This window comes from Oryzias latipes, chromosome 22 (assembly GCF_002234675.1).
Source record: "Oryzias latipes chromosome 22, ASM223467v1".
NCBI lineage: Eukaryota > Metazoa > Chordata > Actinopteri > Beloniformes > Adrianichthyidae > Oryzias > Oryzias latipes.
Window position 1 is genome coordinate 6,873,821 of NC_019880.2, and position 64,563 is coordinate 6,938,383.

At 39.7% G+C, this 64,563-nt stretch overlaps 4 protein-coding genes across 7 annotated transcripts; all 4 read left to right on the plus strand.

Moving 5' to 3' along the window:
• The first annotated feature begins 5,228 nt into the window (after positions 1-5,228).
• On the plus strand, positions 5,229-19,484 carry LOC101160775 (B2 bradykinin receptor). 2 transcript variants are annotated; one of them, XM_011490216.3, is made up of 4 exons: positions 5,229-5,296; positions 7,779-7,962; positions 10,966-11,084; positions 16,366-19,484. In XM_011490216.3, the coding sequence occupies exons 3-4, from the start codon at positions 11,065-11,067 to the stop codon at positions 17,399-17,401; spliced, it is 1,056 nt and encodes a 351-aa protein (XP_011488518.1). In that variant the 5' UTR covers positions 5,229-5,296; positions 7,779-7,962; positions 10,966-11,064; the 3' UTR covers positions 17,402-19,484. The 2 variants fall into 2 exon arrangements, with proteins under 2 accessions (XP_011488518.1, XP_023807695.1); XM_023951927.1 differs by lacking the exons at positions 5,229-5,296; positions 7,779-7,962 and having other exon boundaries at positions 10,930-11,084.
• A 5,445-nt stretch (positions 19,485-24,929) lies between these two features.
• Positions 24,930-26,932, plus strand: LOC101161019 (B2 bradykinin receptor-like). The gene is made up of 2 exons (XM_004082470.4): positions 24,930-25,025; positions 25,264-26,932. Exons 1-2 carry the CDS (start codon positions 25,023-25,025, stop codon positions 26,362-26,364), a joined length of 1,104 nt encoding a protein of 367 aa, XP_004082518.2. The 5' UTR covers positions 24,930-25,022; the 3' UTR covers positions 26,365-26,932.
• Positions 26,933-29,540: 2,608 nt separating this feature from the next.
• Positions 29,541-33,276, plus strand: LOC101161279 (B2 bradykinin receptor-like). Its single transcript, XM_020713780.2, has 2 exons — positions 29,541-29,693; positions 30,114-33,276. The coding sequence occupies exons 1-2, from the start codon at positions 29,662-29,664 to the stop codon at positions 31,192-31,194; spliced, it is 1,113 nt and encodes a 370-aa protein (XP_020569439.1). The 5' UTR covers positions 29,541-29,661; the 3' UTR covers positions 31,195-33,276.
• A 1,935-nt stretch (positions 33,277-35,211) lies between these two features.
• LOC101161523 (B2 bradykinin receptor-like) lies at positions 35,212-56,229 on the plus strand. 3 transcript variants are annotated; one of them, XM_023951868.1, is made up of 3 exons: positions 35,212-35,352; positions 36,302-36,409; positions 54,853-56,229. In XM_023951868.1, the coding sequence occupies exons 2-3, from the start codon at positions 36,338-36,340 to the stop codon at positions 55,747-55,749; spliced, it is 969 nt and encodes a 322-aa protein (XP_023807636.1). In that variant the 5' UTR covers positions 35,212-35,352; positions 36,302-36,337; the 3' UTR covers positions 55,750-56,229. The 3 variants fall into 3 exon arrangements, with proteins under 3 accessions (XP_023807636.1, XP_004082520.1, XP_011490533.1); XM_004082472.3 differs by lacking the exon at positions 54,853-56,229 and having other exon boundaries at positions 35,216-35,352; positions 36,302-38,605; XM_011492231.3 differs by lacking the exons at positions 35,212-35,352; positions 36,302-36,409 and adding an exon at positions 53,842-53,928 and having other exon boundaries at positions 54,762-56,229.
• The last annotated feature ends 8,334 nt before the right edge of the window (positions 56,230-64,563 follow it).

Below are 64,563 nucleotides of genomic sequence, written 5' to 3' on the forward strand. Positions count from 1 at the left end.
ACACAGAGTGAGACAAGTATAGAGACGCTGACAAAAGATGACACTCTAAAGGAAAAAACAACAACAACAACATCAACAATAAATAAAAGTCAGAATGGGATTAAAAAAAACAAGAACCAACCAAATAGTTGATAAATACTGATTTTTGCTGTCTCAGATAAATGCCGTAATGAATACTATAATTCTGGAACTACTTTCAGTAGTTTTGCATTTAAAAAAAATCTTTGGTTTTCATCTAAAACAAGTTCTAATCACATATTTAAATTTAGTTCAAAATTAAAGGAAAACATTTTCCACAATAAAAAAAGTTTGCTTTAAATTTAAAACTGTCAGACAGTCAAGTCTCCAGCAGAGGGCTCCATATTTCTTTTATCATAGCTTTCCTACTTCAAGAGTCCTATGTGTGTATTGAGAATGTGCAAATCAAAGTATAAAGTCGTCACATTACAGTTATTTATGTGCTTTCAGTTTTAAACGTTTTTCCAAACCACGCCGAATGAAGAGAACGTGCATAAACAGATGCATAAATGTGTTTATGCAAAAGGGCACAAAGTACACAAAAACGTATGGTGACTTTATAATGAATGCATAACTATGAGCTGATATGATATGAATACTCCAAACCATAATATACAAACGTTTAATAGTTAATACAGTGCCTCCAAGCATAAATGGGTGTGTCCTCATGCTTCTGCCAGGGAATAGGTTGCTGCTCTGTTGTTGGAGTGTCTAGGGAGCACAGTGTAACATGTGGAAACAGAACCATTTATAAATCTAAGAAACCCTTTAAATAGCAAATGTCTCAACAATTTCATGTAATGGAAAATGAAAGTGCAGAGCTCAGTTTTTATCAAATATCCTAAAGACTAAAAAAAAAAAAAAAGTGGTGACACAAATGAAGTGGTTACACAGCATTTATGTCATTCTGCCTAGTTTTGGTAAAATAACACTCAGAGTTGTTTGCATGCTGGACCATAATGTTTTATGCTGTTTACGCTCCAGGATGTTGCAAAGCACCAACATGATGCAACAGCAACACTTGTTTATCGCTGTGAAGGCCAATTGGCAAATGTTTAATGGTATCTTTCCTAAAAAATTTAATGAAAAAAAACTTTGTAAACAAGACAAGTGCTGTGTACAGTTAGAGTACTTGGAACCTGTTTTCAACAAATGTCCTTTTACTTTTACCGAACCTGGAAAAGGATCAGATAACAGCTTAATGACTTTATCTGTACATTAGAGCATGCAGCTCCATGATCTGACCTAAACCCTCATTAGAATTGCAATTTTCTGAATGATTCCTGAAGGCTGCCATCTGCAAACAGATACGATGTTCTCAAAAATGAAATTATTACATGATAATAACAACATAAACCAGGAAGAGATGAGGCCTGTCCTGTTAGACAAGCTGCCACATGTGAAGTCACACAACAGACAAGGGCCCCAATTAATGGGTCTGTTTGTCTTATCTATTTATAAGAAACTTTGTTTTTGTTGTTTTATTTTTTTTTATTTTTTCCATTTGGGTATGTCATTATTTTGTTGTCATAAAAGTGCAGCTGTGGGACATCTAAATATTTAGCCTGTTTGGTTTGGATTAAGTCAAACTGATAAATATGAATACCAGATGGGGAAAGTTAAATTTAGTAAGACTTCCAAAATATTTATTTGAAGATTGAAACCATTTCAACGCTGTGATTGCTAAACGGTGGTATATTCTCTCCTTGCCATGTAACCTTCTTTCACTTACTTCACCTCCCACCTTGTTATACTCCAAACTATAAACACTCAGACAGAAATGCAAACTTTGGCGAGCTGTCAGAAATGGGTTTCTTCTGCCATACATGGTGGATTTTCCAATATCTTCAGAATTCCAAAAAGTTAGCAAAAGTCAGAATCTGCCAGCAAATAGTTTGTCTTTTGGCTAAGGCCGCTGTTTAGATAAGCTGTCCTTTACTGATACAACTATCTTGTATTCTGTTGTGAAAGACCTTCTTCTATCTGACAAAGAAAATAGGGAACAACTCAAATTACAGTTTGTATTTACAGCAGCAAAAAAAATTAGATGAGCATGGGTGGTCAGCTCACACTCCAGCAGGAACATCTGTGGTGCAACTGTTGAATTTTTCATCATCAACCAAATGGTTTTGTGCTCCATTGCAGGTTCATTTGTGGTATATCACACTGCTCATCAAAGTTGTATTAGTGGTTTCAGACATTAGCTCATACCCGGGAGTACTCCCAGCTTCAGAGCTTATGGTTTGATTTGGAGCAGCGTCCTGGGGACCTTCACTTACTCCTGCTTTCATAGGCCTCAATTGTCCGCAACAGCTGTGAAAGCAATTTCTCAACTACATATGAGCTCCTGCATCCCGTTGTGTCAAATCTTTTGGGAGACACATAAAAGGGGCAGGATAAGAACGGGCTAATGGAGTTATGGTCTGGAAAGAAACACTGAAAGACAGGGAGGGAGAGACAGGAAATGAGTATTTTTGAAGAACGCAGGCTTCTCCGCCCTCTTGTCCAGACATTTTAAGGTACCTCACAAAAGATCACGGAGACGTCACTAATAGCAACAGACAGTGCAATACTCTCTGGCTTTCATTACTAATACTTTCTAACCATGTAAACTGTAAATCAAGCCAGAAATGGGACTAAGTGTGGAATTTTTCAAAAGATTAAATTCAAAATAATGCAAGCTGTGTTTATAATAATGAGGACAGCTAATATCAGGATTAAAGCCAACTTATCCTTGTAAAATACCTAATTTGTTCTCAATTTACTTGCTTTTTGTTTTACATTTTTTACTGTTGTTGCTTTTAATCTGATGTGTCTTATGACTTTTTATTGTTTTAACTAATGTCTTTGTAACCCTTGTGCTATCCTAGGCACTGTAACATTGGGAGTTGGGTCATCTAGACCCACTAGACAGTGCACTGAACCTTTTTTCTTCAATGATTTGTGATCTTCACTGGTGTCCATGGATTACATGAAATCCTCTCCACCTTTATCCACCTTTGTCATGGTAGGGAGAACACGTCAATGCAAGGGTGGGGTCATCTAAGACAGCACAAGGGGTTAAGGGTTCGACAGCATGTTGATGAAAATGCTACATAAATACAGTGATAGATTGAATGATAATTTATTGTCCGTTTTTTGTAATTTGTATGTATTTTTTTCATAATTTGCACCCTACATGGTTTTATTTAATTAGACGGCAAGGACTGCAAAAACAAACATCCTGGACATATTTTCTTAAACTTAAGTTATTATGCTATTGGAAAACTTAATTGATTTGATTATTCCAAAGCAGAAAAAAATACTTAAAAAGAAAACAACAATGATGTTTTTCTTTCTTAAGATTCATTTCTTGCCTTTCTTCAAACCAGGTTCAGGCTCTGGGTTTTATACATTTGTTCATCCGAGTTCATCCCAACCAGGCAAGATGTCATTAGCTGTCGAACCGCCAACAATGATGGACTCAGTACATGCACATTATTCTGTTACACAAACAAGTCTTTATTTGCTTTCCTGATATCTCTCCTTATTAAAGATCATCTCATTTCAAATGTCACAAATATGACCTTTTGTTTTTTTTAAAAACATTAATGATGATTAAAAAGCAACAAGTAAGGCCATTGATTTAAAATTTGTAAGTAAATATCGACTGCTATGACCTAGAATTGTTTCATCTCTTTGACTTTACAGCCTGTCCCACGTGATTAGAGTATAGATGAGATCAAGAAGGCTTTGGGCCAGTCCATCTTCCTCACGTCAAAGTTCTGCAGGAAATCTTCAGTAAATCCCTCTTAGTGGGACCAACATAGACTTAGGATAAAGTACCATGACTGTGGAAATATGAGAACAAACACAGAATACTCCCTGTTCTCGCTACACACTTACACCACAACTCAATTCAGAGGACCAATTCTGGACTCATTGCTGAAAATACTTTCCCCACATGCTGAGGTTTCGGCTCAAGTCATTCCAATGTAACCCACAGCCTGGCCTGTGGTCAGAAAGGTCTGAATTATTTATTCCTGTTGGACCATTACGGCTCAAGTCCACTAACATTTTTTCAACTATATGTGCTAGTTGTTGTTGTTAAATAGTAAAGATTCATAGAAAGATAAAATAAATGCAGCGCAGTCTATAAATGTAATCAAAAGCAATAAGATGGAAAAAAATGAAGTAAAAAGTCTAAACATGCAATATATCTTTCTCACCATCTGGTGCTTAAACTTCCGCATTCCAGGGCATTCTTCTCTAAAGCCACATTCAAATCCTGTTTTTTTCTGTCAGTCATCAAGTCTGACAAACAGTTACTCAATTTGACTCAGAATATTTTTTTTCCACTAACTGGTAAAAATTTGAGACATTCTTTTTCTACCCCAGAAACTAGAAAAAATAAATACCAACAGAAAATATTAATGTATTAGTACCTGTAAATAAAGAAAAAAGAAACGAAAAAAACCCCTGCTTTAATTCAGAAATATAAGGTTCACTGATATAAAGATCCATTCCAATTAAATGTGTGTTTTTGGTGTTTTTAACATGTTCCTGTGGCATTTTTCTGATGATGGGTGTCATATGTAAAGAAAATAAAGCCTGGATTTGCTTTTCTGAGTATTTCTTTGTTCAGATTGTAAATCAGGTGCAGATGAAACAATGCTGTTTGAAAAGAGCATTTTGTGACGTAGATAATAAGCTTGGGTGGGCCACAAGTTCCCTGCTCTGCTTGACTCTGATCTATCTACTTGTAGATGACTAGATCTGTGTGCGACTTGGTTTTCCACATCTTCCAATAAATTGACTTCTGGCGCAAAACTGTACTGCTGGATAGCTTCAATGTTGAAACAAAGAGAAAACTACACAGGGTTTTCCTTTGTTTTGCCTAAAAACTGTATAATCCTAATTAAAAGACCACTGGGAACACTTTTAAAATATATCAAAAGATGATTGGAGTTGGTCTTTAAGTGACAATTACAAAAGTGTTCTTTTAAAAAGACAATTCTGTCATGGTTGGAGTTTCTTTTGTATTGGTTTTTGCTTTCCATTTTGCTCTATGTCATGTTTGAGTTCTGTTTCCTGTTTTATTTTGAAAGGTTTCCTGTCTTGTCATGTTCTTGAGTTTTACTTCCTTTGTCCCAATCTGTCCTGATCATGTTCACCTGTGTCTTGTCTGCCCTGTCTGTATATAAGTCTTGTCTCTGCCTTCTTCTTGTGCTGGTCCATTAATGTCATTAATGTCTCTTCCACGTACGTCTTCTGCCCTGTTTATCATGCTATGCCCACAGTGAGTTTTGGTTTTTGTTTCCCTGCTTAGCAGCGCTTTTTGTTAAGTTAATAAATCCCTTGGCCAGGAACTATGTGCTCCCGCCTCTGCATTTTGGGTCCTTCATGCTCCCCAGCCCTCCCCACCTGACAAATTCAACTTACAGCATCTAATACACACATTTTTATGGGGTATAAAAATGTTTTAGTTAATTTTGTGGCTGGTGTGCATTTTTTTATAATTCTGAATTTTAACCACAGAAGCAAACCGCACCATTGTTTGTTGAGTCCTTCATTACCCAATCTAACATTTCAGTTTGAAATAGAAACCCACAGTGGATAAAAACTAAAACCCCTCTCCAAAAAGTTTCATTTGGTCGTGGTTTGTTACCGTTTAGAAATGTTGGAAAAAGCTTTTCATGGCTAAAAGCTATTTCTGGACAGAAAGAGCCTTTACTCTCATAAAACAACTGAGAAAAGTTGTTTTTATCAAACTTTTTGTCATAGAAAATGAACAGCTTTTCTAGGTAGCTGACATGGACGCACTTAAATATTTGGAAACAATATTTATGCCTTTTAATACAGCTGTCTTACTTTGCAGAAGTTAAACGTTGCAACATACTTTCCGACTCAATTCTCCAACAGCATTGCAGCAGCCAGTGTGTATTCATTCAGAAATGTGACTTCTCGTTCAGAACAATCTTTCTTTATGTTACTGAATGAAAGATCCACTGTGCTGTTTGCCTCCAGGTTGTCAAAAATAACTTTTTTTAAAGGCAGACACAGGTGTCCCAGTGAAGGAAGAGAATGAGTAACCTGGTTCAGACGTTGACCTCACTTGTGTTGCAACTTGAGTGCAACACAAGTGAGGTCTGCAGAATCCCACTGGAGCTGAGTAGATTTTTTCTGAATACTTTCTTTGGGCTGGTGTGGAAGTTCACTTTGATGTGATTGTAGATTTACTATTGAACAAATTAAAAAAAAAGAAGCAAAGCAAAGGGCCCTGTGCCTCAGGGAAAATTGACTATAAAGATTAATCTACAAGACATTTTCCTGCTCAAGCAAGGATCTCCTTCAGCTTTGTTCTTTAAAGTCCAGTGCCCTAAAAAATAGGACAGAAGAGGACAAGTCCCAGACCTCCACAGTCATGAAGTACAGCAAGATGTATGTGAAAAAAGTCCAATCTTTTAGGAAAACATGGAGTGGAAATTTTTTTTATTTTTTTTTATGTTTTTGTTCTGGTAAAGTTTATGCTTCAGGCAATCCATCTCCCATACTAGGGGCTGTGATAATATAAGGTGGCATCCGGGAAGTTTAGACTGCTCGCAAACGTGCACGGTGAAAACAATCACACTCAATGAAGGTCTAAATTTCCCATCATTCTTCACCTTTTCAAACAGAATTTCTCACTTGAACAAGTCCATATTCTTTTAAACTGTAAAAATCCCCCAGAGTCAGAACATTTGCCTTAAAATAGTTACTTCACAATGTGAATAAAACCTTATCTTAAGGTTGTGATTGTTGTATTCTCTGTGAAACTGCTTTTAGTGCTACCAGCCAGGAGGTAGTACAAACTTACAACAGCCCATATATAGTATCAGGGACGTTGAAATGATAACAAAATTTAAACCACAACAAGTTCTGATTTATAATTAAAAATTTTCAAAGGTAAAAAAGAGAAAAGAACAATATAAATTGTGTTGCTCCAACACCAGTAGCCCTTATTGCTTTGCTGTGATTAGACTGTATAACAGACAAACAGCTTTAGTCCATCGAAGGCACTAATGGAGGGATATTGTATAGAATGGCTCAAGCACCAAATAGATATGATCAATTGCTAAGTGTCTGACTTTACCTTCAGGGATCCACCTGTGGCAGGTCACTGTGAAGCCACTGCTCACAAACTAGATTACAGCACTTCCTTTGAAACATAGCAGTTAGTTTTTTATAGAACCGCTTAGCTTCAAGGTAAAGCCCTTCATGAGGTGTTGGTTTGAAAATATTTCTGCATCATGAACTATAAAAAGATTTTTTATTCCATGTGCTTCCTCATACTCACTCAAGCACTCAAGCACCGCAAGCGGATCATAAGATCATGAAACACCACATCATTTGTCATTTATCGTTTTGTAAGCCACGGATGTCTTTTCCAAATGACATTTCCCTATTTTTCACTTAAAATGCAAACTTCATAGACATCATGTGTTTGGTTGAATCCAAACGTCCCTCAAACTACCAAATTGTTTGTTATAAATCTGAAACAAATAAAACCTTCAGAAATGAGCTTGGAATCAGAGGCTTCAAAATGCAGCTGGTGTGCAGCGTATTGTAAATTAAATTAGTGTGGAAGATTAGGTTTGGCTTAGGAAAAGACCGGAGGGTTAGACCTGACGTCAAACGTGGGGGGAATGATCCTGTATCATTACAGCGGCAAAGGATGATAAATACATCGCCTGATTTACTGCTTTTTTTTCTCTCTCTCTGTCTGTTGTGCAACAATGAAGAACCTGGCCATGTTAACATTAAACAAGACAGCGGAGAGCAGCTTCGAGGGTCCTGCTGGTCATCAACAAAACTACAACCAGAGAAAGATGTTGCAATTTGGAGGATTGCAAAATGCACAATCCCGTGGCTCTATGAGTTTAAACAAATATAAAAACTCTGACTCATGATAATGAGGAACGTACAGTAAGACTCATCATAACATTTACCAAAAGAGATTCAGACTCATCCGTGATTATTAGGTTTCACTGACTTTTGTAATTCTTTTGGGAATTAAATCAGTTAGCCATGGACTGTGATAAAACTGTATCAGCCTGCAATGAGGGAAACCAAGCAAAATGTATGCAGAACCCTCTTTGTAGAAACTCCATCCTTTGAGATTTGCAGGAATGCATTAATGCACTTTTGTACTTTTAACTCTTCAGGCAGGTTAAGGTACGACTAAATATGGACAAAACCTCAACTTTGAAGATAAGTTCACACCGAGTATGTGACGCACGTTCAATAGGTTAAACATGCAGTCTTGAACGTGAATGTAGCGGCCCGTGGTGTTCATACTGGACAAGCAGGGAGGGACTTTTTCTTTTTCTACTGTTTACCAGGACATGTCCCCTATATACAGTTGGAAGAGGCTAAGTGTGAAATGTTGAAATCTTGCGAATCTTGTTCCAGTCCTTTTCTTTCACAGCTCTATATGAAAGACTGAATGTCATATAATTCCAGCTGGGCATTAACCGCAATTATTAATTTATCATCCAGAATCAATATTCAAGCAGTTGGCACTTCCGTAAATGAAAAAAAGACAGTCATCATCACCAAATCTGATTTGTCAAAATTGACGTAGTTTAACATTCAACACATTTTTAATGGTCACACATTTTGTACATGGATCCAGAAAACAGTCTAAAAAATTTGCTTAGCGCATTTTCACACGTTTACATACTTTTCATTGAAAGTGGTCACTTGAATCACGTTGCTGAGGGCGGTGTGAACATAGCTTTAGATTTTAAAAACGCAATTACGAATTTGTCTGACCTGTAGGGTATTTCCTTTTGACGCAGAACATCCAGCTGCAATTAATCTGTTAACAGAAAAATAAACTGTGAATAAATGTTATGGTCTGATCAGACTGTTACTTCACAAGCTCAATTTATCATCCCACCACACTACAATTTGGTTCTAGTACATCCCAACAAACGGACATATTTTAAAGCAACACTTTCTTGTGCCCAACCAGTCGTGATTTATCACCAGTTTATGGCTGTATTTTTCATTCACATTAGTTAAAAAATCAAACAAAACAGACAAAAAAGATTGAAATCTTATGTATTCTTGATGTTTTAACAGCTAAATGTTTATTTAAAGTAAAACTAGGCAGGATCAACATTTTAGAATTCTTAGTCTTAAAAATGGCTGTGCTCCTTTTTCGCACACATGTTGTGCTTCATAAAAGGCACGGTAGCTGGAAAACAAGCCAGGGTTTCATATTTCCCACAAGCTGTCAATGAGTGTTAGACACTTCTGAGACACTAAATGCTGCAGTTAGTGATATAAATAATGATCAGCATTATTTCTTGAATTCAATAAATAATTCAGAAACATACAATCATTTACGATCAAATCAGAGTGCAGGAATTTCTGCATCTTTGTGTCATAACAAAATGTGTTACAAGCCTCAAGTATCTACAGATACAGTGTGATGCTTATTTGAATGAGGATGGAACATTCGTGAAGCTTCCTGAAATGTGATAAAGGAGATTCAAAACAGGGCTTTATTCCTGAGCAATGGAATGCAGAGGATGGAAACTTTGGTATGAAAGGCATCCAGACAGTAAGCATTATACATTTCCTGTATGGATGATGCTCTTGTGGTAAATATTGATTATGTATATATGGAAAGCTATAAAAAATGCATGAAAGGTCCTTACATTTTTCACTTAGAGACTTTCTGAGCTGGAAACAGACTACTGTTATTATTGACAAAAAGTATCTGGAAATTGTCTAGCTGGCATTTATTACAGTGGGGAGTGTTCAGGTGGATTTTAGTATGTGGCAAGAAAGGGGAGAGAGCATCTTCTCATCTGCTTTTCTGCCTGGTTTAAGCTTTTTTTCCGAGTCATACTGAGCAGCTTTTGGAATTGTTTTATGTTCAGGTTCCTTTTTAAAAGAGCAATGTGAAAGCAAAAACTTAATCTAATCAAAGCGGGATTTACAAATTTCTTTTTGCATCCCTAAACTAACTTGTATGTGTAGTTGCGTTCACACCGCCCTCAGCAACGCATTTCTAAGAAGTCACTTCGAATGAAAAGTTTATCAAAATGCTTCTGCATTAAAAACTCTCACATTAACGTGTAGCTAGGCATGTTTCTTCGACTTTTTATGGGCTATACATACAAGACATGCGGCCATTGATTGAGAACGTTAAACCAGGTCGAACTTTGACAAATCGAAGACTGAGATTTGGTAATGATTTATGAAAGGCGCCCCTTTTTATTTAATGAAGTGCTACGCATTTAAAAAGTGATCATGGAGTAGAAATGGATAACTGCTGATTGTGCTCGGCCACAATTATATGACACCAAGTCTTTCCTATATCGGAATGGAGCTGTAAAAGGAAAAGCCTGCAAGAGTTGCGAGATTTTAACAATTTTTACTATTTTGCACCAAGCCCCTTTTTCAACTGGAGGTGACGGACGTGCGCTGGTCAAAAGTAGACAAAGGAAAAGAAGCAGATGTTGCTCCCTACTTGTCCAGTCTGAACAGCATGGGCTAAATGCACTTCAGGAATCCGTGTTTAGCGTGCCCTTGAACGCACATCATATGTTGTTGAACGCAGCTTTAAGGTTATATCACAATCAGGATACCCTTCAAAGATTTCCTTATCATGCAAATGTGTCCCATAATATAACACAAATTTATGCAGCTGTGACCAAAACCTGTTTGGACCCGTTTAATGGCTGTCTAAAAATCCACTTAAAGTTTTATTACTATATATGTCCAAACAGATTTAAGTTCTGAAAACAACAAAGCAACAGAATTTAAAGATTAAAATATATAGCCCAGCACATGCGGAAACTTCCCCCACGCAGATGGAGGAGGCAGTTGGGGAACTTGCTGATCAAAGTATAAACTTGCTTTGCCTTGCCTTGCCTTTTTGGCTGACATCACTCTAATTGCTCTTTCCTGAAGGAGAGTGATTCTTACCAGAGGCACAGCAGAGTAAGACAGCTGACTGGAAACGGTGTGCAGGAGAATCTGAGCGTTTCACATCTGGACACAAGCAGGAAAATGACTTTTCAGCCCACAAGGTATGTATGACAGTTCTGTTTTTAATAATTTGTTTAAAGTATTGTGAACTCTTTCTAGGAACACAGGCTTTGGTGTTTGTCAGTTACTGGTTCAGCTTGTCTTAAATATAGTGGAAAGAGAGTTGTATGTAGGATCTGCATGGTCTGATAATACTTAATCCGATTGTTTCTGGATGTGACACCAAAGGTATATAGAAAAAGGACATTTTTGTACTTGGAAAATAGTTTATAAGTACACCTCCTGTAAATGGTTTAAAATCTGTGACACTTTGATTACTCTATGGACCAAACATTGTCTGATAAATTAAGCAGTATAAACCAACATCTGAATGAGAATGATCTCCTCGCATCTGACAAACGCAAGATCCGTCCACAAATCAGAGCTTGTTCTTTGGCAGTGGAATATAAAGAAGCTGATGATTCAAACACAGATCATAAAGGTATGTGGGATTATTTGTGGCTCATGGCTGACTCCTGGGCTATACAAAGCTCAAATAGCTTTAACTGTAATTTTCCTCACAGTGACAAACTATTCAGGAACTACTCTTTTTCATGTAGTTTGAGAGCTTCTGTTGACTTAAATCTTGAGTTTTTCATTTTATGGCAACTTGTGTTTTTTTTTGTAACAATCAAAAGACTATTGATGCTTAACCCTTATGTATGGATTCATTTCCAACTATTTAAACAAATATTAATTAGTGTCGATTCGATTCAAGGTGATGCTAAATTAAATAGAGTCCATAATAGTGACATGTGTCGTGAATAGGTTAAACATTTACATTACATTTTTTTCAATTCCCCCACTTTTTTCCTACGAAGTCTAATTTTCACCTGTAGATCCAGAACAACAAGAATTAGCAAGTTGTAAATATTTGTACAATCAGTTTGTCTTTCCTTGAAATAAAGATGACTCTCTGCAAAATTCAGAGATTTATAGATTGGTCATTCAATTTTTTTTTTTGTATACCAGCAAAAGAAGCTTTTTAAAATTCATGTACATCGAATTGTAAAACTTAAGTAATATCATAAAATCTAAATACACCGTGTATTTAAGAGAATGAAAGGAATCGGCAGTCAATACACTCAGCCTCAGGGGGCAATGACTATCAGGAAGTTGTCATTGGTAATTTTTTTCAAATTAATAAAGTCATTTTCTATTCTGGATGTCAACTGTAACCACAAAAGAAAACCGGTTTGACAGAGGAAGACACTTTGAAGACAAACACATGTTGATTTCAAAACAATTAAAACAAGTTGGTCACAAAGTTGAGTTTAAAAGGGTAAACAAACACTTCAAAATAAGACCAATTTTCTTGTTATTCAGATTATTTTGCAATCATAGAGTAATGCACTGAGCAGCCAGTTCAGGTTTACCCAAGTGAACAAGAGTGTTTTAACTATCAGCCCTGTGATTGGCTAGGAAGTGCCAATCTCATTCCTGCTTCACAAAACTGAAACCAGCCAAAGTCATTGACTTTCTAGACATTAAATACGAGGAAAATACAATTTGCAACAAGAATTTCACAAATGCTCCTGGAATAATTGATGCTTAAACAGAAAATAAATATAAATAAATACAATCTAATCTATTTGTTTTTAAAGATGCATAGGCCTAAGCAGAGCTCAAATTGGCACACAGCAATAAATAGATTATGGGGGGGTTGTGGCCAGAGTTATTTATTTTATCGCTAACCAAAATTTATTGATGTTAATGCAATATGCAGAGGGCATCAGGGCACTTTCTATTATGAGGCAAAAAGGGCAGATGCTCAAGCCCCCCTTATGGCCCTTTGAAACCCACATGCCTGGTTTGAGATGTGATGTAGCTCTAGTAAGACCTAAACATTTTGACCTCTCATCTTAGTAAAATCCCCAAATATTACATTTCCATTACATCTTGAAATATTGATTGATAAAACTGTCAAAAGAACATGGTCTGGGCTGCACGGTGGCGTAGTGGTTAGCGCTCTTGGCTCACAGCAAGAAGGCCCTGGTTCAAGTCCTGGTTGGGGGACCTTTCTGTGTGGTGTTTGCATTTTTTCTCTGGGGACTCTGACTTCCTCCCACCGTCCAAAAACATGCTTCATAGGTTAATTGGTCAACCTAAATTGTCCCTAGGTGTGAGTGTGTGATTGTGGACACTCTACCCTGTGATAGACTGGTTACCTGCTGTCCCCTGCCTTCGCCCACAAGTGGCCGGGATAGGCTCCGGCAGCCCCGTGACCCTGAGAGGAAATAAACGGTTGAATGAATGAGAATGTGGTCTGATTTGTCGATGATGCCTTTAAAAAAGATCATCTTTAAAGTCCCCTAGTGGTGTATTAAAGGTAAAGTCCCAGTATCTGTCCCACATCTAGGTGTGTGAAATTTGTTCTCCACATTTGACCCATGAAGGAGCAGTGAACTGCAGACACAGCTGCGCTAAGGAACCATTTGGAGGTTTAACCCCCTAATCCAAACCCTTTATGCTGAGTGTCAAGCAGGAAAGCATTGGGTCCCATTTTAAAAGTCTTTAGTATGACAAAGCCTGGGTTTGAACTCACAACATTCCAGTCACATGGCATACACTCTTCCACAAGGCCACTGATGGTGTGTTTCCTGGTTGGTTAATTAAAACTATGAAGTCTTTAACCAAAATCCCACAACATGAATGTCTTAAGAAGCCATATTTCATGTCTATCGGAAGCCTCTGTTTCCAAAATCTCTGCTACATGGGCATGAACACTTATGCTAAGCTGAGTAGCCAGACCCTGCTGTTAAATAAAATTAAACACGAAAGAACTTTGATGAGCCCATGAAAATAGCTTTGAACTACATGGCAACAGCGAGCAGCACTGGCTGTGGCTCCCAACTGATTTGATGCTAGCACATGCAGATTGTTGAATTCACTTCACAGCAAATAAAATGAAATGCTAGAAAGAAAGTGACCAGTGCTGAACTTTTTCCTGTCTGCACTGACCCAGAGGAAGGGTTAAGTTTAGGATTACTGGTTAGGGTTAAGCTGCGTTGCCGGCTCTCAGGAGACGAGCTGGCAGCCTAGACAGAGACACTCTGCGAGATGGGGAGCAAGCTGCTCGAACTAAACTTTGATATTTTTCTTATTAAACAAAAGAAATAAAAACGGTCCCCTGATTTTATTCTTGTTTTTGTTTTTACCCTCTCTGGGGGAACAGCAATCCTGTCAGAGAGAGAACACAAATGCAGAGAAGACATTTCAAGCAACTAAGTGCGTGACAGCTAATGGGACTTTAATTTTAATTTTAAATACAAGCGGCCAAAAACAAAACCCAGCCAAGGACGCACTTTACATGCATGCGGGGAATGGGTCAATGTGCCATCTTCTCTTCTCCCGCACCTGAGCTTGTTTCCGCTGGAAGGGGCAGATCAGGAAGCTTATGCAATGTGCATGTGCTAATGGGCTGTTGTGACATTAGCACAACAGTTTGACAGCAATTTAGAAGGGGACATACTCAGAAATGCAAAAATGAGATGATTATTTTTTATTACAGTTGTTCTCTTTTATAATAAAAATGCCACAAGTACATGACAAAAACATGATTTTCATTGGAGTGGGACTTTTAGTTTTTAGGATTGCTTATTCCTTTTTTTTTTTTTTTTTTTTTTTTTTTTTAACTTGTTCTGTCCAACAGCTGAGCAAACAGATTAGAGCTGAAGGCTTTTTGTGTTGGACAGGTTTTACTATCACAAAAAGAGGTTATATAGCTTCAAGAAACTAGAGTGTAGATTTGTATAAACCCCTTTTTGTCGTATTATTTTTTATTTATTTGTTACATTTAGTGTGTGTGGGGAGGGAGAGGGGAAGAATGTGAGGGGAGGGTGGAAGAGAGTAAAGGGAAGAAAGGTGAAAAGGTGGGGGATACAAGCACTGATTTGAATAAGTTATTAATTTAAGCTGTAACAATTATACCGGATCTGCTGGAAAGACGGATGTTACATCAAAGGTGAAAATCTGACACTAAGATGAGCGAGAAAAAAAAACTGTCCATCAATACACTGTAGGTAAGGAGGAGGGATGAAGCAGACAGGGAGCAGTGTGGAGTGTGGAGTGTGCACGTGCACGTGGGGGTGGAGATACATGCATGCTGCCGACGTGAACCGTGTGTTCATAAAGGGAGCCAGATCCTACCCAGCCAGACCAGCCAGACCAGGAGAGGGGAGGAGAGCCCCCCAGGCCAGAAGCCCCCCCAGCATCCGGACCCAGGCAGCCCGGGAGGGGAGGAGGAGGGGACCGCCCATCCCACCAGCCAGGCACAGAGAGGGCCCCCCTACAGGGGCCCCCCCAATGCCCAGAGGCACAAGCGAACCCAGTGTCCGGCCCCCAGGCCACAAGACAGGAGCGCTTAGCCGTACCAGGCGGCAGCCATGGGGGCCACCAGGCGCCGGACACCGAGACAAAGGCCAGGGACGAAGCCAGGGCCCCCGGAACCCAAGAGCCGGCCACCACCCGACCGGCGCCCCGTCCCCGCAAGCCAGCCCAGGCCCGCGACCTTAGCAACCCAGGGATCGCCACGCACCCACAGCCACAGCCACCCCCCTAAAACCCTACGCACTACCCCCCCCCCCCCGCCATAATATCTGACCCCCCCTCCCCAACCCTCTCAGTGCCCTCCCCTCTCTGTGATGGGGAGGGAAAGCCCCAGAGGGTCCCAGCGAGCCAGCCCCCAGGTCGGTCCTACCCATGCACTCACACACACATACTCACAATCATCTGGTTACCCTCCCTACCCCCGCCGCCAAGCAGCAACCCCCCCCCCCCAGCCGGCCGACCCCCAGCGCCGCATGCCCGACCCCCCCCGCAGCCGACAGGACACCCATAAGCCCGGCCGCCCCGAGAGGACCAGGCGGGTGAAGACCGGCCGCCCCCCCCCGACCCCACCCATGTATGGAGGTGTGGGAGTGCTGTGTGTGTGCTGCAGGTAAAATAGGAGGTCACCAGTGTGGGGGGATCCACCGCTGCCAAGCCGCAAAGCCCCCCACTCCGGAGTCCCTCTGTGAGTGGTGTGTATTTGCTGTGTGTGTGCTGCTAGCATGCAAGGATTGCAAGGATTGCTTATTCCAAATACAGCAGTAATATTTTTTCACCCCCTTTGTGGCAAAAACTTTAAGAATAAAATACTTTAGTGAGATAAAAGTATGTTTTTTAAACATTTTTCCATGTAGACCAAAAATATAACCTATTTCAGTAGAAGAATGTTGGAAAATGTGAGTTTTACTATTCACCCTACTGATATTTGAACTATTTTTTTGTAATTCTTTACAGTTTCCAAAACCTCAGCATTGCAGTGTTGGATGGACTCCAGAATAGCACCAACAGCACTGGCTGTCAAGAAGCAGAAGCCTGGAGTTGGGTCTACGCCCATGGGCCTGCATACATCTCCATCATCTGTGCTCTGGGAATACTGCTTAATCTATTTGTCCTGACAGTGTTCTGCTTTCACAACAAGCCCTGCACAGTGGCAGAGATCTTCCTGGGCAACCTGGCTGCTGCGGATCTCATCCTGGTTTGCTGTTTGCCGTTCTGGGTGGTCAACATTGCCAATAGTTTCAATTGGCCTTTTGGCCAATTCATGTGCAAGGCGGTCAATGTTGGCATTAAAATTAACGTTTACTGCAGTACGTACTTCCTTGTTTTGGTTAGCATAGATCGCTACATAGCCCTGGTGCATGGTTTGTCTCATGGAAGACTGCGTAGGCCGAAGTATGCAAAACTAAGCTGTGTGATAACATGGGGCTTTGGCTTGCTCCTGAGCATACCTGCGTTTATTTTTCGGGAGGTGGAATATTTTCCACTGTATGGTGTTCATGCGTGCTATCTTGCCTACCCAAGCCAAACCATAGAGCTTTTTTATAATGGTGCACTCATCTTTCTCAGCTTCCTCCTTCCCATTTCAGTCATTTCATTCTGCACTTGGAGGATAATTTGTGCTTTAAAAAAACAAGCAATCGACAGAATCAACGCTGAGAAAACAGAACAGAAAGCAACCATCTTGGTGTTGGTTGTCCTCCTCGTCTTCCTCTTCTGCTGGGTCCCATTTCATTTGGCCACCATGTTGGATCTCCTCTTAAAAGCTCACATCCTCACAGGTTGTAATCTTGAAACTGCCTTAGATATCTGCAACCAATTCTTCACCTACATGGGCTTTTTCAACAGCGTCTTGAACCCCATCCTTTATGTTGTTGTTGGAAAAAACTTTAGGAAAAAAGTTCAGGAATTGTCAAAGCAGTGGCGCAACAAAAGAAGATTGACCGAGTCCACACGGTCAAACGTGTCTTCAACGCTCAAGAGTTTGGTCTAGAACTCACTCTGGAAGATTGCACTCACCTTACAGACTAATGAAGGAAAATGAGAGTTCTGCAATTGTTTTTCTGTAAATATCTCCTCCATTCAAATGCTTTGCTCATATTTAGAATCTACAGCCTTTTAGATTCTGTTCGTGTGATGTGCAGTACACAAGTATTCTTTTAAGTGTATATCAATGTCGAAATGAGAAATAAAATGTAGAAATATTCTGTCTTGCAATGGGAAAAGAGATTTCCTTGCAGTATAAGCTAAAATATAAATATATATTGTTTTCAATAATTTATTCAGTTATATATGATCCACATGTATATCTCACTTGTTGGGACACTTTAAAGCTGTTGATGTACTTTTATGGGATGCCAGTACATACAAATACACTATGTTAACAGCTTTCATACACTTTGACAACAAAAAAACCCTCCACATGGATCTATAATATATTTTCATTAAATTTTGTAAAAAATAAAATTGTTATATGTTTGAATCAACACAGGGTCATTTCCATGAAATGTTGTACAGAGGCCCTTAACTAAATTGGGGTTCACCAGTGTTTATGGCAATTTGTTTAGTGCAATTTTGCAAATTATTTACCTTTCGGCACATCTCTTTATGGGTCACCATCAGCTTTTACTGATTTACACAGGAGTTTGTCACAGATGTTTACACCAGATGCTCCTCCTGACACAACCTTGTGTTTTATCTGGGCTGGGGAGCGGCACAGGGAGACACAGACTTGGGCCTTCTTGTGGCTACATTGTAAGGCAGTAGTGCAAAGGGTTGTCACCCACCAATGAAGCTCATTGGGCCCCATGGAACCCTTCCTGGAGGGGGGTGGGGGGAGTCCCTCACTTATCTACATCACAACGTGAGAACCCATTCGTTTTTGTGGGTTGGGATGGGCTGGTGCTCAGAGCGCAGGTTTTTAGAGGAATACTCAGAAATATGTGAATGCATCAAAGTATTGTTTTAGGGTTGTTTTTTGTAAGGAATGAACATTATAATATACTTAAAAGCTAAAAAAGATTTTTTGCATGATATAGGCTCTTTAACCAACTGAGCTATTCAGCTGCTAATGAGTGCAGTGCAATTTTGAAAGACAGTGCAATGTTCTGCATCCTGATTGGCTGTAGGCCCTGCCAATCAATCTCCTCGTTGCCATATCTCCTGTAAAGAATGAGTTTAGTTTGACAGAGTAACAAATATTTGATTTTGTTCAGATCTTTGTTTTTAATTCTATAATACATGACTTCTTTTTCTATAAAGGTTTGAACTTTGAGAGTTTAAAAGAGAGAAAATGTGAAAATGTTCATGTCTGTCTAAGATATAAAATCTGTCTAAGGTATAAAACTAAGTAAAAAGGGGTTTTACAGCCTTAAAACGTCCAAAAACTTACTTTGTGGATTTGACGTATTATGGATTAGACGATAGAAAACTGTGCATCATAGCAGACCGTTTGTGCATGTGTTTGTATTGTAAAAATAACCACAAAAATCTGTTTAACAGTAGAAATGACTGCCTAAGTGTTTTCTGGGATTTAGTCACTTGCTCACAAAGTTAGAAAATAGAGTTGTCGAAGATTTTCCAGCGGTGACACATAAACATACCATGTTTTTGTGGTAAGAATGACGCATCAGCCCTGTCATTATATGGTTTCTCTCCACACAAATATACAATGGCACAGTGTTGACTTATTGCAGGCTGTGTGGAAGATCCATCCCCGGTAACTGTCAAACTGGAGAGAAGCCACTGCAAACAGCATATCAGACTTCAAAACACGTTCTATAGGGCTGAAAGTAGTCATAAGAAACAAGACATGGAGGCAGACATGAAACCTCAACCCAGCCACAAATAATAAAACGTCTACTGTTTGGTTTCATTTGACGTATTTTTGTCTGTTTTTCAGACTCCCTGCCATTTACTACTTTATGTTCAGAAACAAAAGTTCAGTAAATTCTAAATATAAATTCTAACTGTTGCTTTTTTGACTTATTTCATTTTTTTGAGTTGGTCCTTCTGGAAAATAGCACAGAACCTGTCATTTATTGTACAATAAAACCCTGCTTCAGCCTGATGGGTAACACTGTCCAGACTCCTTTCTTTCAACACAAGACTCATGGTACCGAGCAGCTCCTTACACCTAATCTCAAGGTGAGTAACAAGAAAAATTGGTTCTGTTTATGCTATATAAACACATGTTGTTATAAGCTGGGGAATCAGTGGTTACATTAGAAAACTAGACTAAACAGCTTCCACCTCTGAGTGCAACAAGAACCCAGCAAATTTTTCATGATGTAACACATGACGCAACACTGGGACCTCAATGTGTTTAAACATTCATCTGAACTGAATCCTGGTCATCCCTTTATAAGCTCAAACTAAACATCCTATGACTCTGTTTTAATGTGGTTTTAGTTTCAGTTCTGGATGTTCAATCCTTGTGTTTTTTCTAACTATATGTCATTTCTCAAGTGTTCAATGTACTTTTTTTTTTGCAAGAAAAAATTTGATCAAAATTGAAACAATCACATGCTGTGGAGGGACACCAAAGTGGTAAAACCCTCACAGTTGGATTGCTGTGCTTGTCAAAACTGTGTTTTTTGAGAAACCAAGAGCAAGTTGGTGACAAAAAACTGATGAGTCATTTAAAACTTGACAAAAACAAATTGGAACTTTGAAAAAATGCAAACAAGAAAAACCAAATATATAAAAAAACAAAAACGCCCCTCTAACCCTCCGTGGGTGGTTTTTCACACAAGCTCAGGTCCTCTACCAGAGGCCTGGGAGCTTGAGGGTCCTGCACAGTATCTGAGCTGTTCCTAGCACTGCGCTTTTCTGGACTGACAGGTCTGAGGTCTTGCCAGGGATCTGTTGTAGCCACTCCTCCAGCTTGGGGGTTACACATACATGTATGTATAAATACACACGCATATATATATATAAGGTTTTAGTATCAAAAACAGTCAAAAATGTCATATTTTTTTCTTGTTTTCTTTTTTAGTACAGTGTCTCTTTACGTGCCTATAATCCTTAAAAAAAGAATTATCAAGCACAATTGTAGAGAGTTGTTAATAGATTTATTTTAACAGCACTGCATCCCTGCTATGAACATACAGATGGTAAAGAATTAGATTGCCATGATGTTTTTTCCAGCAACAGCTCCAATTACAATTTCCTCTTTTGAAGACATCAAGATTTTTATTTTTTATTTTATTTAACCTTTATTTAACCGGGAAAGTCCCATTGAGATTAAAAACCTCTTTTCCAAGGGAGTCCTGGCCAAGAGGCAGCACATTTCAACACAAAAAATACCTAAAAACAAACATTATTAAGACCACATACATCTGAAAAAGCAGTTGCACATTATTGTTTCAGTCTCTGATGCTTTGAGCCTGTTCTTAAAAACATTTAAAGAAACCAGTTCAGTTAGTTTCCAGTCTTTCTGCAGCATATTCCAAGCAAAAGGAGCAGAGTGGACAAAAGCTTTTTTCCCCAGCTCTGTGCGAGCAAATGGAACAGAAAGCAACAACTGGTCTTTAGATCTTAAGAAGCAAGATTCCAGACTTCTCCTTGTGATTATAGAACAAATGTAGAACAATGAACAATGAACAATGAACAATTAACTTATGACAGTAATCCGAGCAAGGCCTTGTAAATAAAAGTGTACCGATGTCCCTGCCTCCTAGTGGCCAGAGAAGGCCATTGTACTCTTGAATACAAGTCACAATGGTGCGTCATGGATCTACAGTTGGTATTGAACCTCAGGGAAACATGATACATGGTGTCAACCTTTTTGAGACATGAAGATGAGGCATTCATATAAAGAATATTACCATAATCCAGCACAGATAAAAAAAGTTGCAGCAACAAGACGATTTTACTTCAAAAGAAAAACACAACTTGTTACGGAAGAAAAAGCCAAGTTTGAGTTTGAGTTTTTCTATTTGAGGTTTAAAGGTGAGGGCCTTGAGATAGTTCTCTGCATCAAAATCAACAGACTCATGGTTATAGTTATGTTATGCTCAGGAAACAAATTTAGCATGGTTCAGTTCACCCCTAACATTTTAACTCAGTTTAACCAAAACATGTATAGCACATATCAGATGTATTATGATTATGTTTGTCTCCCTTAAGCCCAGATGCTTTGATTCCACTAAGCCCCGGAAATGTCTACCAGAAATGTGGCACTTGGCTTCCTTTGCTTGTCTGTGTGGTATCAAACCTTTGCTCCCCTAGTCCATTACTAAACTTCTGTGACTCATAGCTACGCAACTGGTTCATCTGTAGTCTTTGAAGTCTAAAAAAGGGTATAAAACTAAATAAAAAGGGGATTTACAGCCTTAAAACGTCCAAAAACTTACATTTTGGATTTGACCTATTATGGATTAGACGATTATGGAGAAGTCTCCAAAGCTTTTTGGAGACTAGGAATGTAATGATGCAATGTACCTGCCGCTGTTATTAAAATATTTGTCAGTTGCTTTAAAAAAAAAAAACATATCGTTTGTAATGGGTATTGAACCGTGGAGGACATACCGGACAATTTGGGTTTATGTCAAGTGTTGTTGCATGCCTAGTGGACACCTAGCGAGAGTTGAAGCTCTGGGGAGTTTGACTAGGTCATCCACAAATAAAACTTGTTTGGCCACTTTCATACCTTAAAGCAGCTCTCTCATATTTCTCCGAGGGGACAATTGAGAAATGATACTATTCATGTACTTCAGCTGTCACTGTTTTCCATTTTCTGAAATGGAAGCTGTTCCCTTATGGATGTAACAGGGTGGATATGGGGTGGATAGGAGCTGTCTGCAGCCGACATTGGGCAAATCTGCAAGGGACACGCAGGAAACCTGCAGAAAATATCTAAATCTTAGATAGCTCAGTGAGCCCGAACGACATAATTATTGAGCTCTAAGGAGGGGAAACAGATATAACACAGCTGCAGTGCAACTTGTCCGTCTTTTCACAGTCGACCCACATTATCTCTGGAACTGCAAAATCTTTTTTCACAGAGAACTGACAAAGAGAGGCTCTCGATTCCGGTCTTGACACAGATAACAGATAGTTCTCGTGCTGATGCTGGGAAGATGCCAAAAAAGGCGGTCTCCTCCCAAGAGTTTCACCTTCACCTTCCTGTGAAACAAACTTCTGCATGCATGATCATATTACCTATATAGCTAGCTAATGCATAAAAGCAAATATGAGATAACTTATATGCATTATTCTAACCCTTTTTGAGGTTATATACGACATATCTACCCTTAATTGAGTCAGCTTTGGTGTTAAAAATATTGGACCATATCAAATATTACGTCTCCTTTGGCTGCCACATCAGTATAATTGGTTTAAGTACCAGTAAAATGAAAGTAACACAGTGTTCCATTCCAAACCCTCTTGTTGTGCTCAATTTCCGATCTTGCTTGACCCGTTGGGTCACTTACCCTCTGATTGTGTTCTGACACAAGAATCCATCCATCTGTTTACCTTGGCTGCAGGAACACCCTTCCTGTATTTGGCAGCAAGGAAGCATTTAATGTAGACGCAGAAGGAAATGTCATGACATGTACAATGAAATAGGGAAATAGCAAGAACAGAATCCTAACAGTTGTGTTTATTTACTTTAAGCACAAAAGCCAATTCTGTCCTGATCAACATGACTTAATAGATAGCTTAAGCATCAAGTGAGCATTTTTTTAACCATATTTGGAAAAAGGAGGAAACTGTGTTGTTTTTCATTTGAGTCGAATGTGAAAGCTGATAGCATCTTTATTTATTGTTCAGCTAGCAGTGAACTCTAGAAGATCATATCTAGATTGTTTAGCCTTTGCTCACATTTACTCTACAGCTCCAGGGTGCCCTGATGATTTACTGATTCCCAGTCTTGTGCAGCACACACTGAAACCCGAAGATAAGACCAGACTCCAGAGTGAGCCAATGACTAATAGCTGCAAAAGAAGAACTATTTAAGGATTTGATTGTTTTTTATAAGAGTTTTTTTAGTTGCTGAGCAAATAAGTTCATCTTTATGTTTAATATCTACATAATTTTGTTACATAAAATCCTACTTTGTTAAAGCAGACTAATATTGGTGACTGTTTTGTTTAGTAGACCACATCTAAAACAGGAACCTGTGTGTGTTTATGCTACTTGTAAGCTGGTACATGGTTTGTAAAATAAACATGATGACGAATGCTAAATAAAAGCTTCACCACAATAGGATGATGCTCTGTCCTCAATGAGCTTTTCAACGTAACAGAAGCTGTACGTGCTAATATTAACAAAGTTAATGATGAATGTTTGTGTTTTCTCTATGAAGCAATAACAACCAGTGTAGCTGTTACTGCAGTGATCTGTTGAACAGCATCTCTATTTGTTCTTGTAAACGTCACAACTCTTTTTTTTCAGCACAAAGAGATGTTTCCTGAAATGTGGAGTTTCTTGACTGACCTCATGTGTTGAGACTGGTTCTTGCATGCACTAAAAAAAAAGATAAAAAAGAAGCAGCCAACTGAAATAAAATCTACCCTTTGCTTTGTGCACAACTATTCTGGACACACCCAAACGATGAAGCTGGGATTAGGGCTGGGCCAGGCCTGGTCAGTGCTTGAAGGACCGACTGTGACCAGATGCTGTAAATCACTGTAAATCAATGTGTGGGAGTGCAGTTCAGTGTAATGTTTTTAGGTAAAATAGCAGTTAACCCACCATAAACCTGACCTCAAATCAAGTGGAAACTACTATATGTGACGATCCCTAGAGGCAAACATTTTAGTTCCTATTAACACCACTTTCTTTGTGGCAAAAAGCAAATCTCTGTTGAGTAAAATAACGTATGAAACTTCAGGAAAGCAAGTGATCATTTATAAAAAAATTGATATTTTTGTGGAGATATTTCTATATCTCATAACATAATTTTTGATAGTATAATTTAACTTTCCTAAAATAACTTCTAGGGGCACTTTTACTGCTTTAATATGAAAGTCTGGAGAATTCCAAACTGAATAATGTTTATTGTCCATGTGGGAAACTGCAATCATTAATTTTCCTGCTTGATTCTTTCTGTTATTCGTCTCTTTTCTAAGACTGAAGGGTCCTTATTTCAGACTTTCTAAAAAGGCTATGTGTTTTTTATAAGAAACTGCAGTGTTAGGATAGTAACAATGATAACCCTTTCAGAAACCCATTTCAAATAAACCAATCTTGTTTAATTAAATTTCAATAGAAAAATAAGAGCTTTTATAGTAGTAAAGTTATAAACTTGTAACAAACTTAGTCTGAACGTAAATGAATACTTTCCGAGGTACAAGAATGCAAATTTTAATAAAACGAAATTGCTTTTGTTCCTCTCTGTTATTCAACACTTTTTCTTTAAGAGTTCTTGAAACATCTGGCAGTTTCAGCTTCAGCTTCTGTGTCATAAGCATAGAACAATTTTGACTCCTTATTAAACAAGCTGATATATTGAACTTCATAGCCAAAGGGTGGAAGAATGCAGGAGGATAAACAGTCAGTGGCTCACCGCAGTTTTACCAGATCTTCAGTGTTTCAGGTCTTGGAGTCAGCCCGCATGTCTGTGACCATTTAAGTTTTTACCAACTGAGGATCATTTTCATGAAAATATGGTAAGATTTTTATATTACAATATTTATTTTCATTATCTGAAGCTCAAGAAACAACTGATGTTAAACTTATTTATAAGCTAAAGATGCCAAACGGATGTCTAATGTAGTTAAAGCGATGATTTCAAGTAATTTTTGCTCACTTCTAAGCCATAACTTTTAACTGTAAAGAAGTTATACCAAAGAAAAGCTAAAAATTACTTTTACACTTATGATTTATGTAATATTCTTTTATTTCTAGGCTATGGAGCTAAATATCACAGTAACCCAGTCGTGGTGGCCTGAAAACAGCAGCGTTCTCCCTTCGTTTGAACCATCAGTGTCTCCAGTCTCTACCGAATGGGAAATTGCCTTTATTCCCCCCTTGGTCTTCACGTTTTCCTTACTTGGCCTGTTCTTCAACAGCTTCGTTCTGGCTGTTTTTGCAGCTTACAGGGATCGGCTGACTGTGGCAGAGATCTATCTGAGTAATCTGGCCCTGGCGGACTTTGCTCTCCTCTGCTGCCTCCCTTTTTGGGCCATGAACATCATAAACAGATTCAACTGGCCGTATGGAGACGCCTTATGCAAGATAGTCAACTCCATCATCATCATGAATTTCTACACCAGCATCTACACCCTGGTGATGATCAGCATTGACCGCTATTTAGCTCTTGTGAAAACCATGAAGGCCAGACTTCTCAGGCGGACACTTTATGCTAAAATAATCTGTGTCATCCTATGGCTGCTGGCGCTCCTCCTGAGCACACCGTACATAGTTCACAGAAAGGTGAAGTTTATTGAGGAATATGGGACAATATCCTGTGTTTTAGACTACTCTCACGGCAGCCCCTGGAAGCTCGCCCATCAGACTGTCATGAATGTGGCTGGCTTTGTACTCCCTGTTCTGGTCATTGTTTTCTGCAACTGGAATATAATCAAGGCTTTGGCTAAGAGGGAGGAAAGGGCAGGCTCTTCCAACTCCAGCGATACAAAGGCAACAGGACTGGTTTACGCAGTCACGCTACTGTTTCTACTGTGCTGGGGTCCACTCCAGGTGTTCACCTTCCTTGATTCCCTGTGTGATGTTGACGTGCTGAGTGGGACGTGGTTTCACACACTGGATGTTGGGAGACAGGTTTCAGGATATCTGGCGTTTTTCAACAGCACTCTAAACCCTCTGCTGTATGTCTTCTCTGGACAGTACTTTAAAAGGAAGGTGAGCGCCATCTACAGAAGCGCTCAACGTCAACGCAGAGGATCAGACATGACCATATATCAGCGCTCTGTTGTGTCCACTTACATCAACAGAACAGAGCAAATTAAGAATGTGATCATCCCCAACACAACACATCTAATATGACTCCTTTTTGGTTGTTCATGGGTCCTATAAACAGGATATGACTCTGATTCATTTATTTTATGAGGCTAACACAATTAAAGCGCTTTTACATGGCAAAGTAGCGCTATTAGAGAATGGTTTAATCTACATTTTGTTGCCATAATGGACACAAATAGAGTTAATGGGTGTCATGTATAAAAAAGTTTAAGCAATTTAACCTCCACTGCCTGTATAATTGCACTTGGATCCGGCATTGTAGCTACACAACTAATTGTTTGTTTGTCTGATGTAAAAAAATCGATTTGGTGAGTATGTCAGATCCAGGAAAATGAAAGCTGCTCCAGCTTCAAAACAAACTGGAAAAAAAAAATGTTCTCTGTACTTGACAAATTCAGAAATTTAGGTATACTTGTCTGACAATATACAAAAATGGATGTTTTAGAATAATAATATTAATACATTTTATTTATATGGTGCCTTTCTGGGCACTCAAGGTCGCCAGACAAGTAAAAAACAAGACAAAAAAACACAAATACAGGAATAAGACAAGAGTTAAATTCACATGATTGCAAAAGACAGTGAAATGATAAATTCATTGATTAATTGATGTGCATGTCTGAAGATGTAGGTTTTGAGATTTTTAGAAAAAAAAAGGAGTGAGTCCAAGTTGAACGCCTTCACCCATGCGCTGGGTACAACTAGCTGAAGGGAGGAGGAAGGGGGGTCTAAGAGCAGGGATGCCAGTATAGCTTAGTCAGTTTGTTACCGGTAGTTCATTTTACTATATTCCTATTGAACTCTTTGTATTCGTGATCCTTTTGAGTTCATGTTTTACTTCGAAGCCCATCGAGACGACTGTTGTTGTGATTTTGGGCTATACAAATAAAATTGAATTGAATTGAAGACATGAGGAAGATGTTTTCTTATCATCATTACAGGAATATATTTATATATTTATATATTTATTTACTGTTCAACACCTTGGGCTGTTGTTTTCAAAACAACAACAAAAAAATGTAAAATCTATATTCTTGTTAAATTACACCCAATGTGAGACACTTCACAGAGACTTAATGACTTGCTTTCAGGTTATACACCTCTTTTGTTAACTTTTCCTCCTAAAAAGAAAACATGGATAATGTGTAAACAATTCAGCCAAATGTTACTCGATGAATTATGACTGTGTGACACTTTTTCTATAAACTGTAGTACCTACAGAGTAAATTTGAATTAAACTGTGCATTTGTGTTGAACTGCATGTAATATAAAGAAATGAATGAGCTGTACATTTGACAATATTTCTGTATGGAAACTGTGTGCTGTGATAAAGCTTAAGTGTAACAATGTCAATATAATATAAACAAGACTAAAGTGGCTGAGAATAAGGTCAAAATGTGGTTACAGGGTCACAATCATTAAGAGTCAGAAACCCATCTGAGGGTCCCTAAATCCCAACCTCCCCAGTTTTGTTTTACGTTTATTTGCCAGATATTGAATTCCTTTTTATTTTTTGCATTTTCACAGCCCTGCAATGTTTAAAGTGCATGATGTTTTGAATTTTTGCAAATTAATTCAGTACATTTGCAGCATAAAAACCTTTAAAGGACAGGAATTGGTGCCACTCTGGATTCTTGTGGAGGTCCAGATGGGGACCATCTGACACCATTGGGATGGGGATGTATTACAGTAAATGGTAAATATTTATTTTTAATGATCCAGATTTTTTTAAAGGATTTTAACAGTTGTTGCTTATAAATTTACGTGACAATTTTAAAAAATAGTTTTTTAAAAACAAACTGTTATTTGTAGTGACTAATACAAATTACACCACAGTGTGTATATTTAAATATATTAATAATATTTTTATTAAATAATATACAAAATACATATATTTTATTTATGTTTTTAGTTTCCTCCTGAGAGAAAGTATTCTGATTCGGAAAAGGGTTTAAAAAGTTGATTTTCATCTTCATTCCTTCTCATGTTAATAGGAACCACAGACTAATTTTCCTTAAACTGGAAATTGAGTGGGATCAGTGGCAGAACAAGAACATTTTATTTGGGGGGCATCAGGGAGGGGGCAGAAGACTTTGGAAGGGTGTCAACTGAGACCCTTTTATTTGAATTTAATGTTAATTTGTTTAGATTTTATTTTTTATGTATGCAATGCTTTAAAAAGCTTTTGTTGACAGTTTCCCAATCTTTTTCAATGATGCTACTAGTATTGGCCCAAGGTTGGGTGCAAGTGTGTGTGTGTTGTGTGTGTGTGTGTGTGTGTGGGGTGTGTGTGTGTGGGGGGGGGGGGGGGGGGGGCAATGCTTCTCACTGCGACTCCCCCGTAGCTCCGCTCCTGATTGAGATATACCACATAACAAGTGGACAACAGGAAAAATTTCAGATTTTTTTCTTAGACTGATGTCACAGTGGGTTCTTATGGGTAAAGAGATAGAATCTGTTTTTATAAAAATGGAAAAAGGACTCTAAAGTGATTTATAAAGTAAAACTACTCACTTTGTAAGAAATGTTGGCTTTCTAATAAAAGCTTCTTAAAGTGAGATATAATTTGTGTTGTGTTCTGTTTGCTTTTTTCTCTTACTTGCAGCACAACAGGTTTAGGTTTCCCATCATGCGTAAATAAGTACAAATCTGGACTCATCGTGTGTAATAATCCAAATGAAATGAATCGAGGGAATAGCAGCAGATGTATGAAGGGTTTGTTTGTTTCTGTTTCAAAAATGGGCAGATATTGACTATTTAAGCTTAATGACACTTATAATAGTGGATTGGATTTATCTGTGCTTTTCCAGACATTCAAAGCACTTACAGTGTGTCCAATTTTTATTCACTCCTCATTCATACTTGGTGATAGCAAACTACTGTTGTAGCTCAGCTGCCCTAGGGAAGACTGACAGAGACGTGACTGCATGTTCGCGCCTACCGCCCCTCTGACCATCACCTGGATCATTTATACACATTCACATACCAGTGGAGCAACACTGGAGGCAAGGAGGGTGAAGTGTCTTGACCAAAGACACAATGACAGTTGGCTGGGGGGAGCGGGGATCCAACCGTCGACCCTTCAATCACTGGACAACCTGCTCAACCGCCTGAGGCACTGCCGCCCACTTAAAACTAGCTGTGTGTTAACAGAAAAATTGAGGAGGGGCTAATTCCAAAAAGAGGAGGGAGATTTGCAAAGATATTTGACACTAGTCTAAGATCAATCTATTATCTCCTTCAAGGAAACTAGTTGTTGTGAAACAGGGCTTGTGGAAGCTTGTTTTTGTCGTTTTACAGCACTCCTAACTGTCAGGAAAAATGCTGAACAATTCAGGGGCAAAGTCTGTCATGTAAGTTTGTCTCATTTCTTTTTCTGTTTCATTGTGTATCTTTGATTTGAAGATCGATCATAGAGCTATTTAGCCTGAATGTTCCTTTTTTGTTTTTATCCCAGATCAAATGAGGATTTTGTCTGATTTGTAGACAATGTTGTAAAGATTTGGTAGCAGTTCTTGAGAAAGCTCTGAAGCAATGTCCCATATGTATGTAAAAAGCATTGTGATAAAAGCATTTAGCAGCACAAACAGCTCTCCTAATAGCCTTGGAGTTTTTATTTCTTAACTGGCTGTTTTTGTCCTCAAACTTTGACAATATTAAGAGCATGTAAATAACATTTCACTCTGACAAAATTAATTATTTAGTGTTTCTATTTTTTTGGATGAATTTTAGTTTTGTATTTATTTTTATTTTTTCAAATTTTTGTTTTGCAGGACCCCAGCTTTATTTGTAAATCCTAACCTTGGAAAACAGGAAAATCCGAATGAAAATGCTACATCTGAAGTATTGAAGCACATTCTGAATGAAAATGCTACATCTGAAGTATTGAAGCACATTCTGAATGAAAATGCTACATCTGTAGAATGGATGTTCACTCTGATTCCTCCATACATCTCCATCATCAGCGCGCTGGGATTTGTCCTCAACGTCTTTGTGCTGTTGGTTTTCTGCCTCCATAAGAAACCCTACACTGTGGCTGAGATCTACCTGTGCAACTTGGCTGCTGCCGATCTTTTTCTGACGTGTTTTTTACCACTCTGGGCTGTCAATGTTTACAATAAGTTTCAATGGACGCTTGGGAAAGAGTTCTGCAAAGCCTTCTATGTGGGCATCTTCATGAATGCCTACTGCAGCATCTACTTCCTTGCCCTTGTCAGCGTGGATCGTTATTTTGCTCTTGTGCACCCACTTTCACATGAGACACTGCGCACGCCTTTTCATGCCAGAATTTCCTGTTTAGTGGTCTGGATTCTGGGATTCTTGTTAAGTATCCCATCACTCATCTACAGGGATGTGAAACCTGATCAAGGCTGCAGCCTTTATTACCAAAACTCCACTGTGCCTATTTTGATAGAGTCAAAAATTTTTATTTTCAGCTTCATTATACCCATTATCATCATTTCCCTCTGCACTATCAGCATTCTTAGAGCTCTGAGTAAAAGGTCAAAAAGGGTAAATGTGAACAAATCGGAGAATAAAACCACCATTTTGATCCTGAGCGTCCTTCTTGCATTCCTGATCTGCTGGATCCCATACTTCCTGACTCAGATCCTGGATGTCTTTCATGAAAACAAGATCCTAACCGAGGGCACATACGGTCTGGAAATCTGCAAACAGATTTTTCCCTGCTTGGCCGTCTTCAACAGCGTTCTCAACCCCTGCCTCTACGTCCTTGTCGGAAAGCGTTTTAGGCGCAAGGTTAAGGAACTGTTTTCGCAGCAGAACGAGAAGAGAAGTGCCATCACCGGTTTTGTCAGCACACGGACATACCTGACAACCAGTGTGAGAACCTGAAATGTTGCTAACGCATAGGGAGCAGGATTTTTTTTCATGTCTTTGCATGTCTACTTCCCTGTAATAATATGTATATCTGCTTTTGTTTTAATTAAAAAAAGAAAACAAAATCTGGTCTGTGTCACAGAGGTTTAAGCAGTTGACCTCTGATGGAAGGATGCAGGCTAGCCCTTTGTGTGTATGAGTGTAACTGTAAAGCACTTTGAGGTTTTAGGAAGGTAGAAAGTTCTATATAAGTATACGCACTGTGTGATAGGGGAGTAAGGATTAATCGACTTGATCGATCAATGGATTTATATACTATCCAACCAGATCAATCTGTCTGAAGAACAGTTGTTTATCGAATTGTATTATAAAATGATTTTTAAAATGAAACAATCAATATTAGAAAATACAATTTGGATTGAGACTTGGTAGGTTTATTTTACTATAACGTAAAAACAATCAGTCCAATGTGTGGAGACACTGAATTTTACATACATGTGACCATAAAGTGTGGATTATTTGGATGAGGAAAAACAACAGTGGGCTAAACTTTATGAAACTAAAATGTAAATAGATTTGTCATTAATTCTTGTTTACTTGTTTGTTTGTACACATATTTAATTTACCACTTGGTAATCTTCTGAGGAATCTACCTTAGTGAATTGATTGGTTGGTAAAAATGAATCATAACACCCCATAATGTGTGAGTAAGAGCTTCTCACAGGAAGGAGACATCCAAACACAGCAAACCTGAATGAAAGAATGTTTTTCTCCCTGTCTGTTACAAGTTCCCAGCTGCTGCCCCTGTTTCACCTAGAAATAGTTCAAAGCAATTAACAGATTGTTTTCTGCAATCTTGGAGTATTTTCAGGCTCCAGTGTGTGACCATTTTCTTTCTTCTTACATTTCACAGCTCACTGTTCCCATGACAAAAGAAGGACACATAGGAAGAAATGCCTAAAACGTATGGGGATTTTTTTTAAGATCTAGTCCTCTATTTAACAGATTGTTATCACCTTTTTCTGAAAATAAACATTTTCCCCTGTGTATTTTTTTCTTGCAAGACCTGTAATTTGCAATCAAGCTTTCTGACTTATCTCCTGCCGTCTGTGACTAACCTGCTGGTCTACTTTTGGATTTCAGTTTCCATGTTTTCTTCAGTAACTTGATCGAGGACAACGCCTTCTTCTCCTTTGAGCTTTCACAAATAGAGTACTTCCAGCGAATAACATCTGACTGGATGTTGTTTCCAACTAAAGTTCTCATCACCGTCTCATATTTGCTGGCAGTACTCCATATCACCCTGACCAAACAATTCTCCAGTGTTTTTTCTTTTTTTTCTCTCTGCTGGATGCACAGTGACACACTGACATCCTTCATTGGAGATTTAGCTGAACACCTCCCATATCTTTTTAAAACACTGGATTCTGTTCAGAGAGTTCATCAAAGTTTCTCTTCATAGTTTAATCAGAAGCAGGAAAGCAGAAAACCTTCCTTCCTAATTCCTAATTATCTAAAGGGAAATCCGCACATTGACGTCAGTGTGTTCATCTTGTAAAACATTCAAGACAAACGTTCAGCCTACTTTGATTCTGGTTTTAGAAAACTGTTTTAAATGTGTTGTATGATTCGCTACTGTGTTTTTACAGTTATTTTGTTTTCCATATCTCAACTTCATCAAAGTGGAGTTTCTGAAGTGTTCATTGTGGTTTGTGTGTTTTTGTTTATTGTTTTTGCGACTCTTTTTCAAACAATTTAAAACAAATTGTTTCATTATTACTGTAATAACCACTATTGCAGTATTTGAACAAACTTTGGACTCCTACTGTGCCATTTTACCCAAATATCTATTATTCACATCTTCTGTACAGCATTCTGGATGGATGGTATACTGCACTGTTATTGATTATTATTAATATAATTGTCATTGTTGAACTTTTCTTTATTTAGTTTTCATAAATACATTGAATCCAGTCTGTGACTATATAACCTTTGACATTTAAGATACAAGAAAAACATGTGACTGTTTTTGCTGATTCAACTATGAACATTATTACTAAGATGCCTTTGGTGTGTAGAATAAAAAAATGCAAGACATTTGTGAATTTCCCTGATTTTTCTGTCCCCTCTCAATGCAATGAATCTGTTGGACTGTGACAGTATTTGTAAGCTACATATAGGAGAGATTTTTTGGTGAATATGTTTGAATTTTGTTTATTACAGTTTTTCTCCATTGGTTTGGCTCATTTCTTGAAGCAGAAATTACATTCTTAAAACAACATGGACAAACCTCCAAACCACTTGGCAATTGTTCTCAACAGTATGGCACTTCTCATTAGTTTCATCAAATTCCAAATGTCTCAGTATATGTCTCAATGTCTTAGTACATCTTTGCAATTGATTAAGTACAGGTAGCCTTTATTTAGCACAATTTCCAAGTGAATAGATCTTGTTGATCTAAACTGATTGTTGATTCTCAGTCTAATGGTTGTTCGCTCCAAAATGAGTCAGCATCATTTCATTGTGTAAGTCATCACATACACAATAGTCTGTTCAATCGTCAAAATTAGTCAAAAACATAATACATGAATACGATATATGAATCCCTTGGAACATTTGTTACATTTCTTACAGCAATTGACAGTCCGGTGAAACCAGAACTTGAATATCGAAGGAGGATGTCCCAGGCCAGCGAGGGGGCAATATAACTATGTGTGCTGCCATATCTGAGAATGGTGTGGCCACTCACATCCCCAGTCTTGGCCCAAACAATACACAGAAGCTCCTCATCTTCTTGGACCGCCTTCATTTTGATTTGATCCCTGAAACTAAGAGCGGTCTCGTAGGGCCTCACCTACCACTATATGTTATTGTATGGGACAATGTGAATTTCCACCATGGCCCACTCATCAGGACCTGGTTCACTACTTATCCAAGGATGTTCATAGTGTTCCTACCACCTTACTCTCCTTTCCTCAATCCTATTGAGGAGTTTTTCTCCGCTTGGAGGTGGAGAGTGTATGAGCATCGGGCTCAAGATCAGAGGTCCCTGCTCCATGCGATGGATGCTGCGTGTGAGGATATTACAGGAGATCAGTGTATTGATGGTTGCCACATGCACGCCATTTCTTCCCTCGTTGCATCGCAAGGGAGAATGTATGCTGTGATGTGGACGAGAATCTGTGGCCAGACAGACCGCAGCGTGTGGACGGCCAGCAGGGTGAGGACGATGGCCAGGAGAGGGAGGGGGAGGACAGCGACCAGTGAAGAACTGTTAGTTGTAAAAACCATGCCATTATTTACAGCACTGTAGGCTGCATATCATTTTCATTGTTTTTTAATGTGTTCAAATTATAAAGTATATTGTGCTGTATACATTTTCTTTTTACTCTGATGTATGAAAGTTACTTTATGTGTGTGAATGATAATGGTTAGAATTTCCCTGGCAGTATGAGTGCAATGTGTGCTGTTACTGTAAATGTAAGAGGCTACTCTTACCCTAAAATCCTTTTCCTTTTTTTCAGTTTTATACAAAATTGTATTCTGTTAGCTGTACAAAAACAGTACAGTTACCATTGTCAATAAAGGACTGAACTAAGACTGAAAGGTGGACATGGTCCTCTGCTATAGTGACAAAACATCCAATCATTTTGACTCGCAGTGCTTACACAATGCGAAAGGGGCAAAGCATTTTGGTGGCACTGACTCTTTATATGGGAAAGGAATTTAGTTTTGAATCATGAGTGAACAGTTTTGGGAGACATATTAGATTTTGCAAGTTAGCTATTGTGTTGTGCTAAACTGTAAGACTGTTTTGCCAAATGATCTTAGAGTTTTGAGAATGTAATTTCTGTTTCAAGAAATGAGCCAAACCAATGGAGAAACACTGTAATCCTACATCATATTACACTTTTTGCAACAAAAGACTTTTGAATAAAACCTCCACTCCTTGGATTCACACATTTAGATTGCTAGTTAAAAAAAATGAAGGAGGGGCTCAGTAGAAAAAAAAGGGGGTGGGAGTTTTGATTCTCACTTTATTTTTGTCCTTTGAGGGTCCCAGTCACAGTTAGATACAGAGGAGGGAGAAGGAGCTGTTAAATGGAGAGTGTTGATCGCTGGTTTTAGATGTTTTTCCTTCCCATCAAGACAAAAGATTCTTCATCCTTCAAGGTATGGAAACCTCATCACTTTTACTTTTATTCTTAATACTTTCATTTTTGACTAATGAGGACTAAAGTCGATGAAATTGTGAATGTCTATATTGTAATAAAAATGCCTAAAAACTAATAAAACCATAGTTTGAGGTGAAACAAGGAAAGCAAACTGCGTTTAAGGGAGACAGTTGACAAGCAGGTTTCAAATCCAGCCTGTGAGTAATTTATATTTCTGCCAGATTTGGATGAGTTTAAACATGCATCACAGACGTTATAATTAAAATTCAGAACAGCGCTATGGAAAGTCTGACAAGATTCAAAACATGTTCACAAATCTGAGTTAAAAAAACCTGTTAGTTTAGAAAAAAAATTGAAGAACTGTGATTGTTATTTACAGACTAAATTTCTTTAGATAGGAGATGCATTGACTAAACTTTTATCACAAAAATGTATAGAAAACTGAAATGGAAGATTATTAGCTATAAAACTATTAAACTCGGACATCAGCAACAGACTTTAAGTTTACACAGTAATCTTCTGAAATCCACAATTTCTGGATGCACAGACATTGGAAAGGTGTGTTTTTGCAAAAAATAAATAGTTAGGTATTTGCTGGATAAATGGGTATAATGATGTGGGAAAACACTATTTTGCAACTATATGCTTTTAATTAGGCAGAGAGATGCATTCAGGTGCAGAAAAAAAGCTGGTAATATAAATTAAGGTAACATGAAAAATTATTAAACAGAATAATAACATTTGCAGACAAATGGACACAGTCAAAGGTGTCAAACAGTTATGACATCTAAAAAATGATAGCCATAGTTGGTCTTCAGAAAACTGCATTAATTCTTATGAGGTAATTTAAATATTAATTGAATGTAAAAGAAAATATTTGAAACATGAAATATAGATAAATATCGATTATTTTAGTGTTAATCTATTTTTTTTTTCTTTTTTGCTAGTTCCTTTGTTTTGGCAGCCCTGACATCTGAACGACCATGAGTGGAATTCAAAACGCCACCAATCCTGTAATCTGCAGCATTTCCCCAGCAAACTGGACTTTCACTGTGGTTCCTGTGTACGTCATGGCCATCGCCGTGGTGGGAATTGTTCTCAATTTCTTTGTGCTGATGGTCTTCATCTTACACAAGAAAGCCTGCACAGTGGCTGAGATCTACCTGAGCAACCTGGCTGCTGCTGACCTTCTTCTGGTGTCTTTCTTGCCGTTCTGGGCTGTCAACGTGTACAGATACTATAATTGGACTTTTGGTGTTGTTTTGTGCAAAACTGTTAATGTGAGCATTTTAATGAATGTCTACTGCAGCATCTTCTTCCTGGTTCTTGTCAGCATAGACCGTTATTTAGCTCTGGTGTTTCCATTGTCTCATGGTAAACTGCGCGGAACAGTCTGTGCCAAAGTGGCATGTTTTCTGGTTTGGCTTGCAGGATTTTTATTGAGTCTTCCAGCACTGATTCACAGGGAAATAAGAACTGTGCCTGGATCAAATAGTACATTTTGCTCCGTAAATCCTGCAAGCACCACTACTTTAATTGATTGTATGATATTTGTATTTGGCTTTGTGATACCTATTTCTATTATTACTTTCTGCACTTTTAAGATACTTAAAGCTTTACGTAACAGAATAGCAGAAGGATTAAATGCTCAGAAAAAAGATCATAAGGCCACCACTTTGGTTTTAGCTGTTCTGTTAGCATTTCTTTTCTGTTGGGTTCCATTCTACCTGAATAAGATACCCACTGTGCTTAGAGACAAACACATTTTAACAGATTGCACCTCCCAGTACATTCTGTACATCAGTGGAAACATCTTCACATACTTAGCTTTCTTCAACAGCGTCCTCAACCCCATTCTCTATGTCATTGTTGGAAAAAACTTCAGGAAAAAGGCCAAGGATCTCTTCACACGAAGGAAAGATAACCTCAATCCAACCCTCAGTCGCTCCTCGATTCACACGTTCCTGTCAAGAAGAGTTAAAAGCTTGGATTAGATTCCAAAAATCTGTGGACTAGCTTACACTTATTTACATGAGAAAGAAGATTTTGGTTCAGTGTTGCATGTTTTTTTTTCTAAATGAAGGCATTTCTTGTTTTTCTTGTTAAGATGAAGTCTAGACAGTAGCATTCTACTTTGACAGTAAGCACATTAGCAATGTGAAGCTGTTGGCAAATGGAAGCAAGAATAGTAGTAATCGATATGAAGGTTGTTAATGTATGTTTTTATGCATATATATAATGTTGTATGTTATATAATATAATGTTTTTCAGGATAACATAACTCCAATGAGGTCTACTTAAGTCTCTGTCCATCTTTTCAAATGATCTTTAACCAACATCAAAACAGGAATAAATGCAATAGTATAATATGTTGACATCAAGGGTGTGGTTAACCCTAACCCTAACACGATTATTGCTATGTTTTCCTGTTTAGGTTGTGTGCGATTTTGCTGGGATACATGACAAACTGTTCCATCTCACACACCCAGCAGCTGTTAAAAGGCTTTTAGATTTGTGACACAGCAATAACACTGCTTCAGGTTTAAACTAGATTACTCCAAATGTTGCAGAAAAAAATTGATTTGAAATAACATAATTAACGTAATGATGAACAACTATTAACACAAATGTCTTCCCCTTTACGCTTTAAAGCACCATTCATTCTCATAGGACGGTTCCGCTTTGTTAATGTATTTGGGAATTTTTGCAGAGGCTTGCTCTGACATGACCTCATGGATAATAAGGAGAAATCCTTCATTTTATCTTTTCCTATCTAAAAGTTGATTTGTTTCTGTTCTTACAACTTTGTGTTTACTGTACCCATATAGACTGAAACTGAAATACACATTTATATTGGAACAATCTTTTGTAAAAAAAGGAAAGACAAACGTTTTGTTGCTCTAAAGGGATTTACACCTCTTGTATAAGTCACTGTAATTATGAGTTACACTGTTTTTCTTTCCATGTTTGTCTTGTATACTGTCCAATGTTTCAACTGTGTGTGCCAAATGTGTACAAAGCTGCTCTTGTTTTATACTTTAGCTTCCTCTGAGCTGCAGATGAGATTGGTCCAAGTGTTTTTAACATGATTCACTCTTGTGTTTATAAATCTTTAGAATACAGGCAACATCACTAAGCACCAAATGCATTACACTTGGATGTATTTATCTTGCATGTCTGTGTCCCTAAACTCCTGCATTAACCTTGTTGGAAATTTTACTCTGAATTGTAATAAAGTGTAAATGAATCAACTTTGTACTTCCACGTGTAACTTTTTGTCTCTGTCAAACTTCAAGTTAACAGTCATCCCATTACTGGCAGCATTAGTCGGCAAATGGACTCATTAAGGCTTGGAGTTTTGTCGAAAAGCATCTACATTGTCAATTGATAATAAGGATGTTGATCAAAGAGACATTAAAAAAGATTTAAATCCTATTGAGGAAGTCAGTGCTCTTTAAGTTCTGAAGAAAAACATTAATGCAAAAAGGTTTGTGAGAAAAGCAATAATGGGAGAAGATCAGTCTTCATGACAAAAACTTGTCTTTTGCTAAGCTGTCTTACAATTATCACTGGAAGAAGCCAATTTTTTTTTTTTTGCTTTAAAGTACACCTGCGTTAAATAAAACGGTAAATAAAATGGTAGTTAAGTTAATCTTTTTTCATCCTCCTCTAAATTTTAAAGAACATTGAAAAATACCCAAAACAAAGCTGGACTCTGATAATGATGTTTTTATCTATTTTCTCCATTGGGGAAAGTTTTGCTAAATTCTCACATTTCAACAAAGAGAGTTATTAAGAGTCCAAGTAGAGATTTATTTGTATTTCAGAAAAATGTGCAAATAAAAAATGCATAACTGTTGGTGGTTATGCCTTGGGTCAATGATGTGCATGCTTGGGAAGAACTTGGACCACAGATGTATAAACCCCTGGGCTTTGATTGGCAGAGGCCAGACCATTCCAAAGCATCACTTAAGATGGAAAACAGGGCGGAAGAGGGACAGAGAAGAGGGAAATGGGACGCTCCCTGTGTGTTTCAGAATTGATTTTAAAATTCTTTTAATCGTTCATAAATCTTAAAAGGTCTTGGACCTTCTTATTTAAGTGATATTCTTTTAAAGTATGAGCCCTCGAGGACCCTGAGGTTTTCAGGGGCTGGACCTTAAGTTGTCCCTAAGGTGAAGACCAAAGCTTTTGGTGAGGCTTCGTTCTGCCGTTATGGTCCTCACCTGTGAAACAGCCTGCCGGAGAACCTCAGGGCGCAGAGACCTTAGAAGTTCTTAAGAAGAGGATCAAGACCCACCTTTTTTAATTTAGCTTTTAGCTGATCTTATCTGCTAAATTATTCTATTAGTTTTAGTATATGCTTTTTTATGTCTTTAATTTCACTTTATGCATCTTATTCTCATTTTTCTGTTTTTATATATATCTTATGTCTTTAATTTTAGCATCTTATCAGGATTTTAGGGCTTTGGTCTGTGGTTGTCACCCTTGCTGGGCACTGTGGCGATGTTCCGATAACCGAGCTGGCTCCTGTTATGAGGAGATTAGCAAAAACTGTTTCCTCACAGCAGAGCCAAGCCTTGAATTTCCTTTAGGAATAATTTTTTAAGTATTCATGGTGTGTGGGGTCATGGGTCATAAGTTTTAACGGAGGGGAGAGGGAAGGGTGAAAGGGTGGGTTGGGTTTTTATTTCCATATTGTGTGTTTTTTGTTCTAAATGTTGAAGGGCTTCGAGTAGCGCAATGTATGGGAATCGTTTTTTTTAATAATAAATAAAGTTTTATTTGATTTGATTAGAATGCAGAGAGAGAAAACCATTCAAGAATTTAAAAACAAAACTATGATTAAGAAGTAGGCTTTATAGCTCTTTGTTCAAAGTGAAGACTTAACTGATATTAGTGACGTAACAACCCAGCGTACCTGGAAGTATAGACCTTACTTATTGAAATTGGGCCAAAGCTCCACTCAATGGGTTCAACCCTTGTGCTATCTTAGATGACCCCACCCTTACATTGACGTGTTCTCCCTACCATGACAAAGGTGGATAAAGGTGGAAAGCTTTCATGTAATCCATGGACATCAGTGAAGATCACAAATCATTGAAGAAAAAAGGTTCAGCCCACTGTCTAGTGGGTTTAGATGACCCAACTCCCAACGTTAGAGTGCTTAGGATAGCACAAGGGTTAATTATGTCTTCTGTTTCATCTTATATTTAGGGCCCGAGCACGGAGTGCAAGGACCCTATTGTAATTCGAATGTTTATTATTATTATTATTATTATTCTACCGGAAGAGTCGCCTTTTTGAGGCCTTTAACATACCCCAAAACTCACCAAATTTGGCACACACATCAAGAGTCGCGAAAAATTTCGTATTTTATAGGAGATTGGCATGGGCGCACAAAAACGGCTCGATAGCGCCACCTACAGTGACTTTTGTCCCGACGCCCCGCATACGCTTTAACGTACAAGCTTGATTTTTACAGGGCATGTTCTTCAGATGGAGACCTACAAAAAAGTCTGAAAGGACCCACCTGTCACTCGCACAGGAAGTCTAATATATTGAGGTCAATATGTCATTTTTGCTTCATTTTGGACATTTGCAGGCCTCGCTCTAGAACGAACTCCTCCTAGAGATTTTGGAGTAATGACTCCAAACTTTGGTTTTGTAAACTAAACACATGTCCGATGTTAAATTGCGAAGCTTTTAAGTTTTTACGGTTGTTTGTGACCGTGGCGGCGCGTCGAACTTGGAGGTCGTTTCGAAAACACGCCATGAAAAGGAAAATGGCCATTACTCAGCCATGCATAATCCAATCTGATCCAAAATTGATATGCATGATTGTAGTCTGAATCTGACCACATCAGAAGTGGAAAAATCCAGAACAGGTGTAGCGCCACCTGCTGGCAAAAGGAAATGACATGTTTTACTTGGAGCATCACTGCTCCAATTAGGATGAGCCGACACACCTCAAAATGATGTCCACCTGTTGAAAAGCCATTGAAGTTTACTCTGATAAAAAGCCATAACTTTCAATGCGGGGGTGTGGTCGTGACAGAGCGGCGAAGTTGGGCGTCTCGCCATGCACACAAAAGTTGCTCTCACGTGCACATTCGTTGTCCAATCTCACTGAAATTCAATGGATATGATGAGGTTTCCTTTCTGAACCCATGGATATGACAATTCTGGACGAGCTCCATAGCGCCACCTAGTTATTGAAAAAAACAGTTTTTGTCGCATTCTTCCCTATCTTTTCTCTGCGCTTCGTCCGACGTGCATGAAATTAAAACTGGAGATACTCAGAAAGGTCCTCTCTCATCATCTAAAATTTCATGGGTGTACATCTGACGGTGCCTTCATAAGGCCCCCCCAAACAGGAAGTGGTCAATTGCACTTACTCATAAAACAAAGCTTCATAGCAAATCAGCCGTTTGTCTCAGGAAGCTGAGATTTCAGAGTTAGATGCCTCTTACAAATCTCCAACTTTGATAGATAGCACTATAGGGTCTACGAGAAACTTCATACCGGTGTTTTTCCTATGCAATTTTGGACTGAACAAAGATTTTTAGCATAAATTCTGTTTAGGTTATCAGCACCAAGAATTCAACTTTCATAGGCATTTATGTGCTACTGCTTCCTAAAAAAATTCAGAATGATTGAAGTTACAGGTGACATCTTAGAGAGCATTACATCCAAAAAGGTCCGAAAACGTCTTTTTAGGCAAAACTGCAAACACCTATTTTTTTGCATAACTTATCTTTCAAATATCAGCACAAAAAAATTAAAAACGGTAGGGATCTGTGTTTGCTGCCTTCCATATTTTTTTCAGACTTAAAAGTGTAACAGATGATTTATAAAAAATCCTTTTCATCCAAAAACCTGTGTTAAATCTGTCTAGACTCCAAACAAACATTTTTTTATGGTAACTTATGTTTCAACAATCGACACCAATTTTCACAGACCTAAAGCTGAACATGTCCCATAGCTCCCTGAATATTTTCATAGATATAAAATGAACTGGTCATTCTAACATCTGGCATTCTAACATCTAACATCTTACATGTCAAAGCCTCTCTCAGCCTGGCTCTGCTGAAGGAGTCGTGTTACAACCCCGCCCCCTCCTGCTGGGACCCCTGCTATGTAAATTAGCAAGCAGTGAACAGAGAGATGAGGAGTAAGAATGGTCATTACTCAGGCATGCATAATCCAAAGACAGCCAGTTAAACACTGAAAGACATATTTTTTCGGTATGTCTTTCATACATCTTTAGTATTAAAAACTCTCCAAGATGAATGTGCCTGACTCACCTGCAGGTGGATCACAGACTTCCTGACGGACAGACAGCAGTATGTGAGGCTGGGGAAGCTCGTCTCAGATACTCGGACCACAAGCACCGGATCCCCCCAGGGCTGTGTCCTTTCACCCCTGTTACTCTCCCTGTACACAAACAGCTGCACAGCTGGTCACCTGTCTGTCAAACTCCTGAAGTTTGCTGACGACACCACACTCATCGGCCTCATCTCTGACGGAGATGAGTCGGCCTACAGGAGTTAAATAGCCAGGCTGGTGTCATAGTGCAGCGCTTACAACCTGGAGCTTAATGCTCTGAAGACAGTGGAGATGACAGTGGACTTCAGGAAGGCCCCAGCCCCCCTCCCCCCTGTCATCCTCTGTGACTCCCCGGTGACCTCTGTGGAGTCCTTCTGCTTCCTGGGAACCATCATCAGCCAGGACCTCAAGTGGGAGCAGAACATCAGCTCCATCACTAAGAAGGTCCAGCAGAGGATGTACTTCCTGAGGCAGCTGAAGAAGTTTCACCTCCCTGAAAAGATGCTGGTAGACTTCTACGATGCCATCATCGAATCCACCCTCACGTCCTCCATCACAGTCTGGTTCGCTGCGGCCACGGCCAGAGACAAGGCCAAGCTGCAACGCGTCATCCACTCAGCAGAGAAGGTGATCGGCTGCCACCTCCCGTCTCTCCAGGAGCTGGAGGCGGGCAGCCAGGATTGTAGCGGACCCATCTCATCCAGGACATAATCTCTTTCGGCCCCTCCCTTCTGGCAAGAGGCTCCGGTCCATCAGGACCAGGACCTCGCGCCACAAGAACAGCTTCTTCCCCACTGCAGTCAGCCTGCTGAACAGTACCCCAACTCCCCCAAGTGACCCCCCCGCCCACCAAAGGACTGTCGGTGACACTTACAGGCCCCACCATCCCAGCCCATCTGTGCTCCCACTTTACTTCACCTTACTCTACTGTATATAGTGTGTTGTTGTTGTTAACTTAATTTTTAACTTATTCTTAATTGCACTATGCACCAATTCAAAGAGTTGGGCGTCTCACCATGCATAAATGTTGCTCTCACGTGCACATTCCTTGTCCAATCTCACTGAAATTCAATGGACATGATGAAGCTTCCATTCTGAACCCATGGATATGACAACTTTGGACGAGCTCTATAGCGCCACCTAGTTATTGCATGGGGCACATTATGCCCTGTTTTTTCTCTGTGCTTTGTCCGATGTTCATAAAATTACAACAGGAGATACTCAGAAGGGTTTTCTCTCATCGTTTAGAGTTTCATGGGTATACACCTGACGGTGCCTGCGCAAGCCACCGCCAAACAGGAAGTGGTTGATTGCGTTGTAGTCAGATAATTAAAAATTCATAAAAAATCAGCCGTTTGTATCACGAGGCTGAGATTTCAGAATGAGATGCCTCCTACATATCTCCAACTTAGTGTCCAGAGCCAATCACTTTTACACTTAAGGCCTACTGGTGAATGAAGCAGCAGTAATGCAGACATTTTGGAAAGTCTGGGTCAGCTTTACAGTGAGTGATGAAACCTGTTTGTCTATTGATCATAGCAGGAGCCCCGTCTGCAGTCACTGCTACCAGCTTTTCTAATGGTACCTTTTTCTGCACAAAAACTTCTTTACCGTGTAATACATTTCAACTCCTCCTATATTTGTTTGTAAGGGCAGTTCTGTCAAGAGTTCTTCTCTTGATGTAAAGAAAAACAAAAAAAACAAACAAACACACAGCTGCGCTGCACTGCTGCTGTCTAGAGATTCTTCAAACTGGATGCAAAACAACATGCGCTTTGCAAGATCCCGGTCCACCTGATCGGCCAAGTTATCAAACATAGCTGACACATGTCTAGACATTGTAGTGGAAATTAGATCACTTCTATTTTTCACATCTTTAGGTACAGTGTTAATGATTATCATCATTGCTTGATTGACAACTTTTTAATCTGAAAAGGCCTTCTGGATGAGAAAATGAGCAGGACTAAACAAAGCTTTGTTTGAATTTTTTTTTCACAATATATGCAAAAATATCAGTCCTTAAAGGAAACAGATTACAGCCCCCCCACCCCCACCCCCACCTTTCGCCGACAGGCTGCTGTCATGTTAAATGTGGCTTGCAGGTCCAGAATGCAGAAGGAAGAACGACACAAAACGGCTCGAGCAGGGCGTTGCTCATTCACTCACTCGTTCATGCTATATGCAAAAGTCTTTGTCCCTTAAGGCAACAGATTACAGTACCCCCCCCCCACACCCCCCACAGGCTGCTTTCCTATTGACATTAGCTTGAAGCTCCAGAATGGACAAGAAAGAACGACGAGAATGGCTCGAGCAGGGCGTTGCTCACGGGGCGGTCGCTCATGCCAGGCGGTCGCACGTGCTCGGGCCCGCTAAATGCTACTTGTAGCTTTAATTATTATTATTCTTCCGACTTTTCCGTCGCCTTTTTGAGGCCTTTAACATACCCCAAAACTCACCAAATTTTGTATACACATCAGGAGTCGCGAAAAATTTCATATTTTCTAGGAGAACGGCATAGGTAAACAAAAATGGCTCGATAGCGCCACCTGCAAAATTTGTTTTCGCGAGCACCTCCATATGCTTTATAGTACAAACCTGATTTTAACAGGGCATGTTCATCGGATAGAAACCTACAAAAAAGTCTCTTGGGACCAAGCTGTCAGTCGCACAGGAAGTCTGATATTTTGATGACAATATGTCATTTTTGCTGTATTTTGGTCATTTGCAGGCCTCGCTCTAGAACGAACTCCTCCTAGAGATTTGAGAGTAATGACTCCAAACTTTGGTTTTGTAAACTAGACACATGTCCGATGTTAAATTGCAAAGCTTTTAAGTTTTTATGGATGTTTGTGACCATGGCGGCGCGTCAAAATTGGAGGTCGTTTCGAAAACACGCCATGAAAAGAAAAATGGCCATTACTCAGCCATGCATAATCCAATCTGATCCAAAATTGATGTGCATGATTGTAGTCTGACTCTGAACACATCTGCAGTGAAAAAATCTGGAAAAAGTGTAGCGCCACCTGCTGGCAAGAGGAAATGACATGTTTTACTTGGAGCATCACTACTCCGAGTAGGATGAGCCGACACACCTGAAAATGACGTCCACCTGTTGAAAAGCCATTGAAGTTTACTCTGACAAAAAACCATAACTTTCAATGCGGGGGTGTGGTCGTGACAGAGCTGCAAAGTTGGGCATCTCGCTATGCACACAAAAGTTGCTCTCACGTGCACATTCCTTGTCCAATCTCACTGAAATTCAATGGATATGATGAAGCTTCTATTCTGAACCCATGGATATGACAATCTTGGACGAGCTCTATAGCGCCACCTAGTTATTGCATTGGGCACATTCTGCCCTGTATTTTCTCTTTGCTTTGTCCGATGTGCATGAAATTAAAACTGGAGATACTCAGAAGGGTCCTCTCTCATCATGTAAAGTTTCATGGGTGTACACCTGACGGTGCCTGCGTAACAGGAAGTGGTCGATTATGTGCACCCAAATAATAGAAATTTATTATAAATCAGCCGTTTGTCTCAGGAAGCTGAGATTTCAGAATTAGATGCCTTTAATAACCTCCAGCTTTGATATGTAACACTATAGGGTCTACGAGAAACTTCATCACTTGATTTTTTTAATGAAATTTTGGACTGAACAAAGATTTTTAGCATAAATTCTGTTTAGGTTATCAGCACCAGGAATTCAACTTTCATAGGCATTTATGTGCTACTGCTTCCTAAAAAAATTCAGAATGATTGAAGTTACAGGTGACATCTTAGAGAGCATTACATCCAAAAAGGTCCGAAAACGTCTTTTTAGGCAAAACTACAAACACCTATTTTTTTTCATAACTTAATCATCATATATCAACACCATTTATTTTTTTAAATGTAGGGATCTGTGTTTGCTGCCTTCCATATTTTTTTCAGAAGTCCAGGTGAAACAGATGATTTTAAAAAAATCCTGATTCATCCCAAAACCTGTGCTTTTTCCGTCTGGACTCCAAACAAGTGTGTTTTAAAATTACTTATGCTTCAAATATCCACACCAAGTTTCACACGCATATAGCTGAACATGTCTAAATGCTTCTTGAATATTCTTTACAGATATAAAATGAACTGGTCAACTGTAGGATGTCATTTCCTCTTACATGCTTAAGTCTTTTCCTCATGCTGCAGCCTGCTCCTCAATCATCCCTGTTGCTGGAGTCAAATTTCACCCCCCCCCCCCCCCCACACACACACACACCAGCTGCCAGTTCATATGCTAACTAACCCAGCAGTGAGGTGACAAGAGTTTAGACACAAGAGGGAGGGCAGACTGCTTTTTCATTTGTTTTGTATGTCTTTCATAGATTTTTATGAATAATCATTGCTTTTCTAGTCATGTAAAATGCAATTAACCTAATATTTTATCTTTTTTTTTTACAAACAAAACATATGAATGTGCTCCAAAACAAAACCCAACTCTCAGTACAGTTCTACAGATGTAACATAAGACTTAGACAGTAAATGTCTCTTTTATCCTTTTTTAATCAATGCTGCAACTTCTTTTCCTTAATATAAATCCAATGAAATTAAACTACAAAACCAAAAAACACAACGTATAGCAAATTTCTATAAATAAATTATGTGTATATACAATATGTAGCACTTTTAAACAAAATAATAACAAATCCTTCCAATACAAGCACAGAAAAATGGAACACAAAATTTAAAACCCAAATTTGAAATGGCAATTTTAAAAAGATAATTTTTTCAGCCTGCTAAAAGTGCACAATTGTAAAAGCTCTTTTATATAGACAACTGTTTGGTTGCTTAGAGCTCTAAATATAAAAACAATGCCTTTATGGACGTGGCACGGATGGCACGGATGTTCAGCAGGGTAAACCCCAGGAAAGCGGCGGGACCTGATGGAGTTCCCGGAAAGGTTCTGCGGGCCTGCGCCGATCAACTCTCCCAGGTCTTCACAAAAATCTTCAACCTGTCGCTAGCTCAGGCTTTCATCCCTGCTTGCCTGAAGTCATCCACTATCATCCCGATACCCAAAAAGTCCTCATCCACAGCCTTCCTCACGGACTTCCGCCCAGTTGCACTCACTGCTGTCATCACAAAGTGTCTGGAGCGGCTGCTCCTGGGACACATCAAAGACTCCCTCCCTCCAATCTTCGTCCCCCACCAGTTTGCTTACAAAGCAAACAGATCAACGGATGATGCCATTTCCATCACCCTCCACACTGCGCTGAGCCACCTGGAACACAGAGACACCTACGCCAGGATGCTCTTTGTGGACTATAGCTCAGCCTTTAACACAATCATTCCTGACATTCTGGTCAACAAACTGTCTGAACTAGGACTCCACCCACTCACCTGCTCGTGGATCAAGGACTTCCTGACAAACAGACCACAGACAGTCAAACTTGACCCCCACCTCTCCTCCACCCGGACGCTGAGCACAGGCTCCACACAGGGATGTGTGCTGAGTCCTCTGCTGTATACACTGTACACAGCAGACTGCAGACCAGCCCACACCAGCAACACCGTGGTGAAGTTTGCAGACGACACTACTGTGGTGGGGCTGATCTCTGGGGACGACGAGACGGCCTACAGAGACGAAGTCCTGAAACTCTCAAGGTGGTGTCAGGCTAATAACCTCATCCTGAACACCACCAAGACCAAGGAGATCATCCTGGACTTCAGAAAAAACAGAACAGATCCACCCCCACTCTACATCGATGGAAACTGTGTGGAGAGGGTCCACAGCTTCACCCTCCTGGGCACCACCATCTCTGCTGACCTCACATGGTCTAACAACACCATGACTGTCATCAGGAAGGCCCAGCAACGCCTGCACTTCCTGAGAAAACTTAGGAGGAACGACGTCAGCCAGGAGCTGCTGGTAACGTTCTACCGCTCAACCATTGAGAGCATTCTGTCCTATGGCATCACAGTGTGGTTTTCCCACTGCACTGAAGCAGAACGGCAGAGTCTCCAGAGAATGGTAAAGACAGCGCAGAGGATCATCGGCTGCCCCCTCCCCTCACTGAAGGACATTTACCAGTCTCGCTGCCTCAGCAGAGTGACTAGCATCACCACTAACTCCACCCATTCTGCTTTCCCTCTGTTTGAACTGCTGCCCTCTGGAAGGAGGTACAGGTCCATCTGAACCAGGACAAACAGACTAAGAAACAGCTTTTTTCCACAGGCAATTATCATACGGAATGCACATACGTCCACCAACCACACCTCACTCTAATTTTACTACAATGCGTGCAATATCCTGACTGTCTAACCAGGTCACTGTGCAATAACTTGATATTTATTAAGCTGTGCTCACAGCAACTCATGTAATTCCATTCTATTTTATTCACAAATATTTAATATTTAACAGTTTCTGTCCATATTGTTCATTTTTTGTTAAGAGTTGTAAATACAGTATTTCTTTTTCTATTCTATTTTTATTTTTATTTTATGTAACTCCTTCACTCCAAGGCTGCTGCAATTTCATTGTATCCCCATGTACAATGACAATAAACGATTCTGATTCTGATTATATCACTTAGACACAGATGGAGAACCATATCAACTGGATTGGTAACAGCAACAACCACCGACCAAGCCGGCAAGCCCTGGCAGAAAAGATCCCCACAAGAAACACTGCAGGCTGTTCCATAAAAAATATAGTTTTACCATTGCCTTGCAGATCACAGTTGAAGTGGTTTAGTTTTCCTAAAAAAATTCAGAATGATTGAAGTTACAGGTGAACTTTTAGACAACATTTGATCCAAAAAGGTCCGAAAACGTCTTTTTAGGCAAAACTGCAAACACCTATTTTTTTGCATAACTTATCTTTCAAATATCAGCACAAAAAAATTAAAAACGGTAGGGATCTGTGTTTGCTGCCTTCCATATTTTTTTCAGACTTAAAAGTGTAACAGATGATTTATAAAAAATCCTTTTTCATCCAAAAACCTGTGTTAAATCTGTCTAGACTTAGTATTAAAAACTCTCCAAGATGAATGTGCCTGACTCCACCTGCAGGTGGATCACAGACTTCCTGACGGACAGACAGCAGTATGTGAGGCTGGGGAAGCTCGTCTCAGATACTCGGACCACAAGCACCGGATTCCCCCCAGGGCTGTGTCCTTTCACCCCTGTTACTCTCCCTGTACACAAACAGCTGCACAGCTGGTCACCTGTCTGTCAAACTCCTGAAGTTTGCTGACGACACCACACTCATCGGCCTCATCTCTGACGGAGATGAGTCGGCCTACAGGAGTGAAATAGCCAGGCTGGTGTCATAGTGCAGCGCTAACAACCTGGAGCTTAATGCTCTGAAGACAGTGGAGATGACAGTGGACTTGAGGAAGGCCCCAGCCCCCCTCCCCCCTGTCATCCTCTGTGACTCCCCGGTGACCTCTGTGGAGTCCTTCTGCTTCCTGGGAACCATCATCAGCCAGGACCTCAAGTGGGAGCAGAACATCAGCTCCATCACTAAGAAGGTCCAGCAGAGGATGTACTTCCTGAGGCAGCTGAAGAAGTTTCACCTCCCTGAAAAGATGCTGGTAGACTTTTACACCGCCATCATCGAATCCACCCTCACGTCCTCCATCACAGTCTGGTTCGCTGCGGCCACGGCCAGAGACAAGGCCAAGCTGCAACGCGTCATCCACTCAGCAGAGAAGGTGATCGGCTGCCACCTCCCGTCTCTCCAGGAGCTGCACATCTCCAGGACCTGGAGGCGGGCAGCCAGGATTGTAGCCAACCCCTCTCATCCAGGACATAATCTCTTTCGGCCCCTCCCTTCTGGCAAGAGGCTCCGGTCCATCAGGACCAGGACCTCGCGCCACAAGAACAGCTTCTTCCCCACTGCAGTCAGCCTGCTGAACAGTACCCCAACTCCCCCAGGTGACCCCCCCCCCCCCCCCCCCCCGCCCACCAAAGGACTGTCGGTGCCACTTACAGGCCCCACCATCCCAGCCCATCTGTGCTCCCACTTTAATTCACCTTACTCTACTGTATATAGTGTGTTGTTGTTGTTAACTTAATTTTTAACTTATTCTTAATTGCACTATACACCAAGTCAAATTCCTCGTTTTGTAAAGTGCGCTCTACTGAACCTGGCAATAAAACTTTTTCTGATTTCTGATTCTATTAATCATTGTTTTTTATTCATTCAAAATGCAATTAAATCAATATTTTATCTTTTTTCTTTTCCTTTTTCTTTTTTTTATCTCTTATATCCTTTTTTATAATCAATGTTTGAACTTCTTTTCCTTTCTATTGTCATGGTTTCAGTTTGTTGTCTTGTTTTTCGCTTTAGTTCTTGTTCTGTCTTGTTTGGTTCTGTTTCCTGTTTTATTTTGAAAGGTTTCCTGTCTTGTCATGTTTCTTGAGTTTTACTTCCTTTGGTCCCCATCTGCCCTAATCGTGTTCACCTGTGTCTTGTCTGCCCTGTCTGTATATAAGTCTTGTCTCTGCCTTCCTCCTGTGCTGGTCCATTAACTTCTGCTCATGTTGATCACGTCTTCTTGTCTGGCGTCCATGTCCCTTGCCATGCCACAGTAAGTTTTTGTTTTTAGTTTTGTCATCCTGCTCTGCAGCGCTTTTTGTTAGTTAAATAAACCCACTTGCCCTGAACCCGTTTGCCTCCCGTCTCTGCGCCTGGGTCCTACCTGCTGTCGAGCCCCCCCCCACACGACATCTATACATCCAATGAAATTAAACTACAAATCAACAAACACAACTGATAACAAATGTCTCTAAAAAATGATGTGTATATTTGCAGAACCTTAAAAACACCAAACAAATAACAAATGCTTCCCAAATAAAGCACAAAAAATGGAACACAAAATGTAAAACCCAAGTTAGAAATTGCAATTTGAAAAGATACTTTTTTCATCAGCTTTTCAAAATCAATCACCAATTCTACTCTTCTGTGGATGAAACAAAGAACTCCAGAACAATGAAGCCATTTCTCTAAGTCTCTCTCACCTTCAGTTTTAAACAAGGTCTGTGAAAATCCACCATACATTGGTCACATGAACTCAGAGACCTGCTAAAAGTGCACAATTGTAAAAGCTCTTTTATATAGACAACTGTTTGTTTGCTTAGAGCTGTAAATATAAAAAAAAATGCTTTTCTATCACCTAGACACAGATGGAGAACCATATCAACTGGATTAATAACAGGGTGGCATGTTTAGACAAAATGAAGCTGTCCATCACATTTTTGACCTAAACATGTAAACACATCCTTGGCTCTGCGGTTAGGAAATGGTATTTGGGAATCTCTTTATACCAGGAGCCAGCCTGGCCATTGGAACATCGCCACAGTGCCCATCCAGACTGGGACAGCAACGGGGTCCACTTCAGAGCCGTGAGCTGCTGTGTTTAACTCCAGCTGTCCCAGCAAGGGAGACAACTGCAGCAACATCCACTGACCAAGCTGACAAGCCCTGGCAGAAAAGATCCCCACAAGAAAAACACTGGCTCAGGCAGGCTGGTCAAAAAAAAATAGTTTTGCCATTGTCTTGCAGCTCGCAGATCAAGTGGTTTAGTTTTCCAGTAATGTCAGTCAAGAATGCAAGTTCAGATTCACAATGTTCATATTCACCATATTCAACAGACATCTCCTCCAATAGCACCTTAAAAATCCTGTGCTGTTTTGCTTTGCAGCTGAGGTTGTTTACGATTTTCAGAATAAGAGTCATTATATGTCCAGAGCCAATCACTTCTGCACATAAGGCCTGCTGGTGAATGACGCAGCAGTAATGCAGACATTTTGGAAAGTCTGGGTCAGCTTTACAGTGAGTGATGAAACCTGTTTGTCTATTGATCATAGCAGGAGTCCCATCTGCAGTCACTGCTACCAGCTTTTCTAATTGTACCTTTTTCTGCACAAAAACTCCTTCACCGTGTTATACATTTCAACTCCTCTTGTAGTTGTCTGTTAGGGCAGATGTGTCAGGAGTTCTTCTCTTGTGGAAACCAAAAGCTATGCTGTACTGTTGCCGTCCACAGACTCATTACACTGGACGTTAACCACCTGCACTTTGCAAGATCCCGGTCCAGCTAATTGGCCAAGTTATCAGACATAGCTGACACTCATCTAGACATTGTAGTGGAAATTGAATGAGTTCTATTGTTCTCATCCTTAGGGACAGTGATAGCAATTATCATCATTGCTTGAATTTTTTTCATGCTATATGCAAAAGTCTTTGTCCCTTAAGGCAACAGATTACAGCCCCCCCCCCCCCCCCCCCCCCCCCCCAGGCTGCTGTCGTATTAACAATAGCTTGGAGCTCCAGAATGGACAAGAAAAAACGACGAGAATGGCTCGAGCAGGGCGTTGCTCACGGGGCGGTCGCTCGTGCCATGCGGTCGCACGTGCTCGGGCCCGCTAAATGCTACTTGTAGCTTTAATGTTGTCATTGCTTTTCTGACCTTTCAACATACAATGTCTCCAGAGGTTCAATCCATCCAAGCACACAGTGGAGATTTACTCCAACAGTTGTTTTGCCAAAGGTCAGCATCTAAGTCTATTGCTAAAATGAGAAAATAAAATGTTAACTGCATTGTTGGCTTTTCTTTCATTGAAAATGTTTTATGTAGTTTTTGAAAACTGCTATGTTGCAACCATTGACAATAACCACATCAGTTTGGCACCAGTCAGATTTCATCCAGCCAGTTAATATTCTGGCCATATTTCTACTGCTGAAGTCCATTATGAGATTGTTAACCTTATAGAGTATGTGATCTTTTTCCAGTGCCACCCTCTATGGCATCTGACGCATAGAGCTATTCTTATTGGTTAAATGCAGTCTCTGCCCTCTTTTGTCTCCCTGATATGCTTCTTATATTAAATATATACACAATCAATGTAATTCCATTGGAATCTGACACACAGAAAAGTAGGTTAGTGCCAATATGCAACTTTTTCCATTTGTGAAGTCAGAATCTGCTGGTTACGTTGATTGCACAAAAACTCTACTTTTCTAAAGTGTTGAATAATCCAATCCTCCATGACTTGTTGCCATAAATTAATGATGTATAGAAAAAAAAATGAAGCAGATAATTCAGTGGAAAAAAGGGGTGGGACTTGTTTTTCTCTGTCTTTCCTTTCTCTATTAAAGGTACAAGTCACAGTTAGATGCAGAGGCAAAAGCAGCTGGTAAATGGACAGTGTTGATCGCGCGATTTAGATGTTTGTTCTCTACCAAGATCAACATTCTTCACCCTTCAAGGTATGACAACATCTTTGGTGTTTATTCTTAATAATCTAGTTTTTAACTAAACATTTGCTTCTAACTAAATTCTCTTTCCGGAAAAAGGATGTGGTTAAAACTGTCAAAAATATTTGACAAATATGTTGGTATTGGAATAAACTTTAATAACTGTGGTTGTGTAAGGGTGGGTGGACATATTTTATAATTAAAAAAGGAGTATTGTTAAGGTGCATGTTTTCATTGGATGAAGCATTGCCACATAATTATCCCTTGTGCTATCCTATAGGCACTTTAACATTGGGAGTTGGGTCATCTAGGCCCACTAGTCAGTGGGCTAAACCTTTTTTCTTCAATAATTTGGGAACCTAACTAGTGTCCATGGATTACATGAAATCTTTCCACCTTTATCCACCTTTGTCATGGTAGGGAGAACACGTCAATGTGGGTGTGGGGTCATCTAAGACAGCACAAGGATTAAATATATAACTGTTTGATGAAAAAAAGCCTGAACATTTAACACATTATATTAATAACATAATTCAGACTACCCTGAAGTTTAATTGAATGGAAATTGTTAAAATGCACGTTTTTCAAACATGGAGTTTATGACAAACACAGAGGCTAGGTAACAACTAAAACAACAATGAAGAGAGCATTGTTTTGAAAGAGATCATGCAGATCATGCAGAAAGATAAGATAAAATTTGATATTAGTATTGTATGTTGTATTACGTATTTTATATTCTTCAGAGTTAACATGAATAAAATGTAATTTTTAATAAATCCTTTCATTGATGTCTTTGCTTGCTTTATGTTTGTTTGTTTGTTTGTTTTGTTGTTTTGTTTTAGCAGCCCTGCCATCTGAACAACAATGAATGGAGTCCCAAACAACACAAAAACCCAAAACTGCAGTATATCAGATGGAAACTGGACTTTCACTGTGGTTCCTGTGTACGTCATGGCCATCGCCGTGGTGGGAATTGTTCTCAATTTCTTTGTGCTGATGGTCTTCATCTTACACAAGAAAGCCTGCACAGTGGCTGAGATCTACCTGAGCAACCTGGCTGCTGCTGACCTTCTTCTGGTTTCTTTCTTGCCGTTCTGGGCTGTCAACGTGTACAGATACTATAATTGGACTTTTGGTGTTGTTTTGTGCAAAACTGTTAATGTGAGCATTTTAATGAATGTCTACTGCAGCATCTTCTTCCTGGTTCTTGTCAGCATAGACCGTTATTTAGCTCTGGTGTTTCCATTGTCTCATGGTAAACTGCGCAGACCAGCCTATGCCAAAGTGGCATGTTTTCTGGTTTGGGTTGCAGGATTTTTATTGAGTCTTCCAGCACTGATTCACAGGGAAGTAATAACTCGCCAGGGATCAAATAGTACATTTTGCTCCGTAAATCCTGCAAGCACCACTACTTTAATTGATTGTATGATATTTGTATTTGGCTTTGTGATACCTATTTCTATTATTATTTTCTGCACTTTTAATATACTTAAAGCCTTACATAACAGAATAGTTGAAGGATTAAATGCTCAGAAAAAAGATCATAAGGCCACCACTTTGGTTTTAGCTGTTCTGCTAGCATTTCTTTTCTGTTGGGTTCCATTCTATCTGAATAAGATACCCACTGTGCTTAGAGACAAAAACATTTTAACAGATTGCACCTCCCAGTACATTCTGCACATCAGTGGAAACATCTTCACATACTTAGCTTTCTTTAACAGCGTCCTCAACCCCATTCTCTATGTCATTGTTGGAAAAAACTTCAGGAAAAGGGTCAAGGATCTCTTCCCGCTAAGAAAAGACGACCACAATCCGACCCCCACGTGTTCCTAGATTCACTCATTCCTGTCTAGAAGGATTAAAAGCTTGGATTAAATTCCAAAAATCTGTGGACTGTCTTGCACATGTTCACATCTTTTTTTTTCTAACTGTGAATAAAGAAGATTTTAGATCAGTGTTGCATGTTTCTTCCTAAATAAAGGTGTTTGATTTTTAACAGGTGTCCTTTTAAGGTGACGTCTATGACAGTAAAAGACTTAAATGTGTGAAGATTTTAAAAACAAATACGTTTTTCATCATTTTTGGGTGATTTATCACCAATTTAATCTAAAGACGTCTTTTGTTAAAGTGTTTTACACTTGTTGATGTCTTTGTCTACATTTTTTTGGGTAGCTTTTTAATCATGCATCAGGAAAACCCTAAAAAAGCAGCAGGTTTCTGTTTTTTTTTTAAACTGTTGCTGCAAATTGACATGTCTGTTTTTACATTTGTATCACTGACTAATTGTATACTTGAAAAACACTTCATAAGGTCTGTTCATTTCACTGTCCGCATTTTTTGAATGATCTTTAACAAACCTTAACAAATAAACATAATGGTTCAATATGTTGACATCCAGTGTGTGGTTGCTTCCAACTCAAATGCGAATCGTTGTTAGGTTTTTTTCTGTTTACGTTTTGTGCAGTTTTCCTGGTTACAAGACAAACTTTCTCATCTCGCACACCCTGCAGCTGTTTAAATAGAAAGGCTTTTAGATGTGACACAGCAATAACACTGCTTCAGGTTTAAACTAGATTAAAACTAATGTTTAATGCTGCAGATGAAATGGATTTGAAATGATAACATCATTAAAGTAATGATGAACAACTAGTAACACAAATGTCTTCCCCTTGGTAACATCAGTTGGCAAATTAACTCATTAGGACGCCGCCTTCTTTAAAAGCTTCAGTGATGTTAATTAAATATTAGGTCCTTTTGAGGAAGTCAGTTGACTTCTGAAGAAAAACATTCATGCTAAAGGTTTGAGAGAAAAACATTAACGGAGAAAGGCCGTTATACAGACAAATATTTGCTTTAAGTCAAAGTAGGTCAGCCAGAGTTGAATCTGTGGAGGTTTCCAGTGTTGCATTAGAAGAATCCAAAATGGTAAATAAATGTAACTTATTAAATCTTTCTTTAAATTTCAAAGAACATTGCCAAAAACCTACAAGAAAACTGAGCACTGATACTTAAAAATGTCTCCTTTAATATTGTGGCTTCACAATGTCTCCTGAGGTTAAATTAAACCAAGCACACAGATTTAAAGAGCCTCCACAAAACTTCCAGCAATAGTTTGAATGTTCTTCGCAGAGGAAGCACACAATAGAAACTAAAGTTATATGTATATATATATATATATTTTAATGAAAAAGTAAAATCATAACGTGATGCACTTGTTGCTACTATATATCTTATTCCTTTGTCACATGCACCCGTACAGGCGCTGTGGGTTTTTGGGTTTTCCAGGCCCGTAGAGGGTCGTAGAGAGTGGGGCGCAGGTGTGTTAAAAGGTTTGTCGTGAAAAGGGCACGTACCATTGTCGTGTGTGTGGTAAGTGTATCAGAAAGTATTTGTAATGATAATGTAATGTAATTGACCTGAAGTACCGCTGTCATATGCTGTCCTTACCGCACACCAGTAGTTAGTGAGGTGCGAGGGTTGGCCCCTTGCTGACTGTGTACAAATGCTGGGTGTCCAAATTATATACAAGTGCCGTATAGGATGCACACACAGATTATGCTCTGATTCTCCAATTTCCTCATTTCTAACAGTCAGGCTGCATATAAGTGCAGGGTTAGGGGGGTTGAAAAAATGAAAAAAATCCTTACCACACTCCCGCTGCAAGTGTTTGCTACAACCTAAAGCCCATAGCAGAAAATGTACATGTGCATTTTTGCCCTACAGGCTCACCAAGCGGTCCACAACCTTCCTATTTCAGTCAGACAACTCTTGCAGAAGAACATTTATTTCACAACATCTTTAGGATGACATTCACAATTTGATTCACAACTTCGTTTTGGCATAAGGCTCCGTTCAATTCCTTGAGACAATTATTTTTCCATACACTTTCGGGTAACAACCCCCGTAACGGAGCCCACAGGTGGAAGCCGGGGAGGAGGGAGGGGCAAAGAATGAGCGCTGAAGGTAAGAGAGAATGAACAATTGTACACCTGACTTAAATAGGACGCTAAGCAGGTGGGTTAATTAACAGACCCGCCCTAGGGGAGTAAACTGCAATTCTGCCGAGTGTCTGCCCGAAATGCGACGAGTCGCTTATTTCAGTCAGACAACTCTTGCAGAAGAACATTTATTTCACAACATCTTTAGGATGACATTCACAATTTGATTCACAACTTCGTTTTGGCATAAGGCTCCGTTCAATTCCTTGAGACAATTATTTTTCCATACACTTTCGGGTAACAACCCCCAACACCAAGATCATCCAGAAGAAGAAGAAAATGTAAATGTATAATGTATAATCAGTGTGTAAATAAGATGAGGTGTGTTTTCGGCAGCATTCCATTTTCACTTCATTTCATTTCATTTCATTTCATTTTCCAGTATGACTGCTATGTGTTTACCCGGCACCATTGACCGTTTGGCCGCTCCCTTCGAGAACCACTCTACGAAGGGAACATGCTATCTAGTGTATCTGCTATGTGTTTACCCGGCACCATTAACCGTTTGGCCGCTCCCTTCGAGAACCACTCTACGAAGGGAACATACTGTCTAGTGTATCTGCTATGTGTTTACCCGGCACCATTGACCGTTTGGCCGCTCCCTTCGAGAACCACTCTACGAAGGGAACATGCTATCTAGTGTATCTGCTATGTGTTTACCCGGCACCATTGACCGTTTGGCCGCTCCCTTCGAGAACCACTCTACGAAGGGAACATTCTATCTAGTGTATCTGCTATGTGTTTACCCGGCACCATTGACCGTTTGGCCGCTCCCTTCGAGAACCACTCTACGAAGGGAACATGCTATCTAGTGTATCTGCTATGTGTTTACCCGGCACCATTGACCGTTTGGCCGCTCCCTTCGAGAACCACTCTACGAAGGGAACATGCTATCTAGTGTATCTGCTATGTGTTTACCCGGCACCATTGACCGTTTGGCCGCTCCCTTCGAGAACCACTCTACGAAGGGAACATGCTATCTAGTGTATCTGCTATGTGTTTACCCGGCACCATTGACCGTTGGGCCGCTCCCGTTCACCAGGGGAGCATACTATCTGAAGAGAGAGAGAGAAAAAGAAGACTGGAGGGGAGCCAACAAGATTACACAACCTGATTCAATTTAAACACCATGCATTTTATACTCATCATTCGCGGCTTCTACTTGAGGGAGGACTTCTCTTAAGATAATTATTTTCCTTACGCTTTAGGGTAACAAAAACCCCCAACGCCAAGATCATCCAGAAGAGAAAATGTGAATGTATAATCAGTGTGTAAATAAGATGAGGTGTGTTTTCGGCTGCATTCCATTTTCACTTCACTTCATTTCATTTTCCAGTATGACTGCTATGTGTTTACCCGGTACCATTGACCGTTGGGCCGCTTCCTTCGAGAACCACTCTACGAAGGGAACATGCTATCTAGTGTATCTGCTATGTGTTTACCCGGCACCATTGACCGTTTGGCCGATCCCTTCGAGAACCACTCTACGAAGGGAACATGCTATCTAGTGTATCTGCTATGTGTTTACCCGGCACCATTGACCGTTTGGGTCGCTCCCTTCGAGAACCACTCTACGAAGGGAACATGCTATCTAGTGTATCTGCTATGTGTTTACCCGGCACCATTGACCGTTTGGCCGCTCCCGTTCGAGAACCACTCTACGAAGGGAACATGCTATCTAGTGTACCTGCTATGTGTTTACCCGGCACCATTGACCGTTTGGCCGCTCCCTTCGAGAACCACTCTACGAAGGGAACATGCTATCTAGTGTATCTGCTATGTGTTTACCCCGGCACCATTGACCGTTGGGCCGCTCCCGTTCGAGAACCACTCTACGAAGGGAACATGCTATCTAGTGTATCTGCTATGTGTTTACCCCGGCACCATTGACCGTTGGGCCGCTCCCATTCACCAGGGGAGCATACTACCTCAAAGAGAGAGGGAAAGAAATGAAATGGGAGCCGACATAAGAAGTACTCCTACCTGATCTTAGAACGTAAAGCCCACGTCCGCAAAACGCTGGCGGAACTATAATTCTAGCCGCCATGGACGACCCTAGGATGACACAAACTTACATCCAATACAATGCTCCCGATGACATCCTATGCCATGAATGAAATAACCCCATATTTGAAGCTTCCATCACATACTATGACGGGGTTAACGGCCATAAACATTTCATCTGGCATAATATTCACACAAGCTTAGTAAAATCCATTATTCTAAGCTGCCATCACACTATGACGGGCTCGACGCCATTATATACACATCATGCATGCTACTAACGCAGGCTTAATAACTGCCATTATTACGAACTCCAACGATAATACCACAACGAGCTTAACGGCCACAAAGTTTTCTCCCATTTGGCATACCAATTAAAATGATTGAATTGATACAACTTAGAGCAACCTAAATTTTGAGGCTTCCACCTGACAAATAATTTTCTTTCAACATTTATAATCCAAGAATTTCACACTCATTCTGCAGCTGACATAGATTGATTCAAGCCAGAAGTGTCCTTGGAACGCAGAGGAGGTCCACCACCCCTTCACTTTCAGTGCAGCAATAGGTACGTTGAGCAGTCATCGTTGCAGCACCAGATCAGGGAATGCATGGGTGACATCATTTCCTGGAAACGGAGAAGCTGATCGGGGCGTGAGGGTTCGCAGGCTCAGGATGCGATGCATAGATAAAAAACAAAGCAGTATTAGTCTTGACAAGAATATATAAATAACCCAGAAACTGATCAGTTTCAAAATGATTGAGATAAATTAAATAACAGTGCTTTTAAAAACAAATCTGAGAAAGTGAAATTTAGTAGATAGTTAAGGTAAAGACCCATTGTGGATTTATCGCACCCTAGAAACCACCATAATTACAAATTCCAACAGTGAAATAATAGTGAAATATATGACCTGCACGGAATCTTAACACCAATTTTTTGTTTTATATATTCCAATGATAAAAGTAACCTTTGACAGTTTCAGAGGGACGCACCTTCAGGAGGCCATCGAGGAGTAGGAGTAGTAGATGGGAAGAGTAGCCAAGGAGATTTGTAGATGAGGAAGGTCAACATCCCACGTAGCAGAGGATTACAGCTCGGCTGGATTTGATGCCTTGTATATGATATTAATGGTTCTCAAATTTTTTATTTAGCCAAGGGCGACTGGATACTGCAAAAGAGAACTTGAGAGCCATGAGGGATCATGGTTTTGATATTATTTTTGCTAGACTGAACCTTAAGCATTCAGAGGCGGAGTATAACAAGCCTCCAAATGGGGATGCATCTAGCAGAGTGCCATCTGCTTAGAAAAGTCAGACCGAAGACTGACTTGTGGACACAAGATTTAACTCTTGAACTAAGCTTGAGAGCGCAAGTGATATATTTCCTATGGTCAGGGTAGAAGTTGCTCAAAGTGTTAATTAACCAAGTCAACCGATGACACAATACTATCATTCAATATTGAAACAGCCTTAATATAATCTCCAAGGATGAAATAACCGGACGACCCCTTAAGAACCATCAGAGCTGTAGATTCTGGCGGCCGGTCAAACACAAACCACTCTTCTTAAATCCTTTTCCCCCAAACCAGAAGGCGCAGACACAGGAGAACAAGTGGAGGAAGCCTGAAGACACAACATTCATCACAAAACCACTCCAGGCATAGAGAGGGAAAGATCAAACGCAAAACACGAAAATCCAGAACAGGAACACGCGGCCCAGGATCGAACTACCCCCAGCCGAGAAAACAAGGCCGCGACGAGACCGACACACTCACTAATGCGGCCGACGCAAGTCCCTGAGGACAGGGCAGGACCCACTGGGGTACACAGAGCAGGGAAAAAACAGGCGGAGCAGAACGTGCGGGGCAATGAATGAGGATCGCTGAGTGAATAAAATGAGCCATAGACGCTGCATAAGAGAGACCAATCATAAGGGAAAATGTCCATAGCGCAGAGACGGGTCCAAGAGACACTGATTCACATTCCAACTAACCAGCAGCTACAACAACGAAGAAAACAAACAGAAGAACCGCCACAATAATAAAGCCAGCATCAAATTAAAGACAATCAAGATTTACACACAGCTCCCAAAGAACAAAACAGCAATAGAAAATAAATGCTAAAAGCCACGATAAATTCAGCCAGCATGAGAAACCTGTCCAAACGAGGACTGCCAGCCTTCACAACCACAGAAAGGACCCCACAACCCCTGAAAAAAAAAAAAAATAAAAATAAAACAACCGGACGACGCAGAACTACGCAGCAGAAAAAGAATCAGAAGTGCATCATAAAGGACCCGAAAAAAACTACAATTCCCAGGGTCCTTAGGGGCGTGACGTCCCCGAAGTAAACAGGAAGTGAGACGCAGCCATAGAAAACTACATGGGAAAAGTACCGCACGACGCTCACCGTGGATAATTGGGGTGACCACGGCAGACGAGAAGACCCGACTACTCCTGATCGGGGGGCACGGACATCCCGAACATTGCGGAAAGCACACCCCCTGCAGATGCACGCGACCGCGGCGAAACGAACGCGCTGTGCGCCGTCAGCCGCCCGCGGATCGGCAGCCGCCCGCGGAGCGGAGGAGAAATTAAGGAGAGCAGACGCGGCGAAACCAAAACCCCACATCAGAAAGATGGGGATCATCCTTCCCAAGGACGGGGGAACATGGCAAGACGCCGAAAGAGAAGGAGACCCGCGGGCTCGGAGACCGGCGAAGAATGAGCGCTGAAGGTAAGAGAGAATGAACAATTGTACACCTGACTTAAATAGGACGCTAAGCAGGTGGGTTAATTAACAGACCCGCCCTAGGGGAGTAAACTGCAATTCTGCCGAGTGTCTGCCCGAAATGCGACGAGTCGCTTATTTCATCCAAGCCCTGTACAGGTTTGCCAATTTATTGCCCGCAGACAGCCCGTATCCCCCCTTAAGGACAGTAGTGACTGAGGCTTTAAGCTGTTTTCATGCCACATACACTGCAACCAAGCAAGAGGCCCTTCAAAATCATAAATCTGCTATACTACAGGGGAAATGTGCTCTGGTATTTCCTGATGCGAGAATGCCCAAAAAGTGAAAAATAATTAAATAAATGAATAAATAAATAGTGGAAAAGAACATTTCTGCAGCTCGCTGCCTTGCAGGCACTCAAAAACACAAAACTTTAAAAATGTAAACTTAAAAAATGACCAAAGTTAACTTATTTTTTTCCTGCAGACAACTGGAAAAATATGTTCAAAAAGTGAATATTTATTTTAAGAACAAATTCAGAATCTACCTTAAGAAAGTCAAAGATTTTTGTTTTTCCAAAACAAAAACATTTGTGTACATATTTAAGACCGTTTATACACATTCAAGTCAAGCAGTTGGAGTCTTTTGTGTATTTTCTTCACACATTGTCAATTTGCTATTGTTTCAAAGCTGGCACCAAAGAGTCTCGGTATGTAAAAAATGTCCTAGGTAACAACCTCGTTTCAGTATGAATCATTAAACACCCTTTTCAGCATGCAGTCACACAATTAAGAAACATAGTCGGACACTTTGTTTTGTTTATGGAATAATTTGCACAGAAGGAACCAACACTACCCTGTTGCATGAAGTCATGCTTGGTTTAGAAAAAGATAGAAGAACTCAATCTCACTACAATCAATGGGTGACCATGGAGGAGTTCCCTGATCTGATGACAAAGATAACATGAACTGGACATTTATTTTCTCTTCAGCATCGGGTTTAAAATACAGTAAGTCAGCCCGAAGTCTAAAAAGTACTTCCTTTAGTTTCAGAAGACCCGTTTTGATTACCGTAGTAAAAGTGAACTTTTGACCCACAAAGGAAAAATCAAATTTAGTGATTTCTTTTTCTATGTTTAGCTTTTAAATTCTCTAATATTCTTGTCTTCCTTGTGCTTTCCTGATTTTCAAAAACATATTTTTGTCATGTTCTGCTTGTTGAAATGTTTTTAAGTTAGTTTCTCTTTTTACTTCTCTTAGGATTTCTGTGCAGACTTGCTGTGACTCCACCCATTCACCGGTGGATCCTATGGAGCCCTCACAGCTGTGTGGGTTAATCTGCCTCACTTGTATTTAAGGGACTCCTCTTCATTGTTCAGTGTCAGTTTGTTCTGTGTTCATGCAATGTGCTCTGTGGCTATGTTTTTGTTAGTTAACCTTTTTAACCTATCTTTGTGTTTTTTCCCTGCATCTGGATTCTCACCTGCTTGCCTGGGACCATTTTTGACTGTCTGTTTTTTTAATCTGGTTTTCCTTTAATACAAGTACAATAAAGAATGATTGCATTACAATTAGGTGTGTAATGATTTATTGATCAGTCGATTTTTATTCTTACAATCCAACCAGATTGATCTGTTTGAAACAAGTTGTTAATTGACCTGTTAATCGACCTGTAGCATTAAAAAAAAAAATTCGAAATGAGATCAATCGATAATCAATGTTGGAAAATACCATTTGGTTTAACATTCGGTATGTTTATTTTATTACTTATTTTACTATTTTACTACGAGCGTATCACAGCAGAAAAAACACATCCGATGTCAGTTAAAAATTATCAGTCCATCATTACAGTCCAATGTGTGGAAACACTTTGAATTTTTCAAAGACGTGACCAAACAGTGCGGTAGAATGTT

Coding starts and splice junctions, on each gene's coding strand:
- LOC101161279 (XM_020713780.2), top strand. CDS start 29,662: ATGCTGAACAATTCAGGGGCAAAGTCTGTCAT. Junction 29,694..30,113: donor TCAGGGGCAAAGTCTGTCAT/GTAAGTTTGTCT, acceptor TTTGTTTTGCAG/GACCCCAGCTTTATTTGTAA.
- LOC101160775 (XM_011490216.3), top strand. CDS start 11,065: ATGACTTTTCAGCCCACAAG. Junction 11,085..16,365: donor ATGACTTTTCAGCCCACAAG/GTATGTATGACA, acceptor AATTCTTTACAG/TTTCCAAAACCTCAGCATTG.
- LOC101161523 (XM_004082472.3), top strand. CDS start 36,338: ATGAGTGGAATTCAAAACGCCACCAATCCTGTAATCTGCAGCATTTCC.